Source organism: Haemaphysalis longicornis, unplaced genomic scaffold (assembly GCF_048455015.1).
Source record: "Haemaphysalis longicornis isolate Haplotype H1 unplaced genomic scaffold, Haemaphysalis longicornis Haplotype H1 scaffold_3, whole genome shotgun sequence".
NCBI classification, from domain to species: Eukaryota; Metazoa; Arthropoda; class Arachnida; order Ixodida; family Ixodidae; genus Haemaphysalis; species Haemaphysalis longicornis.
This window is the reverse complement of record NW_027526335.1, coordinates 182,373,231-182,445,319: the sequence shown is the minus strand read 5'-3', so window position 1 is coordinate 182,445,319 and position 72,089 is coordinate 182,373,231. Positions and strand designations below refer to the sequence as shown.

Here is a 72,089-nt window from a genome sequence, read left to right as displayed (position 1 = left end):
ACACGAGGGATCGCAAGTTTTCAAAGGTGTTTTCTTGTAATGCTTTGAAAAACGCCGCATTAAAACTTGTCCAAGTGGTTGTCTTAGCCCAAATTTGCTTGAGCAGTGTAATTTGGGACTCATCTGATGTATTACTACACAATAAAAACATGACGCTATCGTATCGGCTTATCCAATTCTGCATCGGTGAATACTGTTGTTGTGTGGTTTGGTAGGGTTTTTCAATAAAACAACCAACTCTGAATAGCGCGGTTGCTACCACTGCGCATAGAAGAGTGTTATAGGAATGCGCCATTTTATGGTTTTCGAAAATATAAGTTCCGACAAATTTGTTGCCGTGCTCACAATGCGGTCACAAGGTTTCAGTGGTGATTGGGCACCTAAATGTTTTTTTTTTTATGGAACCGACACAAAGTTACAAAAAGTAATGCCCAAGTGGTGATTTTAAAATTTTACTTGCGATAAAACAAACCAAATTTCTGTAATTAGGCATTCCTAGTCAACGGTTCTTGTTGGCATGGGCTCTTGAAGGTCCTTCAGTTCTTAATTCGGATACAGGATGGCGTAACGGGTGCCGAATGCTACTTAATTTGCGTAAATACAGGCAAAACTCTCACGCGATTTTTTGAATGGCCACCATTTGTAGGCGAAATATCACCACGCAGAAAATATTCGATATTTCTAATAAAACTTGTTACATTTGTCGCAATTTCCGTTTTTTCACAATCTTCAAGGGCGTTGTAAAAACTTGTACAACACATGAAATCCTTCTGGATAAAAATCCGCCAGATTGACCAAAGTACTCACTCAAATGAATACTCAACTGTATCAACCACAAAGACTTCTCTCCCTGTTTCCCTGGAAAAAGGCTGCAGCATTACTCCCCCCGAAGCATTCCTAACTTTAGAATTGTCAAAGAGGTATCCCCAAGTGACGGTGTCGAGGAAGTGCCTCTAGGAAACCGCCTAACGTCTCAAAGCATGCAGCAAAATTGTGTTAGGTCTCGTTGCGCTCAAACAATCTCGAAGGGCGTATCCACTTGCGGACGAAAACATCCGGGAAGTGCCATTTGAGCAACCAGCCTGATGAGACGAACAAACACGCCAAGATTGCTTTGTGCCAAAACAACTCGTCTGCGTATTTATTACAAGTGTCTTCATCTCGAGAACTTTCAATCGCATCGTTCCTGGACCGCGCCCCTTTCCCCTACCCGTCCACTCTCTTACACCCTGCCTTCCTCCATAAACTCGTTTTTACAGCACGGAGTAAGCTGGCAATCACTCGAATAAAAACTTCGAACAAACAGAAGGATAAGGGGAAAAGTGATGAAATCTTTCGCATTTCCTGAATCTGCCGATCATCTAAAATTGTGGTAGGAACAGGTAGGAACATCCCTTTTTATCTTATGCCAGGCAAAGATTCATGACTGTCGCGATCCATTTCAAATGATAAGCATACCGGGGCAATTTCTTTACCAGTTCATTCATATCTGTAAGCCAAGCCGCAGGACACTTATCTTTGTATCAAAACCGCACCCCGGAGGAAGTCAAAGCTAGGGCTCACATTCTTCAAGCGTCGGGTAAGTGAAACAAAGGGACAGTGCAATAAACTAGAGTCAAATTACGTTTTGTTCTACTGGTACTCTAGAACCGATATACGGCAGTTGGTTTTTTTTTCAAGGCGCATAAGTAGGCAGAACCCACGCCATGCACACAACGCAAAGCACAAATACCTCGTATATGGATTTACTTTCTATTTAGCTTAATTAACTTTCACATTAGAGCACGGACCAGTACCGCCATCCCGCGGAGCCCGACGTAACCAGTGACGGCGCACTCACGTGGCCGGTTGCCTGCATGAGTTCTCCGCTATTGAATCCCCGGGCAGCTGCTATGAAGAGTAGGGTTGAAATCACTTCGCTTTACACGTGTTTCTTATACACTCTTTACAGTGGCCGCTATTTTCTTCACCAGACAACTCAATCAGCCACAAAAATTACGGTTTCCATAAATCCATAAACTATCTCTTGAACTTTCTGGTAACCAAAAGTAAACAAATAGCAGCTGTATATACATCGTTAAACATCCATTTGACAGCGAACAAACAAATGGTGCCCTGTAAAACTGGTCAGAAAAGTAATTGCCTCTAAAAGTTTAACCCACTGATCCAGCAATTGAAAACTTGCAAAAACAGTGTCCTGTAACTATGCCTCCATCTGGTCATTACGGTTACTCCGCAGTTCATTAATATTTAGAACTATTCGTAGAAATCATAGGTTAAATCATACCTCTTCTCACAGAAAAACACGTTTCCTATCTGCAACGCTTGCTATGGAAGTCAAAATAAATCAGCGCGTATTTGACGCCCATTTAAAAGGACGCTTATTTCATTCGGTCCTTTAGCTTAAAACAGGAAAAACGGTTTCAATCCTGACGTGTCACTAGCACTTTTTTTATCCAAGCTCAACTTACCAACAAGCCCTTTAGTAAACCCATCTGCAATAGTTGTAGAAACTGCTGATCGGAGTTCGTAATTAACACTAATACTCCGAAGAGTCATGTTGGAACACAGCTTCAACGTTTTGTACCAGGTGGGGATAGTATCACTGATCAGGCCCCGCAGGCACTTTTATTCGATTGTACGGCGTGATTAACAATTAGGAAACCCAACACGACATCTCCGTCTCGATGACTGGTGTCTTGTTTTCAACGTTTCGATCATTTAATGGCCAAACCCCATTCACCACATTAGTCAGCACATTCGGATGTCCGTACATGCGTCTTCTGACGTTGTTGATTAACGTATTTGAAAAATTATAACTGCTATCTACTTCATTAGGACGGGAATTACTCATCCACATGCAATTGTAAAGCGCGTGTAAATCTAACTTCTTTCCGCATTCCTCTTTCCACATTCATCATGCCTTTACCTAACACTATGTTCAGTGTGCAATAACTTGTACAACGTACAGCTCTTTTACTTGTACAATAACTTGTACATACGATAACTATGTACAATAACTTGAAAGAACAGGCACTAACTTACTTAAGGTTCAAGTAAGTTTATCTACGAAGCTAAAAAGTTGTTACATTCTCACTCGCCCTCACCCACCACTCAACCAAAAGCAGGAACCCAGAGTCCATTCGCGCGTATGGCAATGTACGCTGCCGAAATAAAGACTCGGTGCTCGGGACAGCTCTTCGATAGTCAGTCTTTATTTGCAATAACCCACAACTCCGCGGTTTCAGCGGACTCGCTTCCGGAGCGCAAAAACGACTTTCACATTCTGCTTAGAATGTCAACACTATGCAAGTTTGGCACTACAGAAGCTAACATTCTGGCTAGGCTGTCATTCCTTGCAGCGCTAGGCAGCTTGAAGTACATAGAAGAAGGTACACAATGATTGATGTTAACATGAACTACAAAATGGTAAAACCACACCTGTGCACGTTATGAAACATTACGTTTTGCGCGGGTTTTAAACTTCAAAGACCCACAATGATGGCTAGGTGAAACTAATGAAACGCTGTAAGCAAAAGTTCGAAACTTGTTATGTACAAAACCTTCATATGATTCAAATAAAAAGTAATTACTCACGTTGTATTATATAAGAAATATTTCTGTTGTGCGAAGACTGCGACATGTACCAGAGGCATTCGGGGAGCCGCAGAACAAAGCAAGCGGCCTGAGAGAAAGCACCCTATCTGTGATAAGTGATACGTCCACGCGTGACGACCTGCACGTCGTCACTCATGTGAAAGCAACAACGGCGCAACGACAGGGTGCGATGTACGCCGTTCCACAAGCACGTCACTCACGCCCTGGAATGTGTGGTCGCTCTCCATATGCTCCCCGAAAATTGTAAGCATAAAGCTGACGATGGTGATGCAACACATCCAAACACTTTTTCAGGGCCTCATAGGTGATCCTTGAGTCAAAGCCCCAGAACATGGCCTTTGTTGTACCCCGAGAAGAATTAGGGTACCCGAAATTGAAATCATTTTAAGCACTGTTTTTTTTTCCTTGTACAGCCATAATTCGAATCGGCTGCCATCCTTTTCTCATCCACAACAACGACTTCCAGTGCCGCTTACAACGAAGTAAAGGGGCAAAGAAGCCAGCCATGAACTCCTGTCTCGTGATTATTTGGAATCTTGTCGGATTGTGCAGAACAAACACAGGGAGATGATCATGACGATAATCTGTGAGAGACAAAACAAAAGCAAAGTTAGTTTTGCAGACCAAAATCTTCATGACATTCATATTACATCTCCAAGGTCTTCATGCATTGCATCAAAACAGTGCGATTGAAAAAAAGCCTACCCCGCCTCATAATAAGACAGTGACAATTACAATGTGTCTTATTCACGAGTGCAACGTTAGAAATACAATGATTCCTGACTCACGCAGCACTAAGTAATACCAACCACCAATACCTCAACTCCTCCAAACTGAACATCTCATCGGTACCAGTTTTTTTTGAAAAACATTTCATGGTTGCTGATGTCTGTGCCCAAGCTGCTTCTTCATTTAAGAAAAATAAAACAAATGGGTGGTGAGGCAATACAGATACACCCCTTTGGACGCTTGGTTACCTGTCATACAGTTGCAGGCATCATCACGCAAAGGACTACTTAGACACTCCTTAAATGCGGTCATATTGACACCAGGCTGGGAGCACAAACTTTCAGCTGATAAAACACCAGCTCTTGAGTCTTGAAGCGAGCTTTAATAGAAGGAGACCGTTTAATTTCAACGCTTTAGTTTGGTCACCTGAGCTATTGGTGCCCACAGTTTTTCAACTGCCCCAAAAAAACGATATTTTCTATTGTGGCATGATCGCGAAAATTTACACTGACACACGCAGGTCACCGCCCCACAAAAAATACAGGTAGACGGTTTCAGCGCTTAAGTCACGCAATATCGTGCGAAAGCTTCTTACCTCGCGTAAAATTTCAGGCATTGCCATGCCATTGGTAATAGCTTGCTATTGAAATTCTGTACGGTCTGGATGTCGTTTGAGTGTGAGCATGTGCCGCATTTGCATATGTAGGTGTGGGCCTAAGCGCCGATGTGTTTAGCATTATGGGATATTCTGTTACCAAGTGAGTTCAGGCCGGAGACTTACAGTTGGATGCAGAAGTTTTACTAAACGTGGTTAACAAAAAAAGGTAACAAACCACCTTTACTTGCAAAAATAATGCGTAAAACTAGTCTAAACGAACATTTTTCTAATAAAAAAGGGTATAACCACTTCTTCTCAAACTCAAGATGCAAACGTACCAAGTCGCGACACTACCCGCCATGCCATAGTGCACAGAGGACTAACAGCCAGATCGTTTGAGCAGTTGACCGAGAAGATCGCGGCAGTTTTCATAGCTAACCACTAGATGGCGTTAGGTGTGACAGGAAGCGCCCAGCCTGCATTGTCTAGGAAACAAAATTGAACATTGCGGTTGATGTAGCTTTAAAATATTTGCATGTGTCGTCAAGGGTCTAACGTGACAAATCTCTTCCTTAGACGTTTGAGATTGAGATATTGAGATTGGATTGAAATTTCGGTTGCACATATGCAGTGTCAGTACAACCTACGCTGCGCACATATCATTTCAAACGCTTTGGTCTTATAGGACAAACCGGCGTGGGGTAGTGGGTAGGGCGTCTGCCTGCTAACCGAAAAGTCCGAAGTTCGGTGCCAACCCCGGGGGTATTGTTCTTTTTTCTTTTCAATAACTCAGAGGGGTCCTTACAAAGGGCTAAATTCAGTTTCAAGGGCTACCTATGCTTCCACACTAAAAATTGGGCTGCCTAACAGGACGCGAATTTGCAAATTTTTGGTCCAAATTCGGATACTCCGCCATTGTGCTAACTAGGAAGTGAAAAATGATCAAGGACGCTATTTTAATATTGGTGAGTATTCCAGGCGGGGAACACACACTGTTTATGAGTTGCTATGTTTCCCATCAAACAAAGGGCTGAGAACTGAGTCATTTAAAAAACGACTGATGATGATTAAGGTGTCGATGGTCTGGTGATGGTAGTCGATAGTCCCAATCTTATGGCTCAAGCTATTACCATAAGCTGAGATCAAGGTGCCCAGGGAGTGGATTATCAAAAAAACTGAAATGGAGACGTTATCGCAAACCCCCCTGCTTGAACTAGAATGATCCAGTAAATAACCAATGTTTATCTTGTGCCAGAAGTGACGTTCGACCAAAGTATCTACCCTTCTTGTAAGACGGTGCAAACCGTCCCACAGTACCAGCACCGACACTTATTTTTGCAACACCTGGGACAATCCGCTATAATTGTATCAGATGTTCAGCATGATAAACGTGAGGATGCCATTTATACGCAAGTTCCATTATATTTAGAGTCCTTCACCGCATGAGCGAACCTGACTGACCCTTCCAGCCTTGATTGTTCATTTCGAGATAAGAAATGATTTCTGTGTGTTTTCCTAAATTTTAGGGCTGCATGAGCCCGAAAACAAAACAAAGGGATGGCAAAGCCAACATTACCTGGTTCAATTATGTGGCACTTAATTAGAGCATCTGGCAATCGAAAATTTTTATTTTGAGCCGAAAAAATTGCTTGTTTTTATATATTTTTTGACCACGTGCGTGAGCCCACAAACGAAACCACATTTTTCCCGGACGTAGTTATAGTTGTACAAAAATAGGAACAAAACTACGACCACCTTTTCTTTTAATCCGTCACGTCGTGATTTTTGTCCTAAGTGGAGATTCTTCTTTGTGGCATCCAGGTCAGGAAAACACAACAGTGGTGATGTGCGTCGCAATAGTCGTCGTTTAAGAACAATTACCCGGAAAACTAGCTATTTTGGTTTTGTTCTGTAGACGCTACAGGAACTTTGGTGTGGTGGCGTCAATTCACACCGTGACGGCCGAAAGGGCTACAACTGCTTACCTGAACAAAGCCGAGGGCGAGACCCAAGCCACCGACCACGGCTCCCGTCCGCTCCAGAAGAACTCGCAGATTCTCGCTGCATCCCTGAAATTGTTTCAGGAAGACACTTGAAATAATTGCGCACATCCCTGGGCCAGATTGTCTGGAAATGGCACGCTATTGTTAGGCGGTTTTCTACGGTATGTTAGCTTTCTCGGCGATGTGATCTTGCGATCTAGACCAAGTTGTAATTTGTATTCAGTGCCCCTTTACCGGTTCCCTTTCTTTTTATTGTCTGCGCTTTTCTGCGCTATAGTCGTAATAATGTAGTACTACCCCACACTTCAACCTTACTAATTATATCAGTTTTTTGTAATTGTAAGGGTAACTCCACTGTGAAAAATTTGCTAACGAAAGCCCGGTGAATGAAAACTTGTCAAATTTCTAAAATCGCCAAGAGTTTCCCTACCCTGATGGTGAACCGGATCTTGCCAGTTGCAGTGAGAATAGACAGCGCCCATATCTTTTTGGCTTGTATTAAGTTATAATATACAGCATCTCCTTCAGCGTAGCGCCCCATAGGTAGAGGAGGTTACGTTACATTATCAGGCTATTTTGTTGCCATTTGGTAACCTCCCTGGACTATTGTGCTAGTTAATATCTCGAAATCCCGTATAAGTTGTCACAATAGATGTCTTGAACAAGTTACTTACGTATATGAAGATATTGTTGGTTCGAGAGCTGCTGCAGGACTGTGGTATGGTCATGTCTCGGACCTCATAGTCATGCTTCGAGACGGCACCACAGCATTCCAGCTGGAAGAATGCCGGAAGACGTTTTCAGTCTAAGCTCAACGGCAAGAACTGTGAAGTTCTCTGAATGGGCGTGTGTTTGGACTACTCAGATGTTAGTATGGTATATCGTCACTACACCAGCCTTTAAATAGCCCCCACCAGCCCCGTTTAAGTGCATATAAACTCGTAGTGACCAAGTTGATAACCTTTCAAAAGACGTTCTTGCTCTGCTAACTGGTTTCACTCATACCATCGTTCGAATTAATTTCCCTTGGAAGAAATTACTCCTATACCAAGTGGCCTTTATAAAGAATTCTTAGCACTTGCATCTTCATGTACTATCACTGACCAGTCGTCTGGAAGTTTGGGACTAACTGTAAACTAAGGCATCTTTGTGCTTCACAAAGGCCAAACTTTGTGCCATTTTTATGTTGTAAACTTAAACGCGAGCTTTCGATACACTTTTGTTTTGACAAGCATAAAGTAGCCAGGTGATGCCTTGTATAGAATACCGATAAAAACAAAAAAGCTTCGTGGAAGTTGGGACATTGATACGTACGTGGACTTGCATGAGATCCATGAATCGCCTAGCCTTAGCGTCGTCGATGACTGTGTCCAGCTTTTCCTCTATGCTCACTGCCAGATGGCGTTGTAACTGAAAATCAACAAAAAAGAAAAGTTCAAAATCAATACTGGGTTACGACTCCTGACTTAAGTAGGTAATCCATGATGCGAAATTATGTTCTATATGCATCTGCAGGTTTCCTTCCAGAAGCATGGCCATTAGTTGCTGAAACCAACCTAACAGTCCTCGCCCTGGTTCCTCCAAAACGCGTTTGTAATTTGTAGTGTTTAGTACTCCTGAACAGTTTTAAAATGGGGAAAAGAGCAAATGGGATAGGGAAAGGCCAGATGACAGAAACTAGTAGAGGACCGAAAGTGCTCAAATGAGAAGAATACCCGCTTGCCTCTTTCCTGCTATTTTTGAAAAATGCCATACATGCGATCTTCTAAGCAACACTTACCCAATGCGCTGGAGATTGCGCAAAGCGCTATATTTTTCAGGTTGGTTTTTATTTAGTGTTTTTATTAGTGCCTTAATTTGCAATATCTTTCGGGAGGGTTTTTATTAGATTTTCTTGAGTGGCCTATGCGCCTGCTTTACTTCGGCTAAGCTTAGTGACTGCCCGGGCGGACTGGAAGACCTTTTAGAACAGCAAAACTCTTACGTAAATATTTTGTGAGCATCTCTCTCCTCGCGCCACAGTTGCTTCGGTCTCTTGGCGTTTCTGGAGTTTCTTGGAGTTTCTGGAGCCACAGCGAAAGATCGAGGACATCGAGAAATGGTCGGCAGCCATAGTGCAGGCAACCTCGGACGCGACCACAGAAGTGGAAACGGACGAGAGCGTGCAGCAAGTCGACAGTCACCTGGCCCATATGATAGAGGCCAGACAGTCCCTACAGCGGCGATTGAGACGACAGCGCCACAACCGCACACTACGCAAGAGAGTGGCGGAGCTCGGACGAGCTATCGAAAAACACAGCCGCGAGCTCTGCGCCCAGCAATGGCATGCCGCTTGTAGTGAGGCAGACGGAGAACTCCACAAGGGACGGACCTGGACGCTTCTCCGCCATCTCCTCGATGAAACGAAGACCAGAGGGTACCAACAACACAGACTGGCACAAATCATGCACGCCACCCCCAAGGAACTAGGGCAGGAGGAGACGTGCAAACGGATAAACGCACGTTATCTACCGAGTACCCCAAGTGAAAGCCATGGCGATTACCAGGGAACGCACAACCCAGCCCTCGATCGCGACATCGAAGAATGGGAGGTACGGGCAGCGCTACAGAGCCTCAATTGCAAATCCGCGGCTGGCCCGGACCGAGTAACTAACAAGGCTCTGCGGAACCTCAGCGATGGGGCCGTCACGGCTCTCACGGGGTACTTCAACTGCTGTTGGCGCGCAGGGGCAATACCACGACAATGGAAGACAGCCAAAACAATCCTCACCCCTAAGCCCGGTAAACCGCCCAGCATCGAGAACCTGCGCCCGATATCCCTCACGTCGTGTGTAGGCAAAGTCCTCGAACACGTGCTCAACAACAGATGGCAGCGTTACCTCGAAGGCGAAGGCTTCTACCCCGACACCATGTTGGGGTTCCGGGAACGGCTCAGCACCCAGGATGCCATGATCTTGTTACAACAAGATATACTCGACACATCCATCCTCACGCACGACAACAAAGCGGTGCTGGGCCTTGACCTGCAGAGCGCCTTCGACAAGGTGCGCCACTCCGCCATACTGTGCAGGTCTCGTGACTGGGCATGGGGGAGAGAACGTACAACTATATACGAGACTTCCTGTCGCAGATAACAGTGGAAATCCAAGCAGGGGATCAACAGCTGCCGGTGAAAGAACTGAGCAGCGTGGGAACCCCCCAAGGTTCGGTGATATCGCCGCTGCTTTTCAACCTTGTGATGGTCGGTGTGGCCGAGGGGCTCTCGGAGATCCCGCAGGTTCGATACACCATCTACGCAGACGACATTACCCTGTGGGTTCCAGGGGGCAGCGATGGCCACATTGAAACAACACTACAGACAGCAGTATATCTCATCGAAAACCACCTGGCGAACACCGGCCTGAGATGCTCCCCGCAGAAATCTGAACTGCTCATCATCCCACCACCAGGAAGGTACCGCAAGAAGGCGGAGGAAGAGTCTACGAAAATCCCGATACGCACGAGAGAGGGAACTGTCATCCCCAAAGTGCAAACCCTTCGCGCCCTCGGCATGACCCTCGAAGCGAGCCGGAGCAACGGAACCACGGTTGACCGCATCACCACGAAATTGGGAATTGCCACCCGCCTTATCAAACGAATAACAACAAGGCATCACGGGATGAAGGCGGCCAGCCTCTTGCGACTGATACAATCCTTCGCCATGATTCACGTGGCCTACGTAGGGGCCTTCCACCAGTGGAAGAAGCACGAAAGCGACAGAATCAACGCAGCAATACGAAAGACATACAAGCCGCTCTGGGACTACTGAACAGCACCAGCACCGACCGGCTACTGGAGCTGGGTCTCCACAACACCCTGGAGGAGATTAGCGAGGCCCAAAGAATGGCCCAGCTTGAACGCCTTTCGACCACACGTACACGCAGAAGAACCCTCGAGTGGCTGGGCCTCGGACCAAAGAAGACGGAAACACACAAGGCAAGGGGTCTCCCTCTGGAAACGCTACAACGCCTCAAGATACTCCCATTGCCCCGCAACGTCCATCCCGACTACAACCCAGGACGCCGAGCGGCCAGGGCCCGAGCCCTCACCGAGACGCACGCAAACGACACGGGCGCCATCTACGTGGATGCAGCCAAATACCCCGACAGGCCAGATACCTACGCAACAGTGGCGGTGAGAACACCACCGGAGAAGTGTACAGTGCGTGTAGTGTTCGCGTACCGTCTGCTCAGCAGGCGGAAGAAGTGGCGATCGCACTCGCGCTAACGAACCCGCAATGTACAACAATACTGAGCGACTCGCGCTAGGCCATCGCGAACTTCGCCAAGGACAAAGTGTGTACAAGTGCAGTGCGCGTAGTGCAGTGTTGTGCAGTGAACAGTGAATCGGTGCCGGCTACCCACATCCGTTGGTTGCCGGCGCACATGAAAGCTAGCACCGACGGCAGCGGCCACCCTAACCGCAACGAGACAGCGGACGCCGCCGCGCACGCACTTACCAACCGCGCGGCGCCCCCCCGCACTCTCAGGCGGAAAGGCAGCAGGACGCAGACCAGGAACCCCTCGTGACTTACGCCGAAATACTACAGTGGTACCGCCTCGGCAGACAGCTTCGGCCGCCCCCACACCCGAAGCTCACCAGGGCTGAAGCAGTGCTGTATAGACAATTACAGACAAACTCTGTGATAACTCCGGTGCTGGCGCAATATGTGTGTCCAGAAGTGTACAAAAGTGTGCTGAGCAGTGTGTGCGCGAAAACGAACGCGACCTTGGTCCACCTACTGTGGGACTGTGAACGAAATCCAGTGGAGGCAACCGCCTCAACGCGTTTGCCGGGCGATATCACAAGTGCTATGGACTCGTCCGACCACTATGTTCAACTCCGGGCAGTCCAGCGGCTCGAGGCTGCTCTTGCAGGGCAGAAGCGTAGGGAGGCGCCGACGGAAGGTCTGAGGGATCACACCCGACGACCCTCCGCGCGTCGACCTCGTAGACGCCCGCAAGGCGTAGTCTCGGGGACGACTTAGGAAACGTCAAGGAGGGGGCAAGCCCTGAGTGGCTCCCGCCCACCTCCCCCCGCAGGACAATTCAATTAAGTCTTTCTCTCTCTCACTCTCTCTCTCTCGGTCTCTTGGCGCGAGATGAAGCGAATAAACGAGTGAAAGGCGCTGATTTACCTGCAATTATGGTGGTTATTTCTCCTCAGCCCCAAATCTCTTATCTTCTTGTATGCAAGCAATATTTTGCAGAATATTGCATAAACTTGTGCCTTCTCATTTCATTTTCTTTACACCAATTCGCTGTAACAGTAGTGTATCTGTCACGTTTTTTATTTCATAGCGGGAAAAAAAGTGTCGCAGGTTGCAATATATTCGTAATCTTCGAATCGTGTAGTACATATAATGTAAGCAACCATCTACCACCAGTACGTCTGCAGTAGACAGCTGCAGCAGTTTTTTTTTTCTCTCCACCCGTCATGTATTCTAAAGAACACAAAGTAATTTTAATCCATTCTTTTCTATTCTGCACCTGCTTGCAGCCCACTGCGGCGTGGTAGATATGATTCCGTGATGTACAGTACTGTGTAGATGGTAGTTTTTACAGCTGTGTCATGCTTTTCCTTTTTATAGACGCTGTTATTAAAAACCTCCGTTATTGCCAAATTGTTGCTGTTTGCTTTGGCGCTACTTACAACTTCACTACGGTTTTTTCTCTACTTATCTGCACAGAAGTTCATACAAACGGGGCCTTAACACTTTTTAATGACGGAACTGGACAACCCACCTGGTCTCCGTCGGCGACCTTCCAGACGAGTCCCGCCACGGCACACTCCATGATCAGAAGTACGAACATCGCGATGAAGTACTGCCGAGTGGGTCACCATAGCAAGGTTGGGTGGGAAGGAATGGAACAGACAAAGAAAAGAATCTCAGGTTCAGCGAGTATGCCTACTAGCGCCTGTTTTGCCGAGCTACAATAGTAAGCGCAAATTGATACAAAATAGAATGGCTCACCAATGGCAGCCTCCCCACCTGCATATTTATTTTTCTGTTTTTTCGCATGTGAAAGACAGGAAAAGCGTCTTAGCCATGGAGCAACGAAGCTGAAGCCGAAATCCCTTTGATAGGACTAGTAACTGTGACAAATATTTGGCATGGACTTCAATTTTCTGCTCGGCGATCATGTTACTAAGGGAATTCTGACAAATGTGCAGCAGAATTCCCGAGACTTCCCTTAGATTACGCCAGCTATTACTTTCCGAACAGCTGGCATAATCTTCATCAAACAAAAATAAATAGGTAACACTAAAAAATGGGACAACATACCTAGTTGTAAACAAGTTTCTTTGGTGTTATTTTTTTATGGCTCCAACAGCAGTCAAACCTAACTCTCGTGCAAAGTGTTACAGTATAACCTGAGGGACGCAACAACATAAAGGACTTAAAAAGCACATCGCCATCGACCTAGCCTGCTCGAATTACACCCGTACGTTCTAATGAAGTACCCGATCTAAAATACCTTGCTAGTCGCTTAATACCGAGGCGGCTAGCAGGTTAAGCCACTATGCCCCAACAATATTTGCCTTGCTACGCAATGCTTGTTACTGGGCATAATTGCCACTACGAAATCAATTTTCTACTTTTTCACTCGCTCACACAGCCCAGGTGAATAGAAAAAAGCCTGGAAGAAACTGTAGCCTGCACTTATTTGTTTCTTTTTTTCATAAAAAAACAATAATCCCCAAATGTTTTCTTTTCTAGCATAATCATTCGCAACTGCGGTGTTATTTCTTTGTCAAGAGCCCAGATGCATTTCTGAAAAGTCGTAATAAACAATATGTGTACGTATATGTGAGCCCACCTTAAAGCACAGAGGAACACTGCATTCTTACATATTCTTACATACACGTCATTTATTGTAGCAAATGTTCTTGACGTAAGGGCATGTCCCAAATTGCACACTGCCTTCAAGTGCATGTGCACTTGAAGGCACTTGTTTGCATGTGCACTTGTGCATGTGCACATGTGCATGTGCATGTGCACTTGTGCATGTGCATGTGCATGTGCACTTGTTTGCACTTGAAGTGCAAACAAGTTGATTTAGAAGTAATGCAGAATAAATTGTGCATAACGCCTATACTAACGGTAGTCCCTTGCCAATAACGAAGGCTTATTACCCCCGGGAAACATTGTGATGTTCCCAGAGAATAACGCGGGTGTGCGAAGAGGAGGCTGATTACGGCCCTGTACAATTCCCAGGCGACGAGACGCCACCTGCAACGGCATTGGTCAAGTTTCGAGAGGAGGGTATACCGTAAGAAGCATGCAGGGGCTGTCGATGGCCGCGGCGCAGCACCCCATGAATCCGAGCACGAGCAGCAGCACTCCGACGGCCATGACGACGTAGCAGGCGCTGTAGTAGTTCCCGAGCGGCAGGTTGTCCTGGTACACCCAGAAGTCGGGGTCTGAACGAATCCATATGCCCACAGCCAGCACGCCCAGGCCGAGCATCTGCGCATTCGTTCGCGAGCAGAGAGCAAAAGAGAAATGAGAAACACTAAACACAGGTTAAAACCGGAGCATTTAAACGGTTCTCACCTTGCCTTATGAGGCAGCGAACCGCGTTTTTTCTCTCTAAATTATCCGCTTGCCAGTACATTGGGTGCCGTCACAAAAATTATGTAATGAATAAAGTTACAAAATTTACCGCTGGGTGAGGACAATCAGCGGCTGCACAAATTCAAAGCCTGTGTCAGCCTAAAGAAGACTTTCGATTGATTGTGGGGTTTACCGCGCCGTCGCAACTCTGGCAATAAGGCGCGCCGTAGTGGAGGGCTCCCGGTTAATAGTGATCACCTGGGGATCTTTAACGCGCGCCAAAATCTCGTACACACGGGCGTTCTTGCTTTCCGCCTCCATCAGAAAAGCGGCCGCCGCGGCCGGGAATCGAACCCGCGACCTTCTGCTCAGCAGCGCAACGCTTTAGCCACTGAGCCACCGCGGCGGGTCATAAAGAAGACTTTGAACATGCAAAACATGTGGCTGCTCTCGTCTTTCTCAGCGGCGTGATTATTTAGAATGCTTTTCAGAAAGCCCTTTACCGGCCGAGTGAAATTTCCGCATTTTCCTTAAAGCTACGTCTTCTAAGCGGTATAATAACCCTATTGGACATGCCTGCACAAGCCACGACCCTACTGTTCTCGTTTGAATGACTATAGAGAAGTGAGCTGATTTTAAGCCACCTCATTTTTAAAGTACCTGTTGGATGCATGATTGAATCTGTTGAGAGTAATATCAGGGAACCCCTACAGCTTTTGGGGTAATTTGGAGAAGGATTATGAAGTTATTTACTTTATCTTCCTTCCCCCATCCACTCTATCCATTGTCGCCGGCTGAAACTCAAATTTTCAGCATCGAAACTTTTTTTATTAGGTGTTAGAAACACCGCGAAATCGCTATGGCTCCGGGAAGAATGTATCGCTGTATAAAAGCATGTACATGGGAAGCAACGCTAACCTGTGTGCAGCTCGTAGGCTATGCTGTTGTGGAATGGCACCCACGCACAAAAGATGTACGGGCACTCTGCTTGCGATGTTGCAACTAAAATAAACATCAAAACGCGCCCTCCCATACAGTAAATAGAGCTGCAGCTCTACGTTTCAGTTCGCATACGATTGCCACCAATTCGAGAAAGTACTTTAAAACTAGCCAGCTCGAACGTAAGGGCGTTCGAAAACAGTTCGGAAGTTTCGGAAATTGAGGCTACAACAAAGCAGAACGTTCCATCACGCACGCATTTGTATTTGGGGGCAAAATCGTAGACGGTGACTTGAAAAGGACATCCACATTTCATTTCCCTTCATTTCAGTTCATCTTCTGCTCCAGTAGCATCAAGAATCAGGTAGCCATAAATACGCGGCGGCACAAAGCCAATTACAGTGTCGGTGAATCATGCCCATGCTGGCTTGCGATGCAAGTGCCAGTTGACCTCCGAGTATATTGCTGTTAGAGGCTTAGTCCCACCCTCTAACGCCTTTTTACAGCCGCATCAGAAGAGGTTGCCCGTTCATAGGTGGACGTGGAAGCTCGTACGGGGTAAGGGGAGGGGAAGACCGCTTCTGCTTGACTGAACGCTCGTATACAAAATGGCATCGGTGTCCTCTTCGCTCGGTGCATGCTGTCAAAGGTCTCTGGATTTGGGAATGCTGCCGCGTTTTAGCAAAGCGGAGCGGACAACATCGAAGGGAAACCCGTTTGTGTTTCTCTAGGAGTCCCTGTCATGCATCTCTCTGTGGCAACAACTTGCCAAGCTCGAGTAGAAAGTAGGCTCTAGTACGGGCGACCAGCAGTGTTCCTCTCATACCGGTATCCCAAACTTGTCGTGATGACGCCGACATCTGTTCCGGACGCCAATGCTTTTTTTTAGTGCAAGACACGACAATCGTCCACTTAATTTTCTTGAAATTCTTCCATATGTGACGGGTATGTCACGTAAGCATATATTTTCGATGCTTCCAGCTATCGTGCCTTGTCCGTCAAGAAAACACAGAAAATCGATCGAAACTACGTCAAATGCAGAAATGACAAACAAAACATGTGCCCCATTGGTGTTGTTATGACATTCCTTCAGTTAATCGTGCGCAACCATGGCATAAAAACTTGCCAAGTGTTTTGTTATACGGCCGGGGACAATAAAAGCGGGCAATTTGCAGACATTATGCTGCAATGAATATTATCGCCTCCGATGCCTGCAGCACCTGGGCGGACTTCATCATCTTGCTGCGCCGACGTAGCATTCGGGGCTAACGGCTTGCTTACGCGAAATTATGTAGAGAATCTTGAATTCACAGCGCAAACAAGAAACGACGACGATAGGGAGAGCATGACACACAGGTGCTGACTAACAACTGAAGTTTATTGCTGTGGCGTCTGGCATATAAATACAGCAGAAATCAAGGCAACAAAGAAATCGAAGCATAACATTGAAAATAAAATATAACAATTCCGCCACGACATCACTACCACCATGTGCTAACAAACCGTCTAGATAGTTGATTTCATTTAATTATAGCGCGACAGAAGAGACGCTTACACACTTTTCTTTTCTTTTTGCTATTTTAGGAGCCTCAATAATCTCCCTCGTCAGTTTATGCTTATTTTTACACAATATTGCGGTACTACTGAAGATAGGCTCGCACCCAGGACAGTCCCCACAATGTACTTTTAGATTACCACTTTTGCTTTTTTCCACGTTGTAACTGTGTTCCTTCAGCCAATCATTAACACATCTCCCCGTTTGCCCGATATATTCTCTGCCACACAATAAAGGTATGCTGTAAACTACGTTTGTGACACATGGGATGAACTGTCGTTGGTGCTTCTTCCTACAAACCTCAGAACTTGGGGTATCGCTGTTAACGTGTCTACATAGTCTGGAAAGTTTATCTGGAGCTGAAAAAACAACGCAAACATCGGCACGCTTGGCAATTCTTTATAGATTATGCGACACCGTATGTATGTACGGCAATACTGCAACCTTCCCTTTCTTTTTGTTATTGCGATCATTTTCTTGTTTAGTCTTTATTTTCTTCAACAAACTTTCGGCAACGGACGTTAATAGATCTGTAGGATAACCTACATTAATTAGGCGATTACCCTGATCTATGAAACTAAAACGCATTATATGAACGCATGACTTAACAAGTGAATTTTTCAGGCACAGATTCGCAATTCCTCTTTTAACCAGTTTTGAATGCGCTGAGTCATACGCAAGAAGCGACTTCTTGCCTCGAGGTTCGTATTTGCAACAAATGTGCTCATGATTAAAAGAAAGGTGAAGATCGAGAAATCGGGTACATCCTCCAACGGTTACTTCATGGGTTACTACTAGAGGCTTCAAGCAGTCATTAAAAATTGTTAGGAGTTGTAAACAAATCTAAAAATGTCCGCTGACGTGGCTGTCTTGAGTCGGTCTGCTAAACCCTATATGGGTGCGATGAATGAACCAATGCAGATGCCATTATTTTCGAGATAAGTTCCGCCGTTCCATGTTCAAAAAGTAGAGTTCAAATAAAAGGCAACAAGTTCTAAAAATCCGGCAACCGTCATACCGGCAGCGTTCTGAAATGCGGGTCCATGAATGTCGATCTCGTCTTCTAAAAAATAAAGCAATTCATCTTGCGGAATCGAATAATAAAGGTCTTTGACATCAAATGAGCATGACGTGTACTGGTTGTCTGCTTTAGCATCCAGAACCTTAATAACATCTGAAGAACTTTTTGCCATGAAGGGATCGTTATTATGTAAAATCCGTAGCTTCTCCTGTTAAAACAAAGATACTGCTTTCTGCCAAGTTCCGTTCTCAGAAACAATTGCCCTAAATGGCCACTGAACCTTATGCGTTTTCGCGTTAAAGAATATTTCTAAGGCCGATTTTGAAGACTTTTCTACCCTTCCGGCAAGCTCTGTCAAGTTTAACTTGTTGCATAGCATCTTAGCTTTAGTCTTTACTTTTGAAAGACTAATGCTGTCACGGCGGCAAAGAACGGAGTCAAGTGCTTCTGAAGCTTTTGAGTGGTACAATTTATTAGGAAGTATTACGAATCCCCCTTCCTTATCAGCAGGTAACAGCTAATGAGTTCTGCTTTAGGTATGACGCAACTTTTCTTACAAATAAGTTACTAGTTGCAGGCTTACATCGAGCAAGCACATCGACGCCCTCCGAAACACATCTATCCTTCTCGTGTTCTGCAGGCTGGCCTGACACTTGCCTTACCAAACACAAAAGTTCCGGCGCTGTTTTTCGTGGAGGCACCGCAAACTAGTCCTGCTTTTTGGCACTGGAACATTTTAGTCACTCCTGGAACTTTTAGCCAGGCATTCGTTGTGTGCACTAAATACGCTACACATTCTTTACGCTAATAGATGGGGAGGCCGTCCCTTTTTATCGACTCCAGAGCGGCCTTGGGCAACTCAACGTTTTCCAAACAAACTTATAACGATATACAGGATAATCTCTTCTGAAACCACTCAAGAGCTTCAAAGGTTAACGCAACGGGTAGTCTAAAAGCGACGAACAGGCTCGAACACGTTACCAACTGCGCCGCAGCAGCTATCGCTGCTCCTCATGAGCACAACAGGTTGCTGTCCGCGCGTGTAAGGACACGTGGGTAAGCAAAATAAAGTGAAAATAAAGTCTAACCCCCCACCCCTTACTAATTACGCATATTCACTTCGTCGCGGTAACGCCTGCCCATGGGTAAGCAGACTTCGAGTTCCAAGCATTAGATCAACAACAGCGGCAACGATTTGTAGTAATTCTAACACCTGTTTTTTGAAACTTTTGGTTGATGTTTTCCAATTAGGTTCAGTGAACCTGCGTCGGGGTCAAAATTTAGGGGTTGGTCGGGACCTTAGATTCGCACCCCCCCCCCCCTGATATCACGACTTGTTGATAATTCACTGCATATTTCAATAAAACAAAATATCTAAGGCGAAAAGAAAAGAGCTGAATGGTTGCACCATATATTCAATACGCCTCGAAATGCATAAAACATAGCCATATTAAGAATAAAATTACAAATTAAGGTGGTCACCCGTGCAACAGAAGAAAAGCCTTCCGATTGTTCTGGAAAGACCACGATGATGATTTTATGGCGGTATTATTTTATTCTATTTCAGCACTTTCATGCTGGAATTGCATTTCACAATAACATTATTTAATGAGAGGACGTCTTCTAGACAAAATTCGGGCCATCTAAAGATGGTAAGTACTTTACGTTGGCTTACATAGAAGAATTCGTATTTTTTAAAGCACGGCTGTCAATGAACCGATAAGCAAACAAACAAGCTTACGGGCACTTGAAAGATCAATATCGTAGAGTTCTAATAACGTGAATTTCGAACAGCTAAATGCATTCTTCTGAAATAAAATTTTGGGGGTACAACACAACAAACTGCTGGTAATTGCAGAAATTGCTTGGATATAAACACGTCGCAACCGTGAGATATGATAATCGTAACTGTTCGAATACTACATACCAAACATGATGAGAGTGTGCATGAAAGCAATATAAAAATATTTATTAAATTTTCAAATATATATAAATATCAAAGCAAAAAAACTTTTTATTTGTTTATTTATTTATTTACGATACCTGGCATATTAGTTTGTGGCATAGAGTATGAGGGAGCACATAATATAAACAGAGGCAACACACAAAATATGCACACGGATAGGAAAGAACAAACAAATAATGAGGCAACTCTCTCAAACCCACACACATAAAGCCGACCATACGCCCAAAACCTGAAAACATCAAGCAGAGTCAACCAAAACTGTGTCAAACTACCGCACAGATATGCATATAATCAAATACAAACAATCACACGTACACACTAAATTTCTGTAAAGGGTTGAGGTTAATTATCAGATAAGAGGCGTCGAAAGGTTTCATGTAATGACACATATGCGATATGATAGGGCAGTTTGTTCCAAAGACGCATAGCACATGGGTGGCGAGATGAATTAAAACCGCGTGTGGCACTGTAAATGCGGGAGAAGCTGTGGTGGTTTTACAGTCGACGTGACGTGATTGATGGGCATGGAAGATTAAGCGGTGCTGTTGTCGAGGCGAATACGTATTTATGGAAGCACCATACGGCTGCTATAGAGTGACGTGTGTGCAATGGCTGTAGAAAGCCGTCGCTTTTAAAGGAGCCATGAAGAGAAAACACAAGTTTGCTTCATTCTCTTCATGGCTCCTTTAACCTGTGTGATGCTACAATTTCGGCTACAATTGTGAGTTATGGAGGGAGCAGCTCGATTTTGAATTTAGTCAATAATGTCTGTTAAATATTTTTCATATGGCCCCCAAATGGAAGAAGCCAATTCCAGTGCTAGGCGAACAAATTTTTGAAAGGATAGTTTGCGAACATTTGAGGGGGCATGGCGCAGATGGCCTCGTGAGCAACCAAAGGATCGAGATGCTTTTGCGCACATGCTAGAGATATGGACAGACCGAGACAAATCGGGAGTTAGAATGACACCTAGATATCTGTACGTCGACGTCCGCGTGAGTGGGCTACCATTTCAGGTGTAGGTAAAGTCGGAGTTAAGACGCTTCCGACTAACCATTATGATTTTACAGTTATTTCAGGTTAGCGTCATTAGCCATGCGTCACATCAGCTGGAAAGAAGACTAAGATCGTTTTTGAAGGCAAGGTGATCATCAGTAGAAGTTATTTTCTGATATAACATATAATGCAGTCATCAGCAAACAACCACACACATGATCTTCAATTTGTTCCCAAGTCCTTCACGATTATTTAAAAAAGTAAACCGCCTAGAACGCTGCCTTGCGGTACACCGGAGATCGCGTCAAAAAAGGGAGTAAAAATTTTGGAGATTTTAGAAATGCTCCTATGCCAACACCCATCTTTTCTGTATATTACCAATGTGGATTTGCGAAATTTCTGACGAGATTTAGGGAACACTCTACGGGAAAAGACAGTGTCGCGTGCAGTTAAGGTGTCTCAGCAAAGTGCGATTGCAGGAACAATGAGCGGATGCTTCTAAAAAGGCATGAAAATCATAAAGTTAGTTTTTAGGGAATGCTTATTAGATGGCTGTTGTGACGTATTCAGTCAGCACATTCCTTAAACGCAATAAGAGCCATTGATTTATCAGTTCATAAAACTGTCGTACCGTCAGCGCATAGCACGCAGCGCTCTGCATTGAAGCGATTAGTATACAGATAACGAAGAGTAAATGGCCGAATATTAAGCCTCGCAGCATGCTTTCCTTATTTGTGCCCCGAAAAACCAACTTCAACACACACAGCGCCTTATCAATTTGTAGCAAGGTTATTCGGGAAAGTATGAACTGGTACGGTTAAACCATATGATTCGAAATAGTGCACAAAACGTCACGATTATTGCCATTAACCAACTTTGTAAAATCTAAGAAAACGGCTCCGGCCAACACTCCCGAACCAATAGACTTCTGGTTATCTTCCTGGATGAGTGAAAATTTTAACCGAATACTAAACAATAAAAACATTAAAATAATATTGAAGATAAGTCTAGAACAATGCTGAATAACTTCGTAACAAGCACTCCCTTAGGTCAGTTGCTGTGAATTCATCTCAACAACGTTTCACGTCCACTGTAGTCGAATACCTACGTATGAGCTGGCAGAAACATGGTGACATATTGTGGACTAAAGCGGGGACCAGTAGATTATTCACATGCCACATTTTTCACAGGCATGCAGCAGAATTTTCCGCCGTTGGCTCAGAGACGTAGGTATCGGTGGAATGGCTCTGGTATTAACTGTTCGGCTGCGTGCATATGTTAATTAAAGTTTTTTTTTCGGAAACATCGCCTTGACAGTTACAGGTAAAAATAACCTCTGCATTTGTCTTTAACATCGGTAGAGCAGCGTGCAATTAATTGCCAGAGGACCAACAAAACCGGATTTATCGCTGCTACTAAACAATGAAGCATTGTTCAAAACAAGAAAAAGCGGGGAGCTACAGCTCTCAAATTGATACAGCTCCTGGTGCTGTTTACTTCCTCCAGTGCAAAAAGAAGTGAACGCTCTGAGTACATGAGTTACACACATGAGTTACACAATGCAATGCGATCGTCCGCGCTGCTTCCTTTGAAAGGAAATAAAAACAGGACAGAGAAAAGGTTCGTGACTACGCCTAACATGGCCGACGCCAGCAACGGACAATTTGTACGCAACATGTCGTCGAAGCATCACTCTGACTCACCCAGACAAGCAGGTTGCATGTGATGAGAATATATTTGACGCAGGCTACTCCTTCATCCATGGCTATCCGTTCTTCGCGGTGTACGCAGCAAGAGAAGGAATACACTAAAAACGGTCACTGGGCAAGTAAGAAGCAGTCGGATACTCCTGGGATCACGGCGGCGGCGAGCGAGCCCGTATAGATAGAACGAGGGCGGTGGCCGGCGTCCTTTGCCTCCAGGTGAGAAAGCCAGGCGCCCAGACGTTTCCCGTTCGGACTCGCGCCGTTATCGCGCGCTCCGGAACGCAGGCTGGCGAGGGCTGCGTGCCTCTGTGTAGGTGCGAGTGCGATGAGGGGGAAGGTATAGAGAACGGTGTTTCCTTTTTATTCTTTAAGTCATATTCTTCCATCTTTCCGTATACTGTGTGCGCGGACCCTCCGTCGCGCTGCGCAGTGTAGATAGACGACGGTATCTCGGAGAGGAGGGACGAAGTCCGGCGCCTATTCTCCACGCTGCACTACGTGCGTGCGTGCGTGGGCGGCGAAGTATCTCTTGTGTACTCGCCCATGTTTGCCTTCGTATGTGAGCAGCGAGTGAGAGGCCGCCCCTCGGCTGACTAACGGTCGTTCCTTCTCTGTTCCGTGAGTAACAAAACAGCCGCGGAGGGTGACGCGGCCCGTTCGACTGCCGCAAGGCATTCAGACGACTAAGCTGCAGACGTACTTTTGCAGACACAGAAAGCCAACGTCAGTCGAAGCGTGGAGGATCACAGCACAGGCTTCCCACTATTCCACTCGCAATTGTTGCGAATCCGATACATGGAAATTTTGCCTCTCTCACGTATCGATGCGCTTGCCCGGATAAGGCAGCATCTAAGTGGTTTAGATGTGGGGTTCGAATTCCGTTTCCATCAATCACTCCAGGACGCCTGTGACACCGAAGTCGTTATTATTATGCAATCACTTGAGATGTTCACGGACACTGAGTGGAACAGGAACCATACGGTGGCCAATGGAAAAGGGCGGAGTAGGACCAGAAAAACAGGTACAACTCCAAAGTGTAATAAGAATGTAGAAGGCAACAACACCTCCCTCGGTTTGTGACACTAGCGTCCCCAGCGGAAGCGTTTAAAAAAGGGGTTATTATTGTAGTAAGCAGTCATTGGGTTTGCGGGGTAGTACTTGAGAATTCAAGGCGTTTTTTTGTGATAAAAAAAAGCGAGACGTGACATATATTTAGGTGAACCTTAAGGGACACAGCCGCTCAAGGTGGCGTAAATGATGGCCTAAATATGAATTTACTATTAGAGCACTAAGCTATTCCGGCACTTCATCACAGATATGTCACGTGCGCTACACACCAGGGCAAGTTCCTTCCCATTAAGTCCTAGTGAATTGTTTTAACGACGAATGTGTTTCTTGGGCTACTTAAAGGCGAACATTTTTACCTGTCTGTCTGTCTGTCTGTCTGTCTGTCTGTCTGTCTGTCTGTCTGTCTGTCTGTCTGTCCCTCGATTCAGCTGCCCTGCAAGTTTTGAAGCAGGCGTTTATTTAGGTAAAACATTTTTAAAGTAGTAAATCTGGCAGCGTACTTCAGACTTGTCAACATGGTTTAGCAGAACGAAAACTTTAGGCAAATTTGAAGGAAATCTTATATACATAATTGATAATACTCTTCTTTCAGTTAAAAATAGGCGTTGACGTACTTTTGAGACAGAAAACAGAAAACACGGTTTAAACAAGCAATGTTTTAACAATAAATACAAAAAAAGGCTGCGCTCAAGCCTAGAGTTCGGGGATCGAGCGCTGACACAAGCAGTAAGTAAAGGTCCCAACAGACGGCGCGTCTGCAGTGCCAGCGCTAGAACACTGAATTCAATTCATCAAACCTCAAATGCATTTATCTTGGGAGGACCGGGAAAGGAGGGAAACAGCGTGAGAGGTGAACGAGGAACAGAGGAGAGGGAGTCACGGGGAAGGGCAGCGTAAGACCATTGTCTTCCGACAACATTTGCAGCGAAGCGAGCAGGGACGACGCGAATTTTTTATGCTAAAATTTGTTCAGATGGCTTTACCCGTTCTCTCTTCCTTTCCCTTTCTCACACACACTCTCTCTCTCTCTCTCTCTCTCTCTCTCTCTCTCTCTCGCTTATATCACCCCATACATTCATTTTGGTCGGGAATGGGGTACGTTGAACATTTCGCAACATCGAATTAGGCATGAAATCGGCTCCCGCAGCCGCTACAGCGATGCGAATGGACTTATCCGCTCTGTGTCAGCTAAAACGTGCAGAATCGCAGGAAATCTTAATTTTGGGAACTACAGTTGGAGTGGAACAGGTGATGTTACCGCCCACTGCTGACCCCATACCATGTATAGTCTTCGTAAGACAAGTTATTAGGATGTTGCGCTTTATTGCGTTGCTAAGATAGGTTGTGTTTTTTCTGCTCATTACACGGTCAAACTAAGTGCTGTTGCCACGGCCTTGTTACCGGCTCAATCGCCAACTCAATCTTGGGCTATTTATGATCGCCACTGCTCGCCAGGGAAAGCTGTCGTCTTTAAAGGTACCGCCAACTGACTTTTTATGGAGTACGTGCGCTCTATCGCAAATGAAAAGTCATCACTTTAAACACCATCATCACTTTAAACACCATCAACCGAATCTGTTTTCCGCTGAGGGATTACAACGTTTGAAAGCGGAATTTTTAAATTCACCAGCGTTGCGTATGCTTCCAAAACGAATGCTCGCAACCATGACACTAAGCCGCGCGGGAACATGCTTTTAACCAGCTTTTAACCGTAAGAGGGATTTGTAAGGTACTTAAACGTTCTCCCAAGCCAAAACAATAATAAAATGCAGTCTTCCCTACTCCTTTACGCGGTTTTTGGATAACGTAGGGAGACGGGAACGGAGCTGTTTAGACACGATTAGACACTACATGGCGACACTTTTGCGGTAATAATTTATTTCAGAAATTTCTTGTGGTTATTTGACTATATAAAACGCTGGTTTTCATGTGAGCTACAGGCCGTACACTCTACAAAAAGCGGTGGGCTGTCCCTTTAAAACCGAGGGTGTCAAAATTGCCAACGTTATCCTATTTTCGGGCCCGATGGATACTTTTTCAATGCATTACGACGTGTTCAATTGCATCTGGGTACTTACCACAGCATTCGCTTGTCTTGTACAGCTTCGAGAATTTTTAATGTAGGCCGTCCACACTCACCCAGCTCCTGTGTCAAAAAGAAATGCACTTTCTATTGTGTTCTGGCATACGTTTGTGTACGTCAAAGATCATGAGAAAAATGTGTCAAGGGGTTTCTGGTTTCCCGCAAAATCGGCAAATGGTGGGTTATGACCAGGCTTGAATTATATGGGGGAATGCATTCGCGTCAAGTGCGCGTAAATGTCGTTCTGCGTTTCGAGGTAGGAATTTACGTGCTTGAGTACGCGTGGAGGGAGGTGGGGGTGCTAGTGCCTTTGCGACAGTCTATAGCATAGCTCGGCAATGAAAAAAGCGAAATGCGGGAGCCCCGGTCCCAATTTCAACTAGGGAAGGCAAATTCACAAGCGTAATGGTAAATGACCGTAGATGACACCAGAGCAGCGCGAACAGCTAGTATCTTACCTTTCGTGATCTGAAGATATGAAATATATATTTCACAAAATGCGCACAAAAGTAACGATTCGAACTCCGCCATTCGGTTAGGCGAATGAGGAGTCGGACACATCGTACGATTCTTCTGAATCTGCACGAATGGATGCACAAACTTCAGAAGGAGACAGGGAACTAAACGAAGTGATGCAGTCTGCGAGTCATCATGACAAATACTATGTGAGGTGATGCTAAGGCGAGCTTATTTCATTTGCTTGCGAAAGGTACGCACATCGGCGTATATGAGTCAATGCAACATTCACGCAACATAACAAAACGTAAACATTTTAGTGAAGTTTGCAATAAAACAGCAGCGGTGAAGTTTTCAGGTGTGTCAAACACCCAGAGCAAATCACATGCCTCAAGGCACGCACCGTAACTGCCGTAGAAGGATGTGTGACGCCAAGTCCGAGTGAAAGCGAATATCATAACAGAGCGCCGCCGTAACAAGTAATGACAAATACTGATACGTTTAGTACGCCAAGGCCTCGTAAATGAGCTACTGCTTCCACAACACGCAACTCGCCCATCCAAACCGTTTCGCCCTCCTGATACGCGAATCCGTGAAAATCTGCGATGCCTTTTCAAATGATTACGACCACGCACAATTTGCGCTTCAGAACAGCCGGCCAATGACAGCTGCAGCAAGCCGGCCAATTATGTACACCAAGTACTACGGCACTAGACTACGGTGCTTCCTAATGCCTCCATCGCAGCGCTCAGCGGCAGGGAAGTGCAATCGCTTTGTTGCGACGACGTTACCGACCTAATTCCAACACAAAACGCTGCAAGCCAGATACATCATTCGGCGAGAGTGCGCGCAACAGCCCCTCAATGAGTCATGACAGTGAGAGTATCAGCGCATTATGGCGCCAGACGTCCATCCAAATCATATTCCTAAATCAACAGGTCACTGGAGAGTTGGTTTCATGGTGCCTTAATTATAAAGGAGAGTAGCCCCATATTCCCGAAGCTAAAGGCAGTCGTTCCATTAACTAGTGGCTGTGCGTACGAGTGGTATTCGCCAGCAGCAATTAACACAGCAAACGGATCCTGCGACGAATGCAAACAGCGAGTGATGCTAATCGCGGTAAGCCCCGCACATCGCGCAAGCAGCGCGAGTTCACTCGCCACTCATGAGTGGTGAGCGGGGCTCACCGCGAGTGCAACTCGCACTCGCGAGTGGTGAGTTGGGTTCACCGCGAGTGGAACTCGCCCTCGCGAGTGGTGAGTGGGGTTCGCCGCGAGTGGAACTCGCACTCCTGAGTGGTGAACGGGGCTCACCGTGAGTGGCGCTCGCACTCACTCGCACCCGCACTCACCAGGGCAAAACGACGGTGAGGCTCACTCACCACTCACTCGTGAGTGGTAAGTGGGGGGTGTGTGAGCGCACTCATGAGTGAGTTTGCCGACCTATGGTCTATAGTGCAGTGTAATATCTGCATAAGAGGTGAAGTGGTGTATGCGCTCGGGTTTGGGAACATGGCTTTATTTCTCTCTCTCTCTCGGCGCCTGCTCGACGGGTCAGTCCTCGAGCAATGAGTCAACTGCCCCTTTCCTGATGATGATGGCGATGATGATTGCTATTGGTATCCCCTTTGTAACGGGGGGATGATGTGTCATCTTACCAAAACAGCAAAAATACCTGTTTTACACTCTTCGTTTAATACTAGCGCTAGGGCTCTTAGTGGTGCCTTGACGTACCAGAGTCCATACAATTCGATTGGCCTCTTCGAGAGCTGCTGTTGGATGATGCACAGTGTTGTGCATGGTGTACAGGCTTCTTCTAGCAATATTCTGGGAGACCTGCTGTGGCTCCGTGAGGCCGAGCTGCGCGTTATTTTATGCAACAACGAAGGCGATTCTCGCTTCCTCCGCTTGTGTAGGATTGTCACGGCCAAGTGAGCAGTTCCGATGGTGTCCCTTCTGGTCGAATACGGTGTATAGTGTTGCGAACCTAGCAGGATAGGACGCTGCAATCGCATAGGCTGTGCTTGATATGTTTCCATAGTTCTTGTGTGCGCCTCTGGCTTTCTTCGGCTGACGTGAAGCACGGGGAGCATAAATGAAGTTGTGGGAGGACCGTGACACTCTTACTGGGGTACACGCGTTATGTTTCTTGTTAGGGGAGCCGGGTGGTCGAGCGCGGCCGAGATACCAAGGAATGAGCGGATCACCCTTCCTGTTTCTCTGAACCTCAGCCTCGCTCTCTGATTGGTAAGGTGCACCTGCACCAACTCTTCAGTCGTGTTACGGCTCCTGAGCCGGAAGAAAGTTTCGGTAAAAGGGAAGGCCGGAAGCCCGAGTCCCTGTAAGCCTTGCCGATTGTCCTATTAACTTCCTGCGTCTCAGCGACGTTGAGCGGAGCCTACGATAACACACATAACATCTGCGTCACGACAAAGAACTGAACGAGCCAAAGCAAGTCCGCCTCTCCCATGGGACATAATGTGGTGTCTACACGGCGTTCCATACGAGTCACTTAGTTGGTCGTAGTCGCGGAACTTTCGATTAGTGTTGACCTGCTGCATTAGTTTCAAAGACCATGCTGAGAATCAAAGAACCAGGAGCAGAATGACATTTGTCCATTTCCTGACGTTTCAATTATAGTGAACTAGAATACCCAAGTATTCTAGTTCACTATAGTTTCAATATTTCCATTTCTAGCTAGCCCGGATTGGCGAAAGTAGACGACGCCTATTTAATGCAAGGCGGGGCGTCGGATTCTGTGCTCTTTGGTGAGAGGCATCACAACTGCACCTACATCACGATTGAAACGGACGTGACGGACGTTTTTTTAAACGGGCACAATTCAGAGTTCGGCCCAAACAGTACTGGAGCCACGGCGGGAATCGAAACCGCATCCTCGGGCTCAGCAGCCGAATGTACCCATTGAGCTCCCGCGGTGGAGAGAACCTTTCAGTGCGCGCACACCCCACTTTGGAGGAAACCGTGTTTGTGGACAGGGCAACGCAAGGTTCATACTTTGTCCGATGGAAGGTCGTAGGTGCCACATATACTCACCTGATATTTATCACATGATTGATGCAGGAATTTCTCGATCGCTGTCGCCGATTCATTGCTCGGAATACCTCCTTTAAACGTGTGCTAGAGAAGATTATCTAGCATGATAAAAACGGTTGAGCGTGTCCGGGTTTTTGGCACAAAGGTAAACACTTTTTTCTTAAGTTGTAAGTACTCGACTCAGAGCTTTTAGTGCCGTCTTAGTTTTCGGCGAGCACTACCGCGGGTAGTTTGCATGTGACCTGTTAAAAAGACATTAAAGGCCCAGAAACTTCTTATTTCAACCTAAATTACAACACAACCTTCTTAGCTCCTTTGATTTCTGATTGATTGATTGTAGGGTTTAACGCGCCGACGCAACGCAGCGATTAGGCGCGCCGTAGTGGAGGGCTCCGGATTAATTTTGACCACCTGGGGGTCTTTAACGTGCGCCAAAATCTCGTACACACGGGCGTTTTTGCTTTTCGCCTCCACCAGAAAAGCGGCCGCCGCGGCCGGGAATCGAAACCGCGATCTCAAGCTCAGCAGCGCAACGCCTTAGCCACTGAGCCACCGCGGCAGGTCCTTTCTTTTCTGATGGGCGATAAACGATGCTTTGCTAGTTTATAAATGTGTAAAATTGGTGCGACAGCTGCGCATGTTGCGCTTTTTTTATACAAATCTGTTTTTCTGCGCCAATCTGCTATCGAAGAAACAAAATTAAGAAAGTTGCGCTAAACTGCTCCAAAACAGCCTGGTAAGCAAGGATATTGACACTTAAGTCAGTTTTAATATGGAAAAATGGCGACTTGGCAACATGATTTTCCAAGCAGCCCGAAGAGGACGCTGTTTCTGAACGATCAATGAATTAGTAAATCAATTAAAAACCAACCTGGGGATCTATAGCCAAAAATGTTTCAGAGACCATTTTTTTATGTCACGATTTCAGATTGGATGTTTTTAGCGACGAAGCCCCTTTTGGGATCGGGCTGTCGGCGTCTCCTGTCGTCGTCGTCTGATGTAGTCAGGGTACTAAAACACCGGGACACTCGTTTTCCAACGGCTCGAGCTAGAACGAAACGCGAACTAAAAGGCAAGTGTATTATGGATAAAACCGGTTCAAAATAAACTCACATGATTTTAAGATTTGTGGAACGCTCCCTGTACGCTTCAGCAATTGTCAAGCATAAGAAGAATCTGCTTGTAGGCGGGTTATAATTTGTGTTACACTCAAATACCTACCCGCTGTTGACGCTAGACCTGATCGGGTCGGGTGGTCGGTCGAAGCAAGAAAACACATGCTTACCTGCAAGTGCCGGGGCCTCATGTCTTGTTTCACTGTCGTGTATCGGCAACGTTTTGGACTTTATTAAGCAGGATGTTCGGACTCACACTTCGAATGAACACTCGTTAAAATAATGTGTTAGTGAATTTTCGGATGTATGCAGGTTTTTTTTTGTGTTTTGTTCTATGGAGAAATCGTGGTGCTGCATATCTTCGGCACGACAGCAACTGGCAATGTTCCCGCTGCTGTGGCGTGCCCGGTCGATTCTCATGAGTCATTTGGAACGCAGCTCTAGGAGAAGAAGCCTTTTTTGCGTTAGTCTACACGCTTTATAGTGGTCAGGAGCAACATCCTGAGCGTTTCTCTAGTGCCGTAATGAGTTCAGTATAGTTAATGACTCTTTCCTTGAACGCTGGTGAACTTTGTGTTACTTGATTTGTAGTAGCTTGTTGCCCACGCTAAACATTTTTGCGCAGTGTGTAGAATGACCACGTTACATGAAAACTGATTGGATAATTTTCTGTACATAGGGCAGTGCTGCTATCACTAGTCGCTGCGCCCTGATATATGGGTTATAATAAATTCTTTTTACCTACCCCCCCCCCCCCCCCCTAGGTCGAGCCCCCAGAGTGAGGCGCGGGCATTGCACTGCGCTCGCGTTGGCTGCCACTACTCCAAACTGGGGCAGATGGAGCATGCAGATTGCTTAAATCTCGTTCAACGCAAGAGAGGGCGCCACCGCCTCAGCAAGCGCGCGATTTCTCATTCCACCGGCGCTTCTGTGGCGCCAAATCAGCGCGCGCCGTGTGGAAAGAGAGAGACTTACAATCTTTGCATACAATTATACACTGCATGCTTCGCCCCTCCCCAGGTTTCACGTTAGTAAAGACGGCCCGCTATTTTTGTTCCGTGCGTTTCTAAACTTTCTTCGTCGAAAACCATTGCAAAGTGCCATCTAGAAATATTCATGTCAGCTGAGGTGACAAATTATTTGCGCAAGTTGACAAAAGAAACGACATTTGTGGAGCCCTGCATCTTCGGAACGGCGATACCGCGTGCCGCCATCTTGGTATGGTTGGATTGGACGAGTCATCGCCTTCCGTATTTCTATTGTTTCCCACAAATACACAAACGGCAGAATAAGAAAAACGGTGAAACGAAGAAATCATGCACCTCTCCTTCTAACGACGACGATGGTTGATCACGAAGCTTTCTCGTTATGGATTCTTTGGGTGACTGATACCACAGTGCCAGTATGTTCTACTCTCGAGGTACGCTCCACTTTTCTAGAATAGCCACAGCACCTCTCAGGTGTGCAGTCCGTAGGCCTAACGCTTGGATTTAGGGTGTACGGTGTAAATCGGTACTTGCTGCTTACCGTTTCCTTCGACCATGCCGAAATGGAGCAGTCGGAGAGACGCCGGCTTCATAACTCTATATGTACCCAGGTTCAACTCCGGCCACGGGAGGAGTTTCTTTCTTTCACTTCACCCACGATCATTCATCACCACCGTCAGAGAACGTTTATCGTGCAGAGCGTATTGACATACAACGGAATCAATGAGGTCACCGAAGTTTTGTTTTAAATACGATAGCTTCTATTATGGCGTGATTGGCTCTCTGGCGGGGTCCGCTGACACGGCCTTGCCGATCGCTAGGCGAAGCGCTTCGCCGATCTCTTCCCTGATTTAGGTTACACGGGCGGCTGGGTTCCTCTTTAGCCATTTTATCACTTGCGGTACTGAGCAGTGACATTATCGCGGCAATATATTGATTCAGAATGTGTGCCAGGTGCCGGGAAGTTGCGCCGCTCGAAAGATAGAGTTCAGCGAAAACGACTTCACCGTCACTCGTGCTTAAGTGTGAAACACGGTGCGTGCTTGTAAAAATCTGGGTTCGTGAAGCGAGATTTTTTGCTCATTGCGGTGTCATAAAACGCTCAGTTATTGTTTTCTTTGACACCGACCTCACAAGCCGTCAGAATGGCAAGATCGACACGCCTGAAGTTATGGCGCAGGCTGCATTGCCGCGAAGTGTTCGGGCAGCGCCCAATGCCGGGGATGGTTACTATTCCAACGCGAGTAATAACTAGTGTACCTGAAGTGAAACTTAATGCCAAAGGCGAGGTGGCTAAATATAGAAACGTCACTTAAATTACGATTGGGTAAACATGCCCCTCGGGGATTGAAATGGGAGGATCTGGTGGTGCGCAACGGTCGTCACCTCATTTCGCACTTTTGCCGTGGCTCTACGCTGGTTGGTAAAACGCAGCCTGGAAGTAGAAAAATAATTTCAGCGTTCAACTGATGATACGAACACTTTGTGGTCACAACATTTTCAATTTGAAATTTTTATCCGCGCTCTCTGTCGTCTGGGCATACAGCCTCAATAAAATGTAAGTATACCTTATCAAGAGGTAGTGCAGCTCGTACCTTATGATACTCTGTTCAAAATAATCTTACTCTGAGGCAGTTTTAGTGTTTGTGCATGAAACTGACTAGAAAGTGCACTTTTCGGCCTGAGTTCCTACAAGTTTCATTTTTTGGGCATCTGTTTCACCTGTCTCACTCATGACGTAATCTCGCCTCCAATTTTCCTTTTCGATGTTTCGCGGCGTAAAAGAGCCCGTAACAAAGTGTCGTGACCAGAGCCGAATGAGCGCGAATGACACAAGCGGACCTGTGAGCTGCAGGTGTCAAAAAACACAACCAGTTGGCCAAAGTGGTGTCCAAAAAGTGGTGACCTGCCTCTCACCGTTGCCTGGATGTACGCCGGCCCTAAGGAGACACCGTAACTTTGTAATTCACCTTAAGGAAACATTTGGCCACACTTTTCCACCAAGGCAACACGTTTCGCTAAATAAAAACTGAAACAAAATTGAGTGATTATTGCCATAAGACAGCCTGTTTTGTAGTTCTCAAAAGTGAAGTTCACTTCTTATCAAAGATACATGCGCAACAAACATTTCTGATAGACATTATATTTCGTGTATTTATTATCGACTCAAATAAACGTTTTTCCCCTTCCTTCTCTTTCGTACCCTATTGTTCGTTTAACTGAAACGTAAACAAACTCCTCCAATCCCAGTTCACCCATGCAGATTTTCCCCTCAACTAATCCTCTTGCAGAAAAGTATATGAAAAGGAGATACCTGCCTCCCTCTTTTTCCGGGCTTTTTTTTTATTTTTGATCAACAATAGCTTCTGCCACACATGATACACATCTGCCCCAGCCATTGCCTTCTGCTCATATAAGCCAACTTGGATTAACGCTTTGGTGTCCCGCTAATGGCTGTACGACTGACTTTTGCGGAGTATTTGTTTGGCAACGTTATATTCGGTTATTATCAATAGCCCCTGCTTTCTTGCGGGTTAAGACCTACATAAATCATATCACACGAATATGTTGTTATAATAAGAGAAATTTGTGAAAGTGGTGGCACATCCAAGCATCCCTCCAAATTGACCATTCCTTGCAGAGGTATTGCTAGAACACATCGAAAGAAATTCTCTATCATTCTGAGGCTGCATATTAGCAGGAGCAAAAACTCATCGTTTCTCGCGTGTGCGATGCCTTTTATATCGCAGACGTACCTTTGTTAAAGGGGCGATGGAGATAGATATTGCTTCATTAAAAAGAGTGCTTTGTTCCGATAACAATGACAACAAATGTATCTCAAACCGTAAAATAGTGCAGAAATTAACTGAAACATGCGAACCAATGTTGACTCCGCAGTCACTTTCCCGCGATTTCTCTAGGACGTCACAGAATACAGTTCTTGCCGTTGCCGCCCGCCGGGCTAACCAACCCCCAAGACACATGGCTGGGCGATTGTAGTGGCGGCTGTAGTTCCGTGTGGCCATATCACTTGAATGCTAGCATGTAGATAATACACACCTATGTTTTTTTCTGGACCTCCTAATTGGCCAAAATTAACAAAAAAAAACTCCAGCGTTCGCTGCGTGCAATACCGGAACCACTATTTAGGTGTTCTGTAAGAACAACATAACGTGGTTTAGTGTTGCATTTCAACACGCCTCATACAAGCGTGACAAACGAAATACGATACAAGACGATAGTTCTACTCGTGACCCAATCTCTCTATGTGGGTATGCTTGGCTTGACGAACGTGCAAGCCGTATTGCTCAAAAAGACCCAAGACACTTGATTTTTAAAGCAAAGCTTTAGTACTTTCGTCCAGCCATTTCGCGGAGGATGCGCAAATGACCTTTTGACCGGAAACACACCCCCGCCGACACACCCCTCGAAGCGCATCGCATGATTCGCCGTGCCCGCTGTTGGCGCCTGCGGGCTCCGATAGTGGTCGCCACCACCGCTGCAGCCGCGGCAGCCAACCACCCCCGCCGCCTCTCCCATGCATTCGGCGCGGGGTCGCTTCGGGCAACGTGGCTCGTCTTGTGCCCGGCGGAGAGGAACGGTGCGTTCGCCATGAATTGACGCCGCGTTCGCCCCGGCGAACGCCATGTTCGCCCGTACTCCTTCTGTGAGCATTGCACGGAACCGAACGGCTTTGAGACGTGGTACGCAATACAGCTAAATCACTGGTTTAACCAAGCGAAACCAAGGCTCAACCAGACTAAGCCAAGCTTTTGCTTTGCATATCCAAGGTTGGCTGAGCTAAGCCGCAGCCATTTTTAGTTAATCTAAAGAACTGGGACAACAAACCTACTTCATGATTAACCGCACGACGTAAAAGAAAACAAACATTGCAGCGTAATAAGATAGGCGTGTTCCATAATTTGTGAAAGCGGTAGAAACTGACAACCTCGGCAAGAGACCTTAGTCGACCCCTCCCCAATGGGGAAGTTGGTGAACACTGCCATCTCCAATAGTGTCTGCGCAGGTTCCCCTTCGACCTTCTTTTGGTTGGACGGCGATGCTTGGAGGCAGTACGTGTGCGTCCGCGTGCTGCAGCGCTGCGTCTTCTTGTTTCATAGTGGAACGGCGAGGTAACCCCGACGTGCTTTGGCCTTACAGCACACCAAAGTGGCCAAGGCCAGCGTCACCAACTGAAACGGTAAAAGGAGAGTGAGGGATAAAACAGGTTTCTGTGTTATGCCTTTTCAAATTTAACAATGACTGCGAGACTGACAGGGTTTTAATATAGGTTAGGTGCATTAGAAAGACTGTTTCGTCGCGATAACAGTGATACCTCTCTTATCGCAGACTTCAAACAAATAATCCAGATAGCAAAGGAAACATATGAAGCAGTGGCGACTGCCCACCCACGTTTCGACGATTTCCGTAAAACGTCACATAATTTCGTTAGCGCGATGAATGGCCACATAATCGGCACTAATAATGTCACCGCCAAAACACATGACTGGGCGATTTTAGTGGGGCATCTGCTATCTGTTGATCGTATAACGTGAAGGCTGACGAGCAGGTAACGCACTGAAAACTGTCTTCAGTTCTGACCCATATTACTTCACTACTGCCCGTATTACGGCACTGCAGCGCGTTATGTCAGAGTTCTTCAATATGTCTTGCATTTCTTCGGAAGAAAAGACGTCTTTCGTGGCTGGAACGGAGCAGCGTTAGTCACTTAGTCACCGAAGGCTAGTTGTTTCAAATTATACAAAGTAGCATTCTGTCTTCGTGACCCCCGTAAAATGCCTGAGTTCGTGAATTCTATCAGGCAAGGTGGTGAATAAACAAGGATGCCAACAATCAAGAAAATAACACAGCACACACCGAACGGTCGCGTACGTGATACTAATAGAACACAGAAAGGCTATACTATCCCTTCCTAAAGAAGGCTGAAAGAAGCGCGAAAGCTTCCTGACATGAAAGCTGCGTCAAAAGTGCGCCAGAAATGCGCGTCCAGCCTCCGCTGATAGCGCGTCCAATCGATCGTCACACCTTTAAAGACCCAAATCGCAAACAAAGAATAAACCCATGTGACGGCTTTTCCGCACTAACTAAACGCTTCTACGAATGAACTGCAAATAAACCCATACGTGGTTAATGAGATAAAGGTGCACTATTGTACTCCTACATCAGAATCGTTGAGTGTATTTGCTTAACTAAACCCGTTCGTTTTTCGCGATTTTTGAGTAACCCTTTTGACACCATATAAGCTCGGTCTCATGCACGCGCCGTATGTCCGGAGATCTTATCAGAGCTTTTCGGTCGACCATGCAACCGGGATATGCGAGATTGCATTACGTTTTTGACAGGACGCCATCAGTACCACTAAGAAAGCCCTCGCTTTAATAAATATTTAAAGGGGCAGTACGAGCGCGTACACGAAACGCACTCCTCCGATTGCGTGCAAACCGTTTGAGCTCAGTATTTTGCGTTCGCGATTCAAACCGGGAGCCACACAGGCAGTTGGCCTCCATTTCTGTGGGGAAAGGCGGGGAATAGACGCCGACGCAGAATAGAAAATACATGGGACAAAATTTTCGATTCAGCGTCGAATATTTCTATTGAGCATACGAGGCTTATCGCTGTCCTAAGCATACGACCACTAAAGTAAGATTACAGCGATGCTTTGTGCGGTAGTTTACGATGTCACACTCAAACAATAGGAACGGGTATAAAGACGAATACCATATACGTGCGCCGCAGGGATGGAGTGTCTGCGGAACAAACACATTTAAAGGTCCTGAGAATTCCTTTCAATAAACATTTATTACTCCTCTTTCACTCATCCAATTATGCGCTGCAGGGCCGCCTAATTCCCACCTAGACTACGAAGCGGGAGCCTTATTGGATAGGTGCTGAGAAAGCTCCAATTGTATGTGTTACGCCCGAAAATGAGTGAAAGTCGGGCGAGTATAAAAAAAAGGCGCCGAAAAGGCGGCGACGCAGAATAGAAAATACACGGGACAATATTTTTTACTCCCCCGACTTTCCTTCATTTTTGGGCGTAACGCATAAAATTGGGGTTTTCTCAGTACCTATCCAAGTCTCACTCTAAACAGCCTAAGCGGGAGTTAGGCGGCCATACAGCGCATGATTGAATAAATGGAAAGACTGAAAGAAATTCTCAGGACCTTTTCATGCCTGTTCCGCTGGCACTCCATACCTGTGGCACACGCGTCTTGTATTTCTCTTTTTACCCCGCTGATTGTTTAGCGTGATATCGCAAACTGCCGTACAAGCATCGCCCCAATCTTAGTTTAGTGGTCGTCTGCTTAAGCTAGTGATAAGCCTCGTATGCCTCCTGTGAGTACGTGACGAATACAATGCAGTTTGCTTCCGCTGTGCTACACTTAACCATTAGGCCTCGAGAAGTCGAATATTTTCCAAACATAAAAATCTATGGTACAGTGACATTTCAACACGACAGGCCTAATTGTTTGTGCAGACCACGCACACCCCGTACTTTTGTGCTTATTTCCCCACAATCCTCTTCGTTCTCAAGCAACCAGCTCTGATATCAAAAAGTAAAGCATTGCCCTGAGAATTATCGGAAAGATTTTCTTTTTTTATTGTCACACTTTTCAGCCCTGTACATCTTTAACGACGCTTAGATTCCATTTTTTTTTCCTCCGTTTAATCGCTTCTGCCTGCCTTCCTTCGTATTTTCGTTACCTTGGCTGTATTTGGTTCTCCACTGTTCTTCACACATTTCATCTGTAGCCTTGTAGTCTTTTTAAGCCCCTGCGTGTCAACAATTTCATGAATAGGAACTTAAGACTCTAACTGTAAACCCTCGTGGATCCATTGGTAGTAACACCTCCTCATAATGTATTGCCGTGTGACTTCCTCGACCTGCAAACGATGTCTAGCCTATGTCTTCCAGCGCTGCTCCGTTTGTTGTTTTACTGTGCACGCCTAAAACCATACGGCATACCACTCCTTGGTTTACTTCTAGGCATGCTAGTGCGCCTTGATTTTTCACCAGCCTACTGTATACATGGCAAAACCCAGGTCCGGAACCATTATTCCTTTCCGAATTCCTCTCACCACTTGCTATTTGTTATACCTCCACCGACTCCTACGTTTCATTATAGCTACGTTTATCTTTCTATTAAATTAAACTGTTTATCGTGACTGGTTAAGTAGTTTTCCTCTTTATTTGTCCACACTTACAAATATTTACAATCCTATACCACCAGGTTAGGCAGTGGCGGCACACGCCAGGTATATAACCAATCTCCGTTTCCTCCATTCAACAGTGGACGGCGCGGTTGGACAGAGGACTCTGCAATCCAGCTTGACCTGGTGAAGAGGGCCCGCGCAGCCAGCCAGAGCCAGGGATCCCGGACTGAGGATCCCCTCCGCCGGGTACCTGCACCTCTTGTTAACGATTTCCTTCAATCTTCACTCTGGGTATTTCGTCACGCTGTATGGATGCTGCGGCAGTGCTAGTGCCATTTAAGACCATTATTTCCGACTTTTCATAGCTGAAGTCTAACCCGAGATGTGTGGCTTTTTGGCCACGAATATTTATGAGCAGTTGCATATCTCTCTGCCCGGCTCGGAAGAAAAACCCATACCAGACGCGTAATGTGAACGGGTAACGTGAACTGTCCAACTCCGGAACTTTTTCTTCTTCACCGATCTAAACACTCTTCCACGCATGCGCAGTCACGCTAAACCATTGATAACGCCTAAATTTCTAATTCTGCTATGTTCTGGCCTCTCAGTTGGCTATTTTGAATAACTGGGCTATTTTGCACGCCCCTTCGCATACGCTCGAGTTTTTGCCTCGTGGCACATCTTCCCGGGTAGATGATCCGGCCTTGCAGAAACCATCGGCACCTCAGCTGCGTTGCGAAACGCACACACACGTTCCAGCCAGGAATGCGCACTGGAAGATTTGCACAAAGTGCGCATTTTTTATTATGCGCCGTGTTACGACATCGCCTCGCTCGCAATTTGGTTACGACTACCGAAGCCTTCCGCCGACGCGGCGCTGCCCTCATCTAGCGGAACAGTTTCGGTTGAGTAGCAAAAACGTCCCCGCAGCGGCCCCACTTTGCGGCGGCGGCGTCTCACGACGCAGAGAATGCGCTGGTGGAGCGAGCCGCCAGACTCGAAAACGCGGAAAAAGATAATTTTTCTCCTGTCATTTGACGCGCAAACCTTGATGATTTTATTTCAGGCGGACAGCATCATTTAGGTCCACGAAACGTGATGAATGTCCTTTGTTAAAGGGGTCCTGAAATGCCTTCCGCCGATGCATGGATGTACATGTAACCAAATAAAGCAATGTATTAGCAATCTCCTCCTGCAAGAATTTCGTTAAAGCGATGAGTATTAGCTGAGAAATCGTAAGTCAAAAACTGCGAATTATCGTCGCGCCGTATTTCCTCCTCCTTTCAACTGTTTCTTCGCTGTTGGCCTCCCCTCCCATGATGCTCCGCTCCTCAGCGGTGACGTACTTCCGCTATTGCGCTCCCACAGACTGCCGTCTGCTACGGGCCAGCTCTTTCGGCTTTTTCATCTCTGTAGACACCATGGACACAGGCTGGAAAAGCGAACGAATGACCTGGCCGCATGTGTGCGGCCTTTCGCGGTGTACGTACACCTTTCGCGGTGTACGTAGCTGCAGGGCTGCAGTTGGTATCGGCGGCGAACTCGCAGCCGCGTGGGGAGAATCGTGCGCTCGTTCCCTTTGGTGCACCGCGCACTGTTTATCCAAAAAGCGCGGTCTCAGATGTGGCCCCGCTGGTGCCGGGTGTTATTTTGCGGTGGTTGTAATTCCTACTACCGGCGGCATATGAAAAAAGACATTTTCAACCGACACAGAACCCGTGCACAAAACGCGCCGGATCGGATCGCTTTATCAGCGGCGATGAACGTGAAGGCGAAGAGCAAACCAACGCTGCACTCGATCAGCGAGAACCCGTGTTCTGACAAGCTGCACCCATGTGTTGCATTCAACACTGACGGGAAAGCATTTGTTTGCACTTGTTTGGATAGTCGTAAAATGTCCAAACACTCCGGCACTCCGCTAGCAGATGAGCCGGCGAGACATTTCGGAAAACATTTGACAGATGGCGCCGTATGCATTAGTGTGTCGCTACGCAAAACTGATGAGACGCTCTACTAAAACTCCCATCGCGGTGTCACGTAGCGGGACGCAAAAATTTAGCGTTTAGCGTATGCAAAGGCCACAAACGCTGTACTAAAACTCTATTAGCAGCAAAATAGCGTGCGTATGTGAAACCGCTTGCGTTTACAAAGCTGCACGCCGAGCGCGTACGTTTCAAACCTAGTGACATCGTTTAAATACACTGGCAAGCACAGTGTAACGTAGTCAGATATCAACCGTATGCTCAGGCGGCAAGCAAGAGCTTGTTTTATGTGGGGCGGAGATTGCGCATAAAGGCTCGTTCGCACTTGCGACGAAAGCGAGTGAGAGCGGCAGGAATTCTGTCGCTTTGTCGCGCGACGATCGTTTTTGTCGAATGGTCGGGACAAATTTTGGTTGCGCGACAGAATTCTCGTCGCTTTCGCTCGCTTTCATCGCAAGCGGGAATGGAAAGTTCTGCCGCTGCCGTCTGCTACGCAGCTCGGAGGTAACCGCGCGATCTGCTCGGGCCGGATGAACGCGCACACTCCCGCACGGCAGCGCCCCAAGCGGCAGACGGCCGCGTACATCGTTCCCGGCGCCCGCCTGGAGCCCGCCCTCGGCACACTAGCCAGTATATTTCAGGCACTATAATGGAGGAAAGATTTTTAAGTGCGAATGCACTTTATAAGCGACCCCAAACCATCCACCGCCGGCGGCGCGGCGGCGGCGGCGTCCGCAGTGCTCCTCTATATTTAAAAATTCCCCCGCATTTCCCCGAGGGGGAGAATGTGAAAGTGCGAATGCACGGTTGTCGACCCGCTTGCGGCGCTTGCGCTCGGCCCCCGCAGCCCACCGCCTCGCCGCCTTCTCTTCCATCTCTTCCATCGGGTTTGTAGTATCACGTGTACACCACGCAGTTATCAAGCCGCTATAACGCCGCTGAGTCGCCAACGCACGCCGCTGACGACGTAGTTTGAATGCGTTTAAGATATAAGGCGCGTCACTAACACTGATATCAGCGTCGCGTCCGTGGCTTGGTCGGTAGAGCGTCGCGCTGTTGCCGCAAAGTCCTCGGATCGAAACCTGGCGCCGGATGCTGTTTTTTTTTTATATAGAGAGAGGAGGACTGCGGACGCCGCCGCCGCCGCCGGCGGTGGATGGTTTGGGGTCGCTTATAAAGTGCATTCGCACTTAAAAAAGAAACAGCATCCGGCGCCAGGTTTCGATCCGAGGACTTTGCGGCCGCAGCGCGACGCTCTACCGACCAAGCCACGGACGCGACGGTGATATCAGTGTTAGTGACGCGCCTTATATCTTTAACGCATTCAAACTACGTCGTCAGCGGCGTGCGTTGGCGACTCAGCGGCGTTATAGCGGCTTGATAACTGCGTGGTGTACACGTGATACTACAAACCCGATGGAAGAGATGGAAGAGAAGGCGGCGAGGCGGTGGGCTGCGGGGGCCGAGCGCAAGCGCCGCAAGCGGGCCGACAACCGTGCATTCGCACTTTCACATTCTCCCCCTCGGGGAAATGCGGGGGAATTTTTTTTTTGCTTCCGATGAACCTAGTTCTTTGCCCCTGTGTTTTTAAATACGTGAAGTGGTTAGCACGTCGTCCTCACGCAGCTCTGTATCGTCGTAGCATCGCTCATTGTCCGAACGAAGCTTGCAGCTAAGCCAATGCAGCGACCGAAGCTGTGTGTGTGTGTGTGTGTGCATCGCCTCCTGTGTGTTGTGGACGCGTTCGTTTCGCGATGAAATGCGACATTGTACTTCTGCGGGTGGATAGTGCTTCCCATGGTCTGGATTATCTTTCTCGAACGACGTACCACTCAACCTCGCATGTGGTATGTGCAGTGTGCCTGGCTAAAAGCCTTCTCGCTTGCGCGCCAGAGTTGTGACTTGCTGCTCGTCCCCGCAAACCGGGTGTGAGGTGAGTGCCGTATTTACGACGGGCAGGAGGAGGCAACTCATCGTCTGTCAATCGCGGTTCAGACTTGCAACGCATGTTGTGACGTTGCGTTCGTTCGAAACGCATCTCTGGATTGTTTTGAAGTTGAATAAAATGTACGCGTCAAACCCGGGCATTCGGCTCAGGGCGTTCTCTGCGATTGCACCAAAGAAGTGCCACGGGACTTTCTTTATGGTACGTACTCACGTAAGTTAAAATCCACGTCGTGTTATGGCCGTGTTGCATTCAATACAAACGGTTAAGCGTTTGTTTACACTTGTTTCGTTTGTCGTAAAATGTCAAAGCACTCCGGCACTCCGCTGGCAGATCAGCCGGCGAGCCGACGCTGAGCAGACGACTCATCTCTTTGCCGGAAGTGCGTGAAAAAGCCGCCCAATAGCAGGATGTCTAGCTCATGGCGAACATCTGGGAATCGATGATGTAGACATGTGAAGATGGCGGCGTCCAAAAACACGAAGGAAAGGGTGAGAAAAAAGCGACAAACTTTGCAACAAAAGTGTGAGCTTTCCGCTGCGCGTAAAAGAGTAATACTTGGCACAGGTGACGTTGGCGACCCAATCTAGCGATTGCGCTAGTTCATTTAGTGTGCTCAAAATGCCTTTCAGGGCCCCTTTAAGGGGACAGACAACCGATTTTTGTCAAGTATATTTTCTCTGTCCCAAATGAAAGCCAGCGTTTTATATAGCCCGGAAACCACAAGCAATTTATAAACAAATCGGCGGAAATAATTTTAATGTGGCACAAAACTTTCTTCACTCGGAAGGGTGGCGGTTCGTAGTGTAGAAACTTGACACTACAATGTTTGTCTCGGTCACGTGACCTGCAAACCTAGCAGCTACTCTGACTGCTGAAACCTTCATTCACTAATTGAAAACCTTTGAACACAAGTATTCGTATAAGTTTAAATTGCATAGGTATTTATTAACATTATTTTGAAAATTTTTAAGACAAGCCGCCCGCCACCGTCACAGTGTGGCTAGGCCTCCATGCCCAGAATCAACGGCAGCGTTCAGTAAACAGACCTATTGAAGGAGCTTTGACGATTCTGCCTGAGTCAGGGGCCGTTCCTCTGCCGAAATAATCCATTTCACTTTCCAAATACGCCAACGGCAGCTTAAAAAAACAGGACGCGCCCGGGGAGAATTGAATGCCGACCTCCACAACGTGAACCCAGATTTTACCTATTGTCCATCCCAACAAATGGCGTCCTCGTGCAAAATATACTAGTGAATTAAAAAAACACACATAAACGAATAAGAAAGCCTGCGATTCACACTTTTTTAGCTGGAGACAAGTTTTTAAATATCGCTTTTCATCTCGCATACAGAAAAAAAGTATGTTGCCGCGCTACTGCATGTCATGGCTGCCAGCATGATTTTTTGGAGGACACGTACGGCCCGCAGATCTAAAAATTTCGATTTAAAAAGGTATTGGGCGTTATGAGCAAAAACGCTTCTCGTTAAGGTGCTTTAACGGGTGCCCTTTCATTTGGGAGAGAGAACATACACTCGACAAAAATCTGTTGTCTGTCCCTTTAATGCTTCACATCTACACCCCTGCGGGGATCCGGTTTAGCAGACAGTAATGCCTACGTTAACTTGCGCACGAGCGTAGCATAAATCCATCAAGTGGTGGCTCCCACGCAGGGTGCATATACGACGATGTTACTCTTTTAGCCATGCTAATGACACAAGCGTGTTTTTTTTTTTTTTTGCTAAAATCTTAAGGTAGTTCAAACAGAGCCAATATGTGTGGATATGAACTTAGTGTCACTAAAGCGAACTTTGTCATCTTTAGAGCAAAAAAAAAACTTGTTGGAAGTTACTTTTCCCGAACATTCAAAGGAAACCCATCAACTCGTGCGACATCCGTAAAGCTTGTCCGAGTTATTTTCTCTGAGCACCTACTTCGGTCACACCACGTAGACATATGTCGGCAAACTCAGTCATTAGTGCACTCACACACCCCCCACTCACCACTCACGAGTGAGTGGTGAGTGAGCCTCACCGTCGTTTTGACCTGGTGAGTGCGAGTGCGAGTGAGTGCGAGCGCCACTCACGGTGAGCCCCGTTCGCCACTCGCGAGTGCGAGTTTCACTCGCGGCGAGCCACGCTCACTCAGCACTCGCGAGTGCGAGTGACGCTCGCGGCCGAGAGGAACTCACCACTCGTGAGTGCGAGTTCCACTCGGGTGGGCCCCGCTCAGCACTGGAGAGTGCGAAAGCCACTCGCGGTGAACCCCACTCACAACGCGCGAGTGTGAATTCCACTCGCGGTGAGCCCCACTCGCCACTCGCAAGTGCGAGTTCCACTCGTGGCGAGCCCCGCTCAGCACTCGCGAGTGCGAAAGTCAGTCGCGGTGAACCCCACTCACCACTCGCGAGTGCGATTTCCACTCACGGCGAGCCCCGCTAACCACTCATGAGTGGCGAGTGAACGCGCGCTTCTTGCGCGATGTGCGGGGCTTACTGCAGTGAGCATCACTCGCTGTTGGCATTCGTCGCAGGAGTCGCTTGCTGTGGTAATTGCTGCTGGCGATATCCACTCATACGCACAGCCACTAGTTTAATGAAACAACTGCATTTAGCTTAGGGAATATGTGGCTACTCCCCTTTATAATGAAGGCACCGTGGAATCAACTTTCCAGTGACCTGTGGATTTAGGAATACGATTTGGATGGACGTCTGATGCCACAATGCACTGATACTCTCACTGTCATGACTCATTGGGGCTGTTGCGCGCACTCTCGATGAATTATGTTTCTGGCTCGCAGCGTTTTGCGTTGGAATTAGTATCGGTAACGTCGTCGCAACAAAGCGATTGCACTTCCCTACAACTAAGCGCTGCGATGGAGGCATTAGGAAGCAGCGTGACCTAGACCCGTAGTACTTAGTGTACATAATTGGCCGGCTTGCTGCAGCTGTCAATAGGCCGGCTGTTCTGAAGCGCAAATTATGAGTGACCGTAATCGTCTGAAAAGGTATCGCAGATTTTCGCGGATTCGCGTATCAGGATGGCGAAATAGTTCGGATGGGCGAGTTGCGTGTTGTCGAAGCAGGAGCTCATTTTGGAGGCCTTGGCGTATTAAACGTATCCGTTTTTGCCATTACTTGTTACGGCGGCGCTCTGTTATGATGCTCGCTTCCACGCGGGCTTGGCGTCACACATCCTTCTACTGCAGTTACGGTGCGTGCCTTGAGGCATGTGATTTGCTGCTATCCGGGTGTCTGACACACCTGAAAACTTCACCGCTGGTGTTTTACTGCAAACTTCACCAAAACGTTTACGTTTCGTTATGTTGCGTGAATGTTGCATTGACTGATATACGCCGATGTGCGTACCTTTCGCAAGCAAACATAGTAAGGTCGCTTTGCATCACCTCACATAGTATTTGTCATGATGACTCGCCGACTGCACCCGTTCGTTGAGTGCCCTGTCTCCCTGTGAAGTTTGTGTATCCGTTCGTGCAGATTCACAAGAATCGTACGTTATGTCTCACTCCTCATTCGCCTTACCGAATCGCGGAGTTGGAATCGTTACTGTTGCGTGCATTTTGTGAAATATATATTTCATGTCTTGAGATCACGAAAAGTAAGATACTCGCTGTTCGCGCTGCTCTGTTGTTATCGACCGTCGTTTACCATTACGCTTTTGAATTTGCCCGCCCAAGTTGAAATTGGGACCTGGGCTCCCGCATTTTGCTTTTTTCATTCTGTCCGTTGACGGTCGCCAACCAGCTAGTTATGAAGGAGAAATTGCTTCTGCTGTTTTATTTTCGTATTGCGTTCTGGTCAGTCCAAACACTGCAGTCCCCGTCATGCTTGCTGCACTGATTCGCTGAAAAGGGCATCGCAGTCTAGTGTTCCTCATTTTTTTGTGTCCCGTATGTAGATCGTCGTCCGCGTGCCGATGGCGTGCAGACTAGCGGAGGGGTACTGTGACCCCTGTGGGGTGTGACGAATATAGTAAGCGTTCTCGGCAGTCGGATAGCGTAATTTGTGAGTGGGTGAGTGAGTGCATGAGTGCGTGCGTGAGTGCGTGTGCGTGTTCACGTGAGTGCGTCTGCGTGCATGCGTGCGTGCGCGCGTTCAAGTGCGTTGGTGTGTGCGTGCATGTACGTTTGTGTGCGTGCGCGCGCGTGTATGTGTGTGTTGCGTGGGTGTTCTTGCTTGTGTGCGTGCCTGCATGTGCGTGCGTGTGTGTGTCCGATTACTTAGCCTCTACGTTATTTCGTATAATCTTTCGAAGTGAACTTGTTTCGGTGCCCGGTGCGGGCGCATGACGGTGTAGTTTAGGATCAAGCTGCGGTTTTGCTCTGCGGCAGGTTGGCGCCGTTTAGAAAGGAGGACGGGAAGGGAGGCGGCCGCCAGGCAACTCGTCTCCATGAGTACGCCCGCGCTAAAGTCAGGCGGCGCCGATTTCGCGCAACCACGCGGCACCGCTTCTCTCCCTCGCCTCGTCTCCGCCAAGCACTCAAGGCCAAGCGCTTCAGTAGCGTTCCTCCGCCTTGCTTGCCATTTTCAATCTTTTTGTGGCAGTGTTTTGCTGGACACTCTTGCACTGCGCCCTTTTCACCTGGGATTACTCTTGAAATATTCTATTTGGAGGGTTGTCCAGAGCGGATTGACTGCGCAGTTTTAGAGGCTCGGATAGCGCGCTTCGAGATAGGAATATTTGCGTGCGCAAGCCAGTATTTTGACAGATGGCAATAGCTTTTCTAAGCTTTTATTCCGAACTGGACTATTTCTTTTATGTTTGCCACCACTGTCAAAATTTTCAGTGTCTTTTTTTTCTTTGGTAGAATCTGAGCGAAATAGCGTAGACAATAATAAAAAGTTATCATGAATGGCTTCTTGCAAATTTGCGGGAGTTTGTTCATTTCGTGAAGGAGTCCAGCGACGATTACCGCTTTGAAAGTGACATATCAAGACATGTGCTTGCGCGAATACATACTTGGGAAAAATTGAGACCGCATTCCTGAGAAAGGTAAATTTTAGGTCAAATCAGTATGTATTTCATGCCCGAAAATATTTGTAGGGCCGACAGCAAAAACGACGAATGCCGCCCATAACAAAATCGTCGTATTAGTACTTGTTAAAACCACAACCTACTTTAACGTCGACACAAGCAAAGTGCCGAAAAATAAAATCACGGCCTATTGATGACCACGGGAGATAAGACGTGACAGATAGGACGTGACGCATCTTTTGTTGACCAAATATCTGCACAACCAATATGAACTGCTAAACAGGCTAGATAAATGAAGGCTGTCTTACCTTCTTTGAATGTATTTCATATCTTTATTTCGAACGGCTACACAGTTTATTGAACGAAGGGCATTTTAGAGAAAAGAAGTAAAAACGTATACAAAACATGAGAACAGACACATAGATATACACACGAAAAGTAATCCGGAACGCAAAGTTATCGCCCTCAAAACTCACCACGTTTATTTACTTATTTATTTATTTACAGTGTCCCTAAATGCCCTCGCAAAAGCGTATGTTATACACTCTTAGTCAATTCCTGGTTATCCGACCCGCATGCAGGCGGGCTGCTGCGTCAATTTAAAGTCGCTGATAAAGCGGCGGTTCAGGCGGCCTCGAGCGCAAGCAGCCCGCCAAAGACGCGGCCCGGAGTTTAGGCGGCCCTCTTGAGGGCCGCCTAACCAGAGGGCCACCTAAACCCCGGGCCGTGTGTTTGGCGGGCCGCTGGCCGTAAGCTTCCCGCTTTAATTCTCGTAATACAGATTTTTTTCATTTGGATCAAGTTGGTAGCAGTTGATGATTGTTTTGGGGCATCCCTCATAGCCAATGTGAAGCTTATCTCTTAAAACATCCAATTTTTTTCTCGCTTCACGTAACATAGTGGTGTCGGTGTTAATAAGGCCGCATTGAAGGTCTCCGCAAAATGGAACGATTCATGTGGTTTACAATACAGGAGAAGTTTAAACTTCCGTGCTGTAAAAAAACAAAGTCAGTTGGAATGTGAATTAGCGGTGGTTGTGACTGAGCGTGAGTGGGTGATGGGAGTGGAGAGTGCGTGTGAGTGAAGGAAGCGAGTGGTGATTGCGAGTGAGTGTGAGTGGCCATTGCAAGTGGTGAGTGCGAGTGCGAGGGAGTGTAAGCGGCGAATTCGAGTGGTGAGGGTGAGCGCGAGTGAGTGCGAGTGGTGACGATGAGTGGTGAGCGTGAGCGCGAGTGAGTGCGAGTGGTGAGAACGAGTGGCGAGCATGAGCGGCAGTGAGTGCGAGTTGTGAGCGTGAGCGGGAGTGAGTGCGAGTAGTGAGGATGGTGGGGTGAGCGTGAGCGCGAGTGAGTGCGAGTTGTGAGAGCAGAGTTGAGAGCATGAACGTGAGTGGGTGCGAGTGGTGGGGACGAGTGGAGAGCGTGAGCACTAGTGAGTTGGAGCAGTAAGGGCGTTGTGGCGAGCGTGAGTGCGAGTGAGTGCGCGTGGTGAGGGCGGAGTGACGAGTGCGAATGCGAGTGAGTGTGTTAGGATAAATATATTTTTTGAGTGAGTGTGAGCAAGTGGCCTCCAGTTTTGCCTAGCTATGCACGTAGATTACATGCCTGCCAAAATGAACCCTTCAATCAGTATGGAACTTTTTTGCCGGTCAAGATGCAACTGCAACTATTCTCGTCACTGTTTATTTCCTCTTGCCCTACGCATTAGTTGTCTGGGAGGCGACAATTACAACTCAAACAAAATTTCTTACGGTACAAAAGAAATCACTCCGTGTGATTGAAAACGTGTCGTATAATGAGATGACCTGAGGACTTTTTCATAGACACTGCTTGCTCACGATACAATAAACTTACACAACGAAATTAGCCGTGTAATTATATGATCAAATAAAAGTTGGGCTCGCGGAGTTCGAAAAGAAATGCTTGAGCAAGCACTCCGTTTATCATTCCCGCTGCCCAGGATACCAACTTTCTAGAGCTCGTAACTATTATGGTTCTAAGACTTTAACATTTAAAATATTGTACATCGACCAGATATAGGGGAAATCCCCTAAATCCGTAGCCGTATCCCGTAAATCCGTAGCTGTAGCCGTATGGCGGCATTCAGGTGAATGTCGAATGTTCCTTCGCAAAATACTGTACACTTTAAATTCCTTATTTTTCGCTAGCTAAACAAAACATATCAAATCAAAAATTCAAAAAAATGTATTCAGAAGGTGCTAGCGTATGAAAACAAACGAATAGAACGATCAATATCGCAATTATCTTGAGAGAGAGAGATACAGATAGAGAGAGAGAGAGAGAGAGAGAAATTTTATTGCTTCAAGGGCTAATTCGGGGGACGGGTGGTGACCGAGGGAGAAAGGCCCCCGGTGACTTTGGCAGCCCGAGCGACGATGGCTTCTTGCACCGCCGAATCCGAGCTGCCCAACGCCCTCGACGTGTGCTCACTGTCTCGATATGGGGCAATGGGTTGTGGGGGCACACGATCCATTTCCCTGATATCAATTAACTTGAAATGCATACTGCCTCTGAGTTGTACCATTTCTTTTTTTCTGTACTTGTACCTCGCCTTGTAATTTAATTTTGCGTCCAGGTTTTCAAGCATATTATGTGCAGAAGCTTTAGTTCCATTTTCATTAGTTTCGGTTTTCTCTACCATCCCTTACACCTCCTTCACAGTGTATTTTTTCATCATTCTATTTTTGTAGCGGTCTTCCGTCTTAATATTTTTTTTACTTCGATTTTCGAAAGGATAGGTCTATGAATTCGGAGGTTAGGGAGGGTCGGTCTCCGTCAGGTGCTCCAACGCCTTTTGGCCTTCGTGTTTCGCCGTTTTGCGTTTTCATGTAAAATCGGAATAAACCTGATGATGCTTATTTACACTATGTTATATGTATGTGAAAGTACACTTTCTTTGTGTGAAAACGAATGCGTGCGTGAGAGTTAAAAATGTGTACAGCAGTGCCCCCGCTACAGTGCATATTTCTGCTGTGCTTTTGCCTTCCAAATGGGTGAAGGCTTTCGATAGCCTTTTCGCCTTGTGCGGCTTTCAAACCACATTGTAAGTATGTACATAGAGTATGTTGGTTGCATGTATGCATAGGGCTTCCTGTATGTGCACTAATCTTATCTTATTCCTTCCTAGCTATGTAAATACGTTTCGAGGGAGATGCGTCACGTTGGGGATGTGGGCTCGTCTCCCATTCGGGAGTTTCTGGGTTCGTCTCTCATCCGGACTCAAATTTCCTTTTTTTTTTCAACCCAGTTACTTCACTTTTAAATTTTTTTGCACCGTCGGCCATGTGTATGTATGTCTCAGGGTCGCCAGAAGTTGGGCCTGCAGAGTCCCCTCATATTAAGTGCGAATGCACTTCTTAAGCGAGCCTGAAGCGTCCGCCGCCGTCCGCATAGCAACAGCTGCGGGTGCGCGCGCACGTCGTCTTCCTTGGCAACGGGGGGAGATGGGCGCGCGCTGCCTGGCCGCTGACATGGCACATACCCACGTGGGGGATTGGCCAGGAATCTCCTCGTCTTCCTTGGCAACGGGGGGAGATGGGCGCGCGCTGCCTGGCCGCTGACATGGCACATACCCACGTGGGGGATTGGCCAAGAATCGGGCGTGAGAAGGGCTAATGCACCCGCTTAAAGGAGTACTGACACGAAATTTCAAAGCTGAGATCCGCTCTAGCAATCAAGTACAACGACAACACAAATAGGTGTCTGTGAATACATGCATCTTTCTTTCTTTGTAGTTGTGTGTGTGTGTGTGTGTGATCTCTCTTTCGCGAACATTACCGAACCGCGCAAATTCAACTCGTGCATTCGCACTTTCACATTCTTCCCCTCGGGGAAATGCGGGGAATTTTTTTTCACATTAGGATGGCATTGAAACGGATCGCCTTTAAAAAGACGTTTATGATACGAAGTACCATAAGCTTCGATTGAAATGAGTACCCCGAAGGCACACACTTAACTTTCTTGCATTCTGGTCCTCTCCAAAGTTGTGAAACGTTTTGAAAGGTGGTCACACCTGTATTTTGTTGTACTAACGCCGTTTTACACATAGAAAAGGGTAGTGAAATAATGAACACCCTTCCTGGTGGGTGTTGAAAGGGTGTAGAACAGGTGTTTGGTATTTAATAAAATTCCATGACTTACCGACCATAAGAACTAGAGCACTTTTCCCACTCTTCATAACGATTAAAAAGTTTCTGCAAATCTGCATGCTGACTTGTATATGCTGATATTAAAATGTCTGATTGAAAAATTAGCGCGAAAATATTTTATTTATGCAACAAGCCCGCCGAATTTAACAAATGACTTCCCTGAGCTTGCAATAAAAGCAAGGATAGGAGACGCGCTTCTAAGGTAAGGTAAGTATGCACAGTCGACTCTTTATAATTTGAAGTCACTTAATTGGAATTTTCTTGTAGTTTTTGACCATAGTATGATGTGCTGCTGGTCGCGACAATTTTACATGCAATTCAATAGAATAAATTGTTCTAAAACTCAAAGTGTTAGTTATTTCGAGTAAAAAGCATCCAGGTGGCCGTCCGTTGTAGATAAAATTTCAAAACATTTTTCAAGTGCCAAAGCAGCGCCGTGCTCTTCTGTACTGATGTCGGCGCAATCGCAACTGAGGCAGCGTGGAGTTGATAAAGCGGCAAGCAAGTTGAGACCCGCGCCGGCGTATGGATCGCTCTTTTAAAGTTCTCAGCTTTTTTTGTTGTTGCGCCCAGCGCCATGTAAGCAGCTTGTGTGGAGATAACACTTCATGTATTGATTTTAAGGATAAGTCAAGTATCATGGTGACCCGCGTCGTACGCTCGACCTGGGGACGGAAGTGAAGATTGCGAACAGAATCGAGACGGGGAGCGTGTTGCGGAGGCCGTATGCCAGCCACTCTTTCGTCGTCGTCGTCATCGTCGGTGGTGGGCCATGGAGCAATGGGGCATTGTTCGCCATGTCCCGTAACAACACCCGCTTTCAAGCGTAACCGTCCAAGTCGATGCCGCAGTAAATGGGTGGATGCGGTGAAAATGCGAATGAGAGAGAGGGGAATAAAGAGTGGAAAAGTTCTTGTCGCCCCGGATGATGATCGACAGTTCGGTCAGCAGCAGTTTAGAATAGCGACGCTCGCCGGTGCAACAAAGGCGCGTCCAAAGCCCTAGCAGTCACGCAGGATAACTGAGCAGAGGATCGGCATCGTCGTCTTGTTGGGTCGCGGCTGCTCATGTCGGCAGGTCTCGGCGGGTCATTGGCTGGGGATGGTCACTGGCAATACGGGGCTGGGGATGGTCACCTCTGGCTTACCGGGGCTGGGGCCGGCCAAAGTGATCCGAGAGGTTCGGAGTGATCATTGCAGGAGGCGAGAACGGACGGGTCTGGTGGCTAGGATGGAGATAGACCACTCAGCTCCACCAAAATGTTATGTAGCGGCAGACTGATAAGGCGATCCATGGTAGATGGGAAGTGGCCTATTTGCAAAGAGATGAGATGGAAGTATTTGCAGTATGAATAAGGCGGCCATGACAGAGCACGTGCAGGCCGCATACCAGCCACTCTCTCGTCGTCATCGTAGATGGTGAGCCATGGCGCCATGGGGCATTGTCCGCTATCTCCCGTGACAATAGTTTACTGCACGCTCATCCAATCCCCAAGGCCACGGGTAGCCGCGCTGACCAAACCCTTATTGTAGGGTGTTACGCAGCCTCACACCCTTATTTTAGGGCGTTCACAAGCCCACTCTTCTTAAGTCCTTACAGCACCATTTTTTAGCCAAACCACCTTTCAAAGGTGCGTGCCATGGGGTAAGATTTTTACGCCATTTTCGGCGAATGAGGATTTGAAAAATTTTTTAAGGCACGCTACCGAATTCAGTCCACAACAAAACCAGCGCTGCTCTTCGCGTTCTTTCTGTGATCTGTTCTTGTGGCCTGCGTTTTTGTCTCCATGCTGTTCTGTCGCTGTGCTGTTATGCCACGGAGTTGTAACGTCGTGGTGCTGTTTGGCTTTTCTCTGTTTTGTCGCTTGCTATTCGGTGTCCTTATGTCGCATCCTGACTTAATTACGTGCTCTTCTGTCAGTGCTCTTTTGTCTCGTGTTGTTTTGTCCCGGTGCCATACATAAAAAACAAGGGACAATTTCGCGTCTACTTCTTGAAGTTTTGGGAAGCATCACAGTGCCGTCGACAGCTTATATGTCACTGCAGCTACTTGAATACGAGACGTGCTATACATGAGACGAATCAATTTTAGTTTCAGAATTAAGGCACGATTCAACGACTAGCAAAGGCGTTAAGTGTGAACTCACCAAAACGAAGACAGCCAGCGCCTGCACCAGGATGCTCCAGTGGCGCCGGTTTTCCACATCGAAGCTCTTCGTGCACACCTGTCGGGTAAAGCAGTATTACTCCACCAACAGCGCAGACCGCAAATTTGGTCTCTTATATGCGGTTCTTGGATACATATTTCCGCGTTGTCACAATGATAGTAATCTCATGCATTTGGAGTTACTTTGGGAAGCACGTGCGTACTTTATTGGTCCTTTAATTTATATATTGCTAAGTTAACAGACCCTTAAGGAAGGTGCCAGTCAATGAAAATCTTCACTCTTCGGAAGTGCCGCTGACAGTTGGCGCTTTACGAAGTAGCTTTACGTAAATCTCGAGTCAGCCTAAAAGCTGTCATAGCAGGAAAACAGAAAGCTAGAGAGCCACTGGTGGGCCTTTATAATGCATGAGCAACATTTCTTTCCAGGGTAAAATCGAGGCTCGACCCGATGCGCGCGCCCTGCTCCGGCGTTGTATGCCCGCAACTTCGCGCTTCTCGCACGCCCCTCACACATCGCGCCAACCATGCTTAGTGTTCTCACCGCTTGGTGGTCCAATTTGCTGGCTTTAGCAGCAGCGTTGGCTGCCCGTCACTCCTTTTGTTGTCCACAGTATCGGCTTTTCGTCACCGTTAATCTCCCTCCACCCTCTTTTGCGTTTACTCGGATCTGCGCTGGCTGCTCACTTCATTTTACAAGTATACTAGCGGTGACGGGACGCGCTTAGACGCTTCGTAACGGGCGCGTCAGAGCTGGGAGGGGGCGAGCCGGAACCGCTTCGACTTGTCACCTCCATAGAAATTTAGATCGACAGAGTTGTGGACGCAGCGCCACCCCAGCTAATGCCGGATCGACTGACGTCAACGCTCTTTGTATGCGCTCTGTCGTTTTCTGTTTTTCTGCCGCTCTCTCTCCTCGGATTGCCAACGCGCCCCTTCTGTTGTTCACGCAATAAAACTGCTCACACTATGGGACTAGGAGTAAGCCCCATGAATTAGGAAACTATTTTGTATGCAGGATATTTGTCCGCAAATTCCTGCAGACCATTCAGCGTGGCAGGCCATGCGATGTAACGGGCAGACAGCCCGTGGAACACGCCAAATACAGAATATTGTCCTATTCAACTGCAGTGGAAATAACTGAAAATATACAGTTTTATTGATCTTCCGCCGAATTATTGCGCGTATGGTGGCCCGAACCCCACCCACTGTGCGAAATACATTGTACATGCATTCACACACGCGGAAATCACAAGGATTCGTGGCGTCACCCGGAATTTGTGGCGCTTTAAGGCAATGATATTTTAACGAAGTACTTGTCGTGACTGCATTGAGCTGAGAAAAAGCTCATTTGACTTAGGCGTCTTAACACTTAACATTCGCCCGCTAACAATAAGCGGCGCTCCATCGGTGCGATATACTGGGGCATTTATTCAGATAAAAGTTGTTTGTAAGCGCGCGTAGACTCCTTTATTGCGGAACTGAACTTTAACACGTTGTATTATGTCGGCAACTACACATGAACGCCTGCAAACAAATCAAGCTGACAACTACAAATGTGTAAGCCTGCTTAGGCAACCTCTTTCCAATGCATGTCCGTTTGAACGCCTGGCCCGATTCGCTCCATTTATATAAGCGGGTTCACACCCGGTATATATGAAATTTATGCTATGAGAACTTAGTTATGATTATGACCAATGACTATTTCCTGATTACGAAATACGGCTGTGAGCTGACATGATGCGTTCCACACGTATGCAAGTTATCATATGAGGCCTAGTTGACATTGTGTTATGAAAAATTTGTTATGATTACTTACGGATGTAGAATCAGTTATGGTATATTCATATTACTGTTCGTTATGGCTATTACGTGTGACTGGCCCGATGCGCCCCATAGGAACACATAGTTGTCATATGGGGTGTACGATATTGATGTTATCGGTACTGAGTTTGAATGTTACTGCAAACATAAGTTATCCAATTGAATCAGTTCCGAAAACTGTTCACAGCGCGTCGGATGTGTCCATGCGTGTGTGGGGATGAGCGGCTGGAAAGAACACAAATGTCCTATACGATATACTGCCGCTTTGGAATTTCTGCGATTCTTTTTAGAAAAATCAACCAAACTAAAAATATTTCTGCTTCAGGAAGAGTGACCCGAACAAATCGCCCATAACCATTTACGAAGTGTTCACCATTTTTGAAGATGTTGCCGAGGTAATGTGATTTTTAGCACTCGAATTTCGGTACCAAAGTAATTAGTGGTGCAAGAAAAAAACCTCCAGAAGTTTCCCTACGTTGGTACCCACTGGAAAAAAATTGGCCGCATGCAACACACACGCACCCTATCCTTGACGCAGGCTTCCAACTGCAACGCCAGGTACACGACCAACGCTGCAGTCACCGCCGACACCACGGACACGTACTGCAAAAAGATGAAAAAGAAATTTTGTAAACACAGACACAAAGACTTGAAAAATTTCTTGTATGGATAGTTGTACTTCACCGTGGTAGGCACTTGTATTCAAGAACGTGCGCATGCGTCGAGTTCTTTCGCCTCACAACTCTTCAGAAAGCTCGGTGCTACGGAAGAAGGCGCTGAGCAGTCAATTATGAGTGGCGTGATCTAACAGATGATATCTTTGTTCAACTGCGATGGGTAGCCAAGAAACACCTTAAAACTCTTTATGTCATGGCGTGGAATCAAACACATAGAGGGGACCAGGGCCGTACCCAGAAATTTTTTTCGGGGGGGGGGGGGGTATCAATTTCGGGAAGGGGGTAGTTTTACTGAAAGCAACAGTAAGTATTGTTTACGTGCTGCCTGGAAAAAATTTCGGGAGGGGTTTGAACCCCCAAACCCCCCCTCTGGGTACGGCCCTGGAGGGGACACACAGTTGTGCACAGAAAGCTCGCGTAAAACAGGTAGTGTTCTCTATATAGGCGTAGAAGATCTTTTGCTCTCTCGAGTGAATATTACAACACGAAGACACTCAACAGGAGTGCGAAAATAAGGGCGGCCGCTTGGGCGACCAGTAGAGGTGGACGACGGGCAAATACATCCTTAGCTTCATCCGGATACTAATGCCTAACACCAAGAGCGCTGTGGCAATGAGCAGTCCAATTGCGACATCGGAGGGGACCGGACTCATACGAAAACTCGGCTTTATATTGTGAGCGGTGCAGCTACACCTCCCTATGCGGTTTTGTCGGGATTGCCCACAGACCGTCGACCACAGCTTGTGTGTGATCCCAGGTAAGAAAGCGAGTTCGCTGCGGTACCTGTTTGATAGATGGTGCCCAGGCGTTTCTTCGGGTCCTTTAATTAGTTCCACTTACCAAGTCAAAAACAGAAACAAATAGCGTGCTGCGAATTAGGCCTATTAAAGCATGCGGAATGTAGGGTGCCGCTTCGTGACATGCGGTGGCATTTCGAAGTGCCACGTTAGATTACCGTGTACAGAGAAGAAGTAACGCCACTTCAACTGTTGACGCGTGTACGATATAGCCTTCTTGGGTGGCATTCCATTGCGTACCATTGGTCCAGCCGTAATCGGGATTGTCTCGTCTACGCAAATTGTGTGACCCGCCGGGGTGGCTCAGTGGCTAAGGCATTGTTCCAAGGATACGGAATTAATCTCGACCGCGGTGGCTGCTGTTCTGGTAGAGGCGAAATTCGAAAATGCCGGTGTGTGTGGATATTTCGGCACACGGTAAAGATCCACATGCGGTCAAAATTATTCCGGAGCCCACCACATACGCGCGTATCACAGCCCAGGTGTAGCGTCGGCGCGTTAAACTACACGATCAATCAAAGCAAACATTGTGAAGGAGTCACAAAACACAGCGAGGGGGAGAATTATTTCAGCCATTAGTCTGTTGAACAGTGGCGGTGACAGTACCGCACCTGCGACTGCGGTTGCGATGTCCCCGGAAGAGGGCAGGGTGCTATTGAATGCCTTTCTCCCGCCTACAGCAGTCAATATCTCGACGCTATAATGAGGGTGTGAGTAGGCGAGATTTCTGTAGCAGGGAGGCCAAGCGCGTGTGTGCGTGCCTCGCAATGACCGCCCAGCGTCCCCTGCACACGTTTGTCAAGCCAAGCATGTCCACTTAGGGAGATTAGCCAAGATTGGCCAATTTTGGCCAACATTGACCGCCCGGAAGTTAAAAAACCAAGTAAGTGCCGAGTGTTCTTGTGTGCATGCCTCGCGGCGAACGCCCAGCGTCACTGGCGCACGTTTGCAAGTGTAGCGACACCATCGCCATCGTCATCATGAGCGCCAGGATCATCATCAGCGGTGCCTGGCCAGCGTCAGCAATGCCACGCGAGATATCGAACACGACTGCGCACCTGGGCGGTAGCTCGTCTTCGCCACTCCCACTAATGGCCGGGCCTACGCTCTCTAATTAAATGAGCCCACCAACCGAGTCTGTGCCCTACACAAGCTAAGCATTGGCCAAGATTGGCCAAGATTGGCCAAAAAAAAAGCTCCAGTGTTCGCCGGTATCGTGACAACACATGCTTGGAACGAGAAAGACAGGTCATAGCGTACGCCCCTCCAAGTTTATGTCCAATAATTCTCATTTCCAAAAAAAAAAATGCAGGAAGCTCGCACTATAGCAACAATGATGCAGTAAAGGTCGTTGCGGCAACAGCGAAGAAGCAAATCCGTGCAATCGTGGACTTAAACCGTCGTGATGGTCGTGAAGGCTGGTACCGCTTCACTACATTTAAGTCTTACGCGTTAATGTGAGCTTCCCTCATTTTTTTCACGGTTTCCGCCCTTGTACTGCAGTGGCAAATAAACAAATGTTCAGGTGTTCAAATTTCCAACTCTTTCGAAGGTTATGGTTGTGGCTTGTCATTTGCCGTTTATAAATTCACTGACTATCACTCGTTCGTAACGTACATCTCTGTTGCCTTCGAGCCTTTACTACGCTGGCAAAGGACTTGATGCGGTCATTTCTTCTGCACAACCTTATGACGTCAGCAGGCTTATACGGCCATACTATTTTGTGTCCTTATCTCTGGGTTGGCTTTAACTCTTAATGCTGGGTTCTTTCCGTGTCTTTCTAGGAAATCCCAGCAAAAACCTTGCGTGTCATCAGAGCGTTCTAGACAGACCCAGGGCCCGCGAATTCGTGCACGTGCGCTCGTGCCCTAGCGTAAATAACATGTGTGGACGCTCCCTCTCCTATGTTTCGTGTTCACAGACAACCGTGATGGGAAAGAGTCCACGATCGAAATGTAACGCAACCTCACTGTAATATAAAGGCCTATTTCTACACCCTACAAACTATGATTATGTTGCCAGCTGTGGAATTATTGCCTCCACCGAGCATCCTGCTGTTCTTCCGTAATTAAAGACAACCGACAAAACTGAATCGCCCCCGCCACTCCATGCCTCAAATATAAACCACTACAGCTTAACCAAGCTGATGACACCAACCACGCTCTTCGGTAGAAACGCCACGCGATACTGATGGGATGCACAGGCTGGCAGCACCGTCACCGTCACGCTACGTACACGTGTACAGTAAGCGTATGCGCTGTAATCACGTAAACGTCGCTTTGAATTTCTTTCTTTACATGTCTTTTGCAATATCTGCATTTTCCAGTGTGCTATGACCACATGGATGTTTAGAACATGAGTTTTTGCAGAGGCCTGCATTTTATCATGAACCCTTTCTTCGTGCATGCTAAAGTACCCAACCGTAAGGTCCATATCTTACATGTGTAATTTGTGTTTTTGTGTGTGTTTTTGTATGTCTGTGTATGTGCACGTGTATGGTGCTACAGTGTACTTCCTGATTCACTGCACTTTGCAACCATTATCCATAATCCATTGTTTGTTTCGTCTGTGCGTCGCCCTGTAATTCTAGCGTCTCACCCAACAAGGCCTAGTACTGTTGGTGGGAACTTCAAAATAAATAAATAAATAACTTGCTACGCTAGTACAACTGGATGGCTTTAGGCTGCTACCTCGAAGCTTCGTTCTATTTACAGCGTTCTGGCCGATACTTACCACAACTAGCCAGCAGTACTGCCCACTGCACGAGCCCCCGCAACCTATCATAGAGATAAGGAGCAGCAAGGAACCGGAAGTGACGTAGAAGACGACGATCTCAGTCTCCGAGCGGCCGCTGTCGTCATCGAGCAGGCGGCGGGACAGCTCCATGTCGGGTCGAAGCAGCGCCAGCAGACCCGCGGACAGCAGCGCAGCACCCACCGTCTGCGAAATAAAAGGGATTGATTGATTGATTGATTGATTGATTGATTGATTGAATGATTGATTGATTGATTGATTGATTGATTGATTGATTGATTGATTGATTGATTGATTGATTGATTGATTGATTGATTGATTGATTGATTGATTGATTGATTGAACACGCCGACGCAACGCAGGCGATGAGGCGCGCCGTAGTGGAGGGCTCCGGATTAATTTTAACCACCTGGGGATCTTTAACGCGCGTCGAAATCTCATGCACACGGGCGTTTTTGCTTTTCGCCCCCATCAGAAAAGCGGCCACCGCGGTCGGGAATCGAACCCACGTCCTTGTTCTCAGCAGCACAACGTCATAGCCACGGAGCCACCGCGGTGAGTGAAGAGAAAAAGGAAGCTAGGCTGAAACTTGGTGCTGCACAAGGGCATTTTACCCACGCCAAGTTGCTGAATCTTTCGTGTGTGTGTAAGCATCCCAAGTGCTACATGATGAATTTACGGGACAATATTGTCCGAGTGCACTCGAATACAAACTCAGCGGATTGTTTGTAATTGTCGCCCAATTTTTATCCTCAGTTAAATCCTTTATGGAGTATCCGCAGCCTAATTTCTGAGAATTGAACAATTAGACAACCACGGACGACACCAATCACCCGCACCTCGCTCAACCCTCTCTGCAACCACTTCCTCTGGTGGCTGCAAACCGTAGCCCTGCCGATTTTGATGTCTGGCAATGAAACCGCAGGGGCGTTTCGCCGCAAAAATGCCCACTTCAGCAATACGTCTAATTCTGACGAGCCATCCCCGCCATCATTGCGCTAAAAGAGACCCACGGCCCTGTCTACCTGCATAGATACAAGTATACATGTACCAGGATTCAGAGGGCGATACTAATAATACAGCCTTTCTTCTACAGAAGCGCCTTACGGTTGCCTATACTGTAGATTTACTGATGGCGCCATAGAGCCGACTTTCCTCAAACACTGCCCCCAAAAAATCAAATCTCCCATATTGTTCTAAATGTATATAATCGCCGACAACATCGCCACCACCGATTTGACTCCTTTTTACGCGCGCCCTTTCTGCTGCTTGTACTCACCCCTTGCATGTGGTTGGCGAATTCAATACCCCCCACCCAGCCTGAGGTCACCCCGTGACCAATCCGAAGTGCGGGACCTGTGGACTCACATACAATCCCACGACTTTACCCTATATATTTGTATACACAGCGATCTCGAGTTCCCGCCCCGGCTGCGTACTAGTGCCGCCCAGGACACATCCCCTCATCTCACACTTACAAGCAGAATTCCCAATGCCACCTGGTCTAATACACGGATAAATTCAGGTTTAAACAGCGCTTAAACGAGGACAAAAAAAACACAAGCCCTGTGTTTCCTTTCATTATCCTGATTTAAGGGCTGTTTTCTGTCATATTAACACAACCACCTGGCCAATGTTCAGACCTAAGGCAAAGATCACTATATCATTAGCACCACGTTCAAGCTTCGGCATAAACCCCTTGCCCCAAAGCCCTTTGGTATCCCCACCAATGAGGTTGTCTCCTTGATCCCCACCTAGGATAAGTTCAAGAGACAGGTCACGCCACTGCCCCTCCTCGTATCGATAACCTCTCTGCCTGGATTCAGTACCTCCTATAGATGACGCAGGAACCCACGCTACTACCCTGCTGCCTGCTACATACTTCTCTCACCACTATCAACTCTCTCTTCCTTAGTTGTAAGCCTCAATGCCTGATTAGAAAACTCCAGGGTAATTTGGCTAAACTCTACGAGTAGTTTACCCAATACGGAATTCAGTTGGCTGCTCAACAATGGGGCGAAGTGTGCGAAGAGATGCATGATCAGTTCGGTACCCGACGCACGTGGTAGCTCCTTGGCGACCACCATGATTCCAGCTCATAACGTGCATCTTACAATCACAACATCGCTAAACTTCTCCACCAAGTATTTCTCCACCAAGTACACTGATCGGCTCGATCAGCCCTTCAACGCCCTCCGTACCAACACCTACAACCTTCCAATCGCATCCCTGTTGGTTCCTACACCAGCGCTCAGCGAGCTTCTTGATGCTCCCGTTACACAGGCAGGGGTTCGGCGTATCCTTGAAGCTCTCAAACCTATATTTTCACCAGGCCCTCACGTGGTTCACAATACAATGCTTTGGTATCTGGATACACACTCCAATTAGGATCTCACTGAACATTCCAACCATTGCTTTGGCACTGTCACTCTCCCGCGCTCGTAGAAGAACACCAGGGTCACAATCACCCTCAGGGCCGTTTACCGAGTCCCTCCTCCAAACCATTGCCCCCTCCGTTCGACTCAGGGGGGATTCTGTAATGATTATGCATGGGGCAATCGATTTAAAGGATCTCGCCCACTGGAGACTCGAGTGCAGGAATGATTCAGAATACCGCGTTAGGGTTAGGATTAGGTATAACTTTATTGATGTCTTCAAATCGGCGGTTTTTACGCGCCGCGACGCGGGCCTGGCGTCGACCTGGGGTTAGCTGCTACTCTGCACAGCGCCAGCGGATCCCGTTGCCGCGTTGCCATGTCTGTGTTTTTCGAGCGCGCTCGGGCTTACTGAACGGCCCAAAGTTGAACGTCCTTGTCTCTACTGCGCACTGCAGCTTCTTGGTTAAGTCCCGCAATAACCTCAGGCCTATTTCTCTTACCTGTTGCCTTGGAAAGGCATTTGAGCAGGTCAAGTCACGCGCCATGCAAATTATATGGAGGAAAATCTTATATCCGCTGAAATGATTGGTTTCTGCCAATCCCTTTCATGCCATGATACCATGCTCCATCTGAAGTATGACATTCTTCTTCCGAATGACAGCATGGGTTTGTCTAAAATGCAGGAAAACACATTAAGACGAATTCAAACAAACACGTTCCCAAATCCAGTACGACTAGATCATCTATTCCCCACACAATACTCCCCGGACTGTGCGTTTTGCGGCAATTCAGGCACACTCTACCTCATCGTCTGGGAGTGCGACCGAAACCCCGACCTTGCCCCCTTTCCCAACCCTTCCCGTGAGCAGTGGGAGAGCATGTTGTCCAGCTCGAGCTGCGACGACCAGATGATCTTGGTTGGCCGAGCGGACAGAGCCAGGACTGCCCTTGGACTTCCGGACTAGGAAGCCACCCACAATTTATTTTTGCTCATTAAAGTTTTTTCTCCCTCTCTCTCTCTCTCAACAACGTGGTCCATGCTGCCATCTGCCCTGGCCTTAACCACACTTCTTGTGGCCCCAAAACCTATTCGTACATTACAAGCTTCCTCTCGTCTCGTACCGCCTCCTTGGTCTTTGGTTCAGAACACTTCCCCTTCTACAACCTCGAACGTTTCGGTACTCACCAAGGCTCTGTCCTTCCTTCCTCACTTTTCAATCTGGCTATACTTTGCCTGCCTACTTCCTCCCGTTCCTTTCCCTCCCTAAATGTTTCCCTCTACGCCGATGGCATTACCCTCCGTGTAACCGCAGGCTCTGATGATCATACCAAAGATACCTTCCAAATAACCACAGACACGGTCATGGCCTATGCCGCCGCAATGAACCTCTACTCTGCCCCTATAAAATCTGAACTCCTTTTCCTTCCCTGACACCGTCGCTATCGACACTTTCCCGCTATCAGTGTTCAGATTAATAATCACACCACTCCACAGGTCTCTCCAAAAAGGGTGCTTGGCCTTTCATTTCGGCCAACAGACTGCACCCTCACACTCTTCCGACCCTTCGAACAGAACGGGGGCACTAATGCGGTATGTCTGTATCTCGTCTTTTGTGGTCTAGCATTGGAGGGCAGCGTACAGGGAGGAAAATAGAAAGCGCACGTTACAAGCAAGCAGTGCTTTAGGTGTAATTTCCAAATGCAAGATCGGATAGTTTTCACGCTGACGTTTCAACACTTCCTTTATTGTGTCCTAATTTCCCCTCACCACGCACTCTGGAACTTCTGCGGTCATTTCAGTTCTGCCATCTCAATAAAAGCAGTGGTATGGTCGCGAGATATTTTTGCTCACCCGGAGCAGGGTACTATCGCTTCTGGTGTAAAGTCTGGGTTGGTTCTCTCAATTACGATGTCGCAAAAAACACGGGGTGCTCCCAAACGCTGGGTTCGAATTCTCAAGTTCCTGGTTTTCTACATCTAAAAGAATACCTGAACCAGAAAAGCCTGCCACAGTTATCGACCGCGAAAATTATACCACTTTCGGGGTTTAACGTGCGTCAAAATCACTCTTGCGCACCTTACATTTCTCCGGCATCCACCTCAAAAGGGTGCCACGGTGACCGAGTGATTAATCTACAGGGAAGCGTTCAAATAAATAAAATAACGCGGCCCCTGGCAAAGTCTCCGACATCCGTCGCCTTGTAAGAAATAAAAGAACAGGGTTATTTAACTTCAGCGGATCTGCTTGCCACAAACGTGACCTCAGCCGCTTGTACATGGAATGAAGACAATAGGGAGAATGTAGCCCGGCCAACGCGGCTACAGTCACGTTCGCGGCGACACACCCCGATGAAGATAAAGCACCGTTGTCACGGTGCACGGACACTTCTCATCTGCGCGGCAACCCAGTGTTCGGCCGACTTGAAAAGGAATTCTTTCTTTAACTTGTTGGGCACAAAATAACAAAATGATCTCGTGAACGCAGTGGCCCCTAACGACACCTGATTAGCATTTCCTCGGCCCGGACGCATTTTTATCTTCACATTTTCACTATTCGCCAACTCATCCTATACACAACAGCAAGACCTTCGCAGATGGTGGCACCGAACTTCCCTCCACGTTGCCCCTCATGCGTGCCCACCTGCCATACTCCAGCATCTCACCTGGACTTTTTCTGCTTTTATCTCCTTTTGGGCAAACGCTACCCCATTCTCTACAGACCACACACATTATTCCTTCCCAGGCTCTAAAAACTTGATCCATACACCCTTCATTATATAGCCATGTACTCAATTAAAAATGACCTATACCAGGTGTACTATGACTGGTTGTGGCCCCACTTCCAAGACCGAAAAAGATCTGTATACAATTCTTATGAAAAGCCATCTTATGAGCTTACACTTCCTCCTTTTTGTAATCATCCACTCTTTCAATATTCGGACCACGGGTTCTCTTCTTCCGTATTACAAGTACTACTACTACTATTACCCGGTTATTACACAGTCTTGCTGCGACATTGGCGTTAGACTGGCACGCCTAAACAATGTGGTATCGAATCTTCTGTGACGTCTTAGGTATACCCTTCACAGTTCAGATTCGTTTGTACGAAGAGGCAGCAGTGTGTGGTTGCGTGTGTGTACGGCTGTCACAGTAGTGTGAGCCTATTTGAGCCCGCCGCAGGGGCTCAGTGGCAAAGGCGTTCTGATGGTTCATGGTGAGCCCAAGGATGCGGGTTCGATACCGGTCGTGGTGCCCGTCTTTCTACTGGCAACGGCGAGAAAGTAGAACGGCACTGCGCCGATATTTTGGCGAACGTTAAAAATGCCCAGGTGGTCAAAGTTAATCCGGAGCTGTCCACTACGGCGGCCTCAATGCCCAGATGTAGCTTCGTCGCGTAAAAAACCAATTTTTACTTTTCTAGCGTATTTATTTAGTAAGAGTCTATTTGAGAAGCGTATCTTTGTTTATCTTCTGACATTCAAGACTAGAACGCCGACAACATTTTCGCCTTTGCTTTCATGGATCCGAATTGAGGGCAACTTTTTTTATGGATCATTATACTTTCAAAACACCGCAGCGAAAGTTACTTGTAAAACAACAGCCCTTTTAAACTCTCTTTCGCACAAGTGCCAGTGAAGAAGTTCCTGCATGTCTTTTTTTTCTTTATGAGGATACCTTGGCCACTTTTCAAGATGCACATACGAGTCAATCCCACACGTAGCTCAAAATCTGTCGACTGGGATTTTGCTGTTTTCCTTTTTTGTGTATATTACCGGTTCTTGCGTACAGTGTAAAAACAAGATTCAGACAAACGAAAGAGGATACAGCGCTGACTTACAACTTGTCATCGGTTTTGCGTCGACGAGTTGTTAGTGAGATGCATTAACGAGAGGTTGCGTAAGCATCAGCCCAAAAAAATGTTATCAACGGACCCGTGACACGTATTTTAAAGACAACAGTTACCATCGGAATTTTCATAGGTGCTCCATAATTAGCCCAAATATTTACAAACTGGTAAGAGGCATCACAGTGGTTTTCGAGACAAATTTCCACTGAGACAATTCTGCCAGCTTTCCAGGGACATTGTGTTTCCGACTGGTAACCGACCGTGTCTTCTGCTGTCGTTACATCTGAACAATGGCTGTTTTCTTCAGAATAGTTTTAAATCCGCAAGAAAAGACACTGGACGAAAGCAGAGAACGTACAGACTAACAACTTTGTTAGTCTGCTAAGTTGCGCCGTGGTCCTGTCTGTTCTTGCGCAGTTAAAGCCACGTTGCCTAAGTACCAATAAGTACAGCAATGCACTCGCCTTCATCTGATTTCTTCCTCATTTTCTATTCTTTTGTTTGCGTTGTTACCGCTTGCAGATTTACGTTTCTATGGGCCCCTTAGCTCACAGTGTATGCAAGTATACACACATTTTGTTTTTGCGGGGTACGACCCCTGCTTTAAACAAGCATCACATTTACCTTCTACAGAATAGGGCTTCGAGTGCAATGTGTAACCAAAAATACTTGCATCATACAGATTAGCTATTTTCGAAATCCGTGTGTGTGAGAATAACCCATTTAAATAATATTAAAGTAATTGAAAGCTATAAAAGGTAAACTGAGAAAAAACATCTCAAACGTGAAAGGTTTCTGTCCGTAGTAGCCACCATGCCTATACTAACAGACGAAATGAGCCTTGGAGCATCCGAACAACGTATGGAACCCAGACACTATCGAATACATTACCCCGCATTTTGAACGCGCTAAGTTTGATAATCAGTGATTTAACTACAGCTCCACGGCGAGAGCTGCCTCAAATTGCCTTCTTAATTTGAATCTTGGCCAAAGATGCTGTCGTTTCTGCTTCCCAGCGTTTCGAACCCATCACTGAATTGTCACATGTATTTGCGTTTGCCGTCTGTATTAATTTTTCTACCTTTATGCACATTCCTTTATTTCGAGTTAGAGCCTCACTGTGCTCTGGGCTGGATCACAAGCAGCACAGCGTCTAATTTACTTATAATTTAATTACTTATAAATACCTAATAGATAGTAGTTAAATGGAATCAGTTTCGTCTTTTAAATATCTTAGAGTTACTTTCACCTCCGATTTAAATTGGGCCCCCCATATAGAAAAATCACATCCAAGGCGTGTGAAAAGCTCGGCCTGCTCAAGCGTCGCTTATACTTGGCTAATTCCGAGACACGGCTTCACGCGTATAATACTCTTATCCGCTCTTCACTACAATATGCGCAAGTAATCTGGCATCCCCATTTAATGCGTCTGACTAACATGCTTGAATCCGTACAGAACAAGGCCGCACGCTTCATTCTGTCGTGGTACTCAAGATGCCAGAGTGTATCTGCCTTGAAGGACCAACTTAATCTCCCCCCTCTCACCCAACGCAGGCAGTTTTCAAGATTAACTTTTTCTCACACCCTGTACCATCATCTAACAACATTCTCAAGATTAACTTTTTCTCACACCCTGTACCATCATCTAACAACATTCTCAAGATTAACTTTTTCTCACACCCTGTACCATCATCTAACAACATTCTCAAGATTAACTTTTTCTCACACCCTGTACCATCATCTAACAACATTCTCAAGATTAACTTTTTCTCTCACCCTGTACCATCATCTAACAACATTCTCAAGATTAACTTTTTCTCACACCCTGTACCATCATCTAACAACATTCTCAAGATTAACTTTTTCTCACACCCTGTACCATCATCTAACACCATTCACTCGCAAATTCATCCTTCCCGCACCCTATATGTCCTCACGCACCGACCACGCTCAAAAAGCTAGTCCAATTTCTGCCCGAACAAGCAAATATCACAACTCACCTCTTGTATTGGCAAACAATCAATGGAATTTTTTTACCAAGTAGCCTAGTGGATCTAACAGACGCCTCTTCTTTTCAAATCACACTCCTCTCATTTTTAGCCATTCACAATACTCTGTAACTTCTCTTATCTTGCTTATCTTTTCTAGGCTGCAATTGTGTGTCCCTGCTTTTAAAATGCCAGATTCTCTGTCACTTTTACACTTCCTGTTTTTGGATACATTGTTTATTGTATTGTATTTTTGGATATAATGTTTATTGTATTGTATTTGTATTGTATACTTCTCGTGCTTTTATAATATTTTATTGCCCCTTTTATTGTGTTGTATTGTATTGTATATTGTATAAATATTGTATGATTCGTCGGTTTTCAGCACATTCTCCCCCCCCCCTCCATGTAATGCCCAGTTGGGCCCTTATGGTACCTAAATAAACAAATAAATAAATATTTATGAAGCAATTTTGGAGCTTTTCTATTGTTTTCGGTTCTATTGTTCTATTTCCCTTCCATGACAAAGGCAGCAGTACGGCAGCAGCAGCAGCTGCTCAAAGGCAGCAGCAGCTCTACTGTTCGTGGATATTGTTTTGTTGTTGTTGTTGTTGTACAAAGTAATTACTTTTGCTAGGTATGCTTGCAATGCATGTGTATCACTTTGTATTCGCAATTCAGCAATTATACCTGTGTTTGCGCTTGCCCACGCCACCTTGCGCTGTAAGGGCCCGGGACAAGTCAAGCTGCGCATGCAGCTTTTTTTTCCTCTGTCCTGCGCTCTCAAACTGGGCAAAATAAAATCTTCAAAACTTGAAAATCTTGCCTGCGTGCTCATCTTATTCTCTGTGAAAAACTTGCTGAAACTTATATGATAGCTTGGTATATCACTGGTCATGTAATTTTACTGGCATTTATGAGCTCGAATTCATCTCATGGTATCAATGGGTGAGCGCGGCTGTCATGTACCGCGGTAGGATGAAACAAACTGCATCACATTTGGCCTATGCGATGAATCCAACGCTATAGAACTTCTAACTAGACCAAGCATGTCGGAACAAGTGCGTTGAAAGGCAGCTTAAGCATAACTTTGTCGTTTCGCAACGCTTACACGATGCATAAGCGCGTGCTATTAGAAAAGAGCCGCAGATGCGTTTCTAGTGCACATGCTTATATTAATTATTTCTTTTTTTTTTTACCGTAAAAACTGATCAATAAACTGCCACACTTCCTCGACTGTACACAGCCAATGTAATTACTGTTTACAACAACAAAAATCGATATCCACGAACAGTAAAGCACAAAAGTCTTGTTCATGGAAGGAAACCAAAACAACAGAAACAACAATAGAACAGATTCAAAATGTCTTCATAAATTAGAAACGGTGGCTTGTGATCCATCATGCATGCGTTCAATGGGCGTTTGAAAATAGCCCCCGTTTCGCCAGGGGCAATTGCGCGGTGTGGTGGACGGCGACCCTCACTCATCTCTCGACGCGCACGCATATGCAGGACTGCTGCCCGCGAAGCGCAACGTAAGGAACGAGTGCTTGCACGCCACCTGCTGCGCTTCAAAATAGACACATCAACGATGATGAACAGCGAGTACTCCTGCACCTGTTGATTTTGTGAATATACCGTGTTAACTCGATTTTCGCGATGCCCACGCTCGCGATGCCCAAGTGAGGGGGGTGCGTAGATTCGAAAAATATAAATTACCCTCCTCCTCGCCATTTTTTCGCGGCCGTGCCTCTACGAGACGGGCGCACGAAATGATGTCTTATTTGGCAAACATTCGAAAGAAAAATACGTACAGACAGTGAGTCCGCTGCTCACGTATGATTCCCAGTCAACCTCACTAACACTCGAGTCCGTCGTGCCGCTTGGCCCGCTGCTCTCAGTATCCCAAGTATGTAGTCTTCTGTTCCATTGAAGTGGTTTGTAATTGAAAACTTCATAAATGACTTTGCCCCAACCTCAACTCGAGCCGCTTCCATGCGTCTGAAATCCACCTTGCGATAGTTGCTTAGAAAAGGGGGCGCTTACATTCGCATGCAAACTCTTCTTTCCATTTTTTTTTTTTCAAAAGTAGGGGAGGGTGCTTAGAATAGCAAAAATACGGTAGTAGTACCGCACATTTTCACTTGTTTCATGGAGAGAATCATACGCAAAGTCAAACACAAAAATTGTTCAGCTCACCCAAAGTGTGACGTTTGTACTGAGTAGAAAGCAGCGCGCTAGGGGAGCCATGTCGCCTCCAAGAGCCTGCTTCACGTAACGCCGCACACGCAGGCACACGTACGTATCGCTTGTTCTTGTGCACTTGCTACCAGAAGAGCGCCTGCATACGTGCCCCGGCCGCTCTTCACAGCAACATTGTCGCAATTTCGTCGGATGGAAGTCCTTGATAAAAATACAATGCAGTCGGTCTTGCAGCTTAAATCCGTTCCAAATATCGCATCCACTAATGGTCTCCAACGTTCTTTTCACTTGTGTGCATTCTGTGTCTTCACAGAAGCCTTCTTGCAAATGTTAATGTTCACCATTATAAATTAATCGATACGGTTTGAGTGGGCGACGCTCCCAGGATGGTCCTCATTGCACTCGGAACTACACTCGAACTCGAACGGCGGTTCACTCGAACGGCGGTTGCACTCGAACGGCGGTTCTAAACAGGAAAGTATACCTTGGCACGGCGATATGTTCGGTTACACTGGAAAAAAATGAAGATGCGTTGTCCTACTTTTCCGAGCGGATCAGGACACAGCGATGTGATGGCAGAGATGTCTTGCTTAATAAGACTTGCAGGAAATCCAAACGTACTTCTGGTTCTTGTGTTGTGGAAGGGTTTGGCGCAACAACAGTAGAAATGGTTATCACAATCACAACTCAGGTCAATAGACCCAACAAGAAAAACGTACACAAGTTATGTATCTATGCACGTGATTACGTTAACATCGGAGTACACGGCGTAAGAGGTGACGAGCGACGTAAAGCGAGTTCGCCCTCATAACGTGGCGCGTGGGACGTATGTAGCGCGCACTGAGCTGCGCTCTTAGAGGCTGTTGCTTCCCACCGAAGTAATCTCGCACGACGCCCTGATGGACACATTTTCCTATGAAGGCGGTCGCCGTTATCTTAAAGGAAAGGCGATAGCGACTTCTCGGCGCCTTCGTCTCCGCCTAATGATATCACTGGCGCCTTACACAAAGGACACCGTATCACCTTCATCCCCTGGCTCTGGCTCAACGATTCTTTTCGCTCTACAAGAAAAAAAAACGCCCGAAGGAAACTAACTCGATTTGGTTTGGCGCGAAATTTGAATTGACTCAATGTACAGTAGTACAGCGCATTCGCTTCTTCCTCACTGCAGAAGTCTCTGTCTTTGCGCACATACATGTCATCGGTAGAGAAAGAGTACGCAATGTCGTCCTTCCAAGTATTCTGTATAAATAGGCTATCACCTCTACGCGACCTGCACAGGCTACGCCGCTAAAATTGACTTCAGTAGAATATATGCTTTACTCCGACAAAATACATACGAAAGAAATGGCCACTCATCGTGGTCCACAGAAAGCAGTGTTGCAGATTGGGCAGTCCCCATTCACTCCCATTACATTCCAATGAAATAAAACTTGCCGCGATTCTATTGCTTCCATTTCCGCGGAATGCCAAAACTTCTCCTATTCTTACTCCTAGGATGGCCGGGCAGTTCAATTCCGTTCCTTTTTACCCGCCGCGGTGGCTCAGTGGCTAAGGCGTTGCGCTGCTGAGCCCAAGGACGCGGGTTCGATTTCCCGGCCGCTTTTCTGATGGAGGCGAAAAGCAAAAACGCCCGTGGGTTCGTAATTTCGGCGCACGCTAAAGATCCCCAGGTGGTCAAAATTAATCCGGAGCCCTCCACTACG

The 72,089-nt window shown here is 46.9% G+C and overlaps 2 protein-coding genes across 3 annotated transcripts; both read right to left on the bottom strand.

Moving 5' to 3' along the window:
- Positions 1-3,197: 3,197 nt before the first annotated feature.
- On the bottom strand, positions 3,198-23,019 carry LOC144175858 (CD9 antigen-like). The gene is made up of 7 exons (XM_077704880.1): positions 22,726-23,019; positions 14,261-14,458; positions 12,732-12,812; positions 8,263-8,358; positions 7,623-7,724; positions 6,931-7,014; positions 3,198-4,202 (listed from the first exon to the last, which is right to left on the bottom strand). The coding sequence occupies exons 1-7, from the start codon at positions 22,783-22,785 to the stop codon at positions 4,143-4,145; spliced, it is 681 nt and encodes a 226-aa protein (XP_077561006.1). The 5' UTR covers positions 22,786-23,019; the 3' UTR covers positions 3,198-4,142.
- A 12,360-nt stretch (positions 23,020-35,379) lies between these two features.
- On the bottom strand, positions 35,380-71,312 carry LOC144175857 (uncharacterized). 2 transcript variants are annotated; one of them, XM_077704878.1, is made up of 5 exons: positions 70,381-71,312; positions 59,949-60,155; positions 56,264-56,344; positions 53,901-53,978; positions 35,380-35,682 (listed from the first exon to the last, which is right to left on the bottom strand). In XM_077704878.1, exons 1-5 carry the CDS (start codon positions 70,429-70,431, stop codon positions 35,605-35,607), a joined length of 495 nt encoding a protein of 164 aa, XP_077561004.1. In that variant the 5' UTR covers positions 70,432-71,312; the 3' UTR covers positions 35,380-35,604. The 2 variants fall into 2 exon arrangements, with proteins under 2 accessions (XP_077561004.1, XP_077561005.1); XM_077704879.1 differs by lacking the exon at positions 70,381-71,312 and adding an exon at positions 69,996-70,165.
- Positions 71,313-72,089: the final 777 nt, after the last annotated feature.

Bases quoted from the DNA above. Each gene is read 5' to 3' on its own strand.
- LOC144175858 (XM_077704880.1), bottom strand. From the start codon at position 22,785: ATGGATGAAGGAGTAGCCTGCGTCAAATATATTCTCATCACATGCAAC. The intron at 8,359-12,731 runs GTGGGTTGTCCA...GTTGATTTTCAG, and splicing joins AGGTCGCCGACGGAGACCAG to TTACAACGCCATCTGGCAGT. The intron at 4,203-6,930 runs GTAAGCAGTTGT...TGTCTCTCACAG, and splicing joins TCGCCCTCGGCTTTGTTCAG to ATTATCGTCATGATCATCTC.
- LOC144175857 (XM_077704878.1), bottom strand. From the start codon at position 70,431: ATGGCTCCCCTAGCGCGCTGCTTTCTACTCAGTACAAACGTCACACTT. The intron at 60,156-70,380 runs GTGAGCTGAACA...TTTATTTCGCAG, and splicing joins GTACAAACGTCACACTTTGG to ACGGTGGGTGCTGCGCTGCT. The intron at 56,345-59,948 runs GTAAGTATCGGC...ATCTTTTTGCAG, and splicing joins AGTACTGCTGGCTAGTTGTG to TACGTGTCCGTGGTGTCGGC.